This window comes from Myripristis murdjan, chromosome 1 (genome assembly GCF_902150065.1).
Source record: "Myripristis murdjan chromosome 1, fMyrMur1.1, whole genome shotgun sequence".
Classification (NCBI taxonomy): domain Eukaryota; kingdom Metazoa; phylum Chordata; class Actinopteri; order Holocentriformes; family Holocentridae; genus Myripristis; species Myripristis murdjan.
The window spans coordinates 7,588,695-7,657,642 of record NC_043980.1 but is presented as its reverse complement, the minus strand read 5'-3'; the positions used below and the strand labels follow the sequence as shown (position 1 = coordinate 7,657,642).

General features: G+C 42.8%; 3 protein-coding genes across 3 annotated transcripts in view; 1 reads left to right on the top strand and 2 right to left on the bottom strand.

Annotated features, from left to right (window-relative positions):
• Nucleotides 1-16,138: 16,138 nt before the first annotated feature.
• stx10 (syntaxin 10) lies at nucleotides 16,139-30,598 on the bottom strand. The gene is made up of 9 exons (XM_030060936.1): nucleotides 30,538-30,598; nucleotides 28,117-28,192; nucleotides 27,360-27,453; nucleotides 25,745-25,839; nucleotides 24,171-24,233; nucleotides 22,992-23,093; nucleotides 21,627-21,733; nucleotides 18,236-18,330; nucleotides 16,139-17,018 (listed from the first exon to the last, which is right to left on the bottom strand). The coding sequence occupies exons 1-9, from the start codon at nucleotides 30,570-30,572 to the stop codon at nucleotides 16,942-16,944; spliced, it is 744 nt and encodes a 247-aa protein (XP_029916796.1). The 5' UTR covers nucleotides 30,573-30,598; the 3' UTR covers nucleotides 16,139-16,941.
• Nucleotides 30,599-38,190: 7,592 nt separating this feature from the next.
• Nucleotides 38,191-39,931, top strand: ier2b (immediate early response 2b). Its single transcript, XM_030064225.1, has one exon. The coding sequence runs from the start codon at nucleotides 38,375-38,377 to the stop codon at nucleotides 38,930-38,932; it is 558 nt and encodes a 185-aa protein (XP_029920085.1). The 5' UTR covers nucleotides 38,191-38,374; the 3' UTR covers nucleotides 38,933-39,931.
• An 11,816-nt stretch (nucleotides 39,932-51,747) lies between these two features.
• The window catches only part of cacna1ab (calcium channel, voltage-dependent, P/Q type, alpha 1A subunit, b), a 124,281-nt gene continuing 107,080 nt past the window's right edge, over nucleotides 51,748-68,948 (bottom strand). Inside the window, 4 exon segments of the mRNA XM_030050031.1 lie at nucleotides 51,748-57,087; nucleotides 57,089-57,748; nucleotides 60,042-60,280; nucleotides 62,000-62,204. Of these exon segments, the coding sequence (XP_029905891.1) occupies nucleotides 57,013-57,087; nucleotides 57,089-57,748; nucleotides 60,042-60,280; nucleotides 62,000-62,204 (1,179 nt within the window). The 3' untranslated portion in view covers nucleotides 51,748-57,012.

Sequence of the window (68,948 nt, the reverse complement as noted above, 5' to 3'; positions counted from 1 at the left end):
GCATACCTCTTTCTCTCTCTCCCTCTCTCCCTCTCTCTCTCTCTCACACACACACACACACACACACACAATTTACATCTGCAGAGTCACACACACACACACACATATCCATTGCACAGAAGCCCATATATCTGTGCCATATCAAAGCTTGCAGGCGTAGCGTGGTCAGCACTCAGCCATATTGCACAGTCATATCATGCACATCGTGGCTGGCTTCTGCAGCTCGACTGTTTTTTTTTTTTTTGCCTGCTGCCTTAAAAAAAAAAAATTAAATTTAAAACAGTCAAAGGAGAAAATGTACGTTTTGTTTGGCAGCGGAGGACGGGCGTTTTCACGGCGCCTGTTCTCCGAGATTGGAGCTCCTAAATGCCCCCTGTCCTGTTGCTGCCTGGTAAACATCCTGTAATCCTGCATGGGACAGAGGCACAACTGCAGCCAGGAGACTGTAACTGACTCTCTCTCTCTCTCTCTCTCTCTCTCTCTCTTCCCTTTTCTTTTTTTTTACTTTCCCCTCCTCGTGTCCTTCCCTCCCTCTCCGCCTGCTTTTCCTCCACTTATGTTTCCGTCTTTGTCTCTCCCTCCCTCGTCTGTTCTGCATTCATTTCTCTCTCTCTTTTCTGTCTGTCACCCTATGTTTCTCTCCACACACACACACACACACAGAGAGAGAGAGAGAGAGAGAGAGGCATGAAGGTGTAGACCATGCCATTCCCTCGTTCCTCCATCAGCCTCCATTCACCGCTGCCTTCACTTCCATTTTCGGCGCGGGACCGAAATCCCAGCCAAACGTTCACCTCTGTCACCCGTGTTTCCGTATGTGTGTGTGTGTGTGTGTGTTCGTGTGTGTGTGTGTGTATTTGCATATGTGCATGTGTGTTTGCGTATGTGTGGGAGAGAGTGAGCTGGCGTGTGAGCGGTTGCTGTCTAAAACAACAGATGGGGCTGCCAAATGTGTGTGTGTGCATGTGTGCGTGTGTGTGTGTGCATACATGCGCGCTATGCTTGAGAATGCAAATGTGTGACAAGGCACGTCAGTGTGTTTGCTGTGCTTTTGTGCTGTGTGTGTGTGTGTGTGTGTGTTTGGAGAGTCAGATTGCATGCTGCCCCCTCCCCGCCCTCCTCCCCTCTGGGAGACAGTGGTCCGATTTTGTGTTTTGTGTTTACTGCACCTTTACTAATCGGAGACGGGCGATCATGGCGTTAATTACAATAATGATGATGATGATGATGATGATGATGATGGTCTGATATCCCTGCATGCCCTTGGCCGCCGCTGTCGCCGACCAATCAGAACGTCCGCAACCGGCGCCCGGGCTGCATCACAGGCGAATATCGATCAGACTGTTGAACCAAGTGACCAAGTGGAGAGAGAGAGAGAAAAAAAAAAAAAAAAAGATCCTTCTAGACTTGAGCAGGCGAGGAGGGAGGAGGTGAGGAGGGAGGAGGTGCCACTCTCCTCCTCCTCCTCCTCCTCCTCCTCCTCCTCCTCCTGAGGAGCAGATATCTGTTTGTTAAGAATCTCCCAGGACAGATGAGGCATTGCGGCAGTCTGCCGTCACACGAGCGAAGTCACAATCCAGACAAAGAGACATGAAGGGAGAGAGAGAGAGGAGAGGAGAGGAGAGGAGAGAGTGATGTAATGAAAGGAGAGGAGGAGGAGGAGGAGGAGGTGATCGTCTCTTTGGCCCGGTGCCACCGAGATAAATACCTTGCTGTTTGTCTATGTAGCGCAGGGAGGGGCGGAGAGGGGTTGGGTCCGAATTGGTGATGATGGGCGGGGCGGGGAGGAGGAGGAGGAGGAGGAGGGGGGCCCAGAATCGGCCGTGTGCCGCAGACCGCCGGCCGCACGGGGCGGGAAAGTTTGAAGAGGCGCGGAAAAGGAACCGGGACGGAGATTTTAACCAACGACCAACGATCAGTACCAAAAGCCCCGAGTCACATGTCAGAAATAAAAACAAGCCTTTTTAAGTTAAAGCTTGTGTTTCTCAGAAGAAAAAAAAAACAGCTTTTGTATTAACGACTTAGTCCGGTGGCCTCAAATGAATTAATCCGAGAGAAAAGCAATAGATCAGATCGGTACCCGTGCATTCCAGATAATCAGTTTGCCACACCTTCACCGTCTTTCCAGGCCTCGGAAAGTTGGCGAATTGCACTAAAATCTCCATTTAAGGATATGGAGAACATGATGGCTGTTAATGTCCTGACACACGTTCGACTGCACGTTTCGTTTTCCGGTGTCGTTTCACGCGTCGCAGGAAGATAATGTGAAGAATAGACGCTCCGCTGTCGGCGAGCGGCGGTGGAAACATTTCCAGTGCAAGTCGAGTCAGTCAGGTTTTTTTTGTTGTTTTTTTTTTTTTTTTTTTTTTTAAATGGAAAGCCTTTCGGAGCTTTGTTGCTCGCAGGCGGTTCAGATGCACGTTTCGGAGCAGACGCTGAATCTGAACCGACCGAACTCTTCAAATGCGGTGAAGAAATGAAAGCAAAAAACGTGCAAAGCGGTGAGCTGATGGTGCTCAGATTGGGGGGGGGTTCAGATTTTTGATTTCGGTTTTAGCACAGTCAAAGCGACACATTCTTCCATGCATCTTCCTGTGTCTGTTTTTTTTTTTTTTTTATTATTTTCCGCCGTTTAGTTTTGAGTGAAAGGTGAGAACGAGCTGAGAGGAAAGAGGAGGGGCGTGGCTTGGAGCGAGCGGCGCACACACGTATTTGTTGGTACAATAATACTGTGGGCTGGGTGTCAGTGAGTGAAAAACTTTTTTTTTGTGTGTGTGTGTCTGATATGAAATCTGAACCCTCGTCATGACCTTTGACCTTTTTTATAAAACACAAAAAGTTGTGGCTGCTTGCCTTTTTGAAGGACAGTTTTGTCTGAGCACACAGTTTAATGATATAAAGGTTGAGCAGGGCCAGAGCAGGCGTGTCGTTTTTATTATTAATTCATTTTTTTTCTCTTTTTTTTTTTATTTTTTATTCAAGCGATTTTCGAGTTCGATCGCGCCGTTGGAAGAGCTTTGTAAACATTTTAGAACAGAACTTACTGATGGATTTTTTTTTTCCTTTTCTATTTTAATTTTTTTTTTTTTTTTAAAGCTTCTGTCGCTTTTTTAATTTTAATTTTAATTTTTTTGTTTTGTTTCGTTTTGGGGTCTACATTTCAAGCTAGCGTACTGTAGTCTTTTAAAGTTATTTTTTAAAGAGAAGCTACTAATAATTCCACATTAACACCTGTACCTAGAGTTGCCAAGTTGTGTAAAAAACAAAAACAAACAAAAAAACAAAACCTACAAATAAGGAGAGAAAAACCGGAGAAAGGAGGTGTAAAATAGTTTAGAGAAAGAGAAAGAGAACCACATATTTTTGCATTGCGATTGTGTATGACTGAGGTGCTGCGGGTGGGATTTTGGGGGGGGGGGGTTCCGGGACGGGACGGGCGGTTTTATTGCTGGACCAGAGGGTTGATTACTGTACTGCAGCCGTTGTCGGGGCGGGATCGGGGCGTTGCACTACAGACACCAGACAGATGGACCGAGCGGTGGATGGACGGACATTTGGAGCGCACAAAACACGGCGGCGCTCACTTCATTTTAAGGCTGCATGTCTGAATGTCTGTTTAAAAAAAAAAAAAAACACCCTACTGGGCAAAAGTATTACTCTCCATTGTCTTGTGGCGATCGTCTTAGCCAGGCCTGCATCTGATCTTCCACCAATAATCAAAGCTTTTTATTTTGGACTTTACTTGACCTACTTGAATAAGCTACTGTTGGTTGAATTTTTTTTACTTTTTTTTTTCTTCTTTTTTTTTTTTTTTGGACGCCGCCATCTGGTGCCCCGAAGCAGCGGCCGCCGCAGCTCGGAGACCGGGGGGGCTCCGAGGCCGCGGCGGCGGCGGCGCCCCGAGTTGGCCAGCAGAGGGCGGCGTCGCGAGAAGCAGTGATCCCGGACGAGCCACGATTGTAAATGTTCTCGAGTCTCGATCACTGTATTCAGCCGAGCACCTTAGGAGCGGACCGCCAGAGGGTCCTGCGCCTCGTTTTTTTTACAAATCTGACACAAGACAACCAAAAAAAAAAAAAAAATCCATCATGGCATCTTCGTCAGCCGATTGAAAATTGCTGATGCAACCTCCTAGAAAAATAATAAAAAATAATAATAATAATAAATAGCAGCGCCGCAGTCGCTCGCGCTTTGACCGCTCCATCCATCCGTTCATCTGTCTGCCCCCGTCGGCCTCACGCCCGGCCGCCGTCTCCGCCGCCGCTCCACAGACCGGACGAAAAGCGACGAGGAGAGCGTGGAATAATCTTTAAAAAAAAAAAAAAAAACTAAATAAATAAAAGCACCTTTGGGTTGAGCGCTCGATCGTCCCGCTGGGAGACGGTGAGCCAGAGCCTCTGCACCTTCCTGAGCACGCTCCCTGTGTCGCGTCCCGGCTGTGGTTTGGATGCTGGCGCCCGACGTGGGGTCCTCGGAGGGAGGTTTTTTTGGGGGGGGGGTATTTTTAATTTGAGGGGGGGGTGGGTGGGAATCGAAATGTAATGTGAGGGTTCTTTTTGTAAGTTCCTTATTTTTGTTGTTTTTAATCTTTTTGTACTATTATTCCTTTTTTTTTTAATTTTGTATTTTTTTCCCTTCTCTCTCTCTCTTTGGCATTTGTTGTTTACTTGTAAAATGTTGATGATGTGCCCGTTGCCCCCTCTCCCCCAGGCGGGAACTGGGAGCGGAGACTGTGCTAACTCTTAACTTCTCTGCATGGGAGGGGGGGGGTCCAGCTGGGTGAGGGGTACCGGCGGAGGGTGAAGGGACGGAAGTGACGTGTTCTTGGAAACAGGGTCCCTTGCACAGCTCTGGAAAAAACAAAACAAAAAACAAAAAAAAGTACCGCAAATGAATTGTAACCGTTTCCGTGACTTTTAAAGTGCACGTGAAACGAACTCCTGCTACTTCCACTTCCTGGAAAACCAGAGCATCTTCAATGATGACCTCATGCTGGGGTGTAAATAATAATAATAAAAAAAAAAAATTCAACCGCTTAAACCTTCAGAAATTGATGAACAATCCTGTCCCTCCACCCAGACAAATCAGTTTTTTTCCTCCCTGTTTGCTTTCCTGTTGGTTTATACTTTGAAAGATCTCCTCCTGGGGTTAAAACCCAAGGAATTGACATAAAATCAAGGAAGTAAGATCACATTTCATTTTTTTTTTCAAGAAGAAGAGGGAATTCGCATAAATTGTCCTGAAAAGTATGGAAAAATGTTGCCCAGCAAGCATTTTGACGGATGGTGGCGTTCAAGGATGTGGCTGAGTTCAGCATCAACCCAAACAAGCACAAACTTTCCAAACGTCTTCTTTAAAAAGAAAACGGCTTTGGACGACAGTTTTGACTCGATAGGAGACAGATATTTCGGTTCTGATTTCACAAAAACGATGCAGATTAGGGCAGCGGGCGAGTGCAGACACCTCAACTTTGATTTTCCCTCGGGGTTCCCGGCGTCGGCGCGAGCCGCCACGCGAACATCTGCACGTCACAAATCTTGCTGGGTCGGACATTTAATTGTGATATTTGTTTTGTGTGACACAAAATGTAAAGTTTCAGAGTGAAATTGCATGCATGATGATTGTACTCCCCTGCTACTGTCAGCATCGATCATAGTGAACACTGAAATCTCTGAATCCAGTCAGAACGTTAAAGGAAAAATCCACCGTGAACCGCCGTTTTGCACCGATGTTCAATCATCGTAATTAGAAATCCATCATTGAAAAAGCAGATTTATCGTTTTCTCCGACGACGACGGCCTCACCGGACCAGATTGCAAAGACGGGTCTTTGTTTTGAGTCGAGGTGCACTCTGGGAAACGTTAGGAAATCACTGACCGAGGCGGAAGCCGCAGCTTTCGGTGCACCAAAAGAGTAAAATCACAGAATAACTCCGGTGGATTTCTCCTTTTTCGACACCTGGAATCTGTGTTTTAACATGCAAACCCGGAGGGGACCCTGTTGACGAACCGGAGGCATATCAGGAGTTTTGTGCAAAAATGTTTTTGTGTGTAAAAAAAAAAACAAAAAAAAAAAAAACTGGCTAAACTTGAACAGAGGAGGGAGGGAAGCAGATAGCGAGACGTCGCTCCGCATCGTGAGGCATGTCCTTGTCGTTTATCTCTCGGGTTGGAAGACCACCTCTCTCCATCCCGTCGCACCCCTCCTCTCCTCCCGGCCACCTCCTTCCTCTTCCTCTTCCTCAGCGCTGCGACCTGACCTCATCACCCCGCGCCACATTTTCTTTTTCCGCCTTTTTTTTTTTCCCGCGCTCCGCAATTTCTCTGCCGCCGTCAGCAGGCCTGTAGTCTTCTATCCAGAAACACTTACAGCTAGAACTCCGCTCTTTTTCCAAATCCCCACACACCAGAGACAACACTCACACATATATATATATAAATATACAGCTATACATATATATATATACACACAAACGCACAGGCAAACCTCTGAGATATACACGCACTCTTTCACACACACGTCCGCTGTGTGTGTGTGTGTGCCGTGTGTGTACCACTGATGCAGTTTTTACAAAAAAAAAAAAAAAAGTACCAGTTTTACCTCGGGAGCTCTCAGCCATAGCAGACCTTATCCCACAGACGACCCAGCGCTGCACACAGCCTTCAGACTGGCGCGGCTGGCGTTACAAACCAGGTACATAGTGTTTTTTTTATTTTTTTCTTATTTTTCAGGAACAAAAAAAAAAGCCGCGAGGCTCAGCAGAGTCTCGCTCGGCGAACATTTGAATGAGAACCAGTGCAGGGTTTTTACTGAAACGGGACGGAAGCCGAGAGTCCATGTCAAAACACACTTACCTCAGAAACATAGCGCTCCTACAGAAAGGGGGCGGGGCTTAACATATTACCATAGCAACCGTGAATGACTATTTTATTTTTATTTCTTTCCTTGTCTCTGGTGTTGTCGGGTAAAAACAACTTCTTGCAGAAACTCTTTTTTTTTTTCTTCTTCTTGTTTTCCACTATAAATATATAAATATATTAAACTGTACATTATTACATAGAAGCACTATCGAAGTTTGATTGTTAGATGTGCACTCGCAGCATGAGGTATTATTCTTCTTACGATTATTATTCTTCATAACCCAGAAAAAAAAAAGGAAAAAAGTGGGAAAAAAAAAATACAGCTTTTGGAGGTAAAAAAACATAAACAAAAACCGACAAAAAAACAAAAAAATATACACCCAATGCAGTAGCGTCTACTGATGTCAAAGAAAAATACGCCCCCCAACCCCACCCCACCCCACCCCGCCCTCCATCCCCGTGCCCCTGCCCTGCTGTGTTGCCCCCGGATCACCCCGATGCCCCCCTCGCCCCCCCGAATACGACCCCCTTGCCGCCCCCCTCCCCCTCTTTTCTCCCCCCGGCCCCATGTACATGCCAGTGTTTCCCCCATGTGTTCCAAGTGCCAATAACTTTGTGAATTCCTAACTGTGACCCAGTAATAAAGATAATTGCACATTAACTACTGTAAAGAGAAAAAGAGAAACAGACTGATAAAAATGAGGAAAAAAAAATCTGAATATCTTAATAAAAAGGTTTGTAACAAAGACGACTGACCTCACGGCTGTTTGGTGTTTTATTTCTCTTTTTTTTTTTGGCTTTAGTGGCCACAGCTGAAACTGAACCTTTAACTGTGGAAGAGGCCGAGCTTTGCCTTACCTGTTGAGCTTTTTTTTTGTCAATTTTCTGTCTTTACATTTGACCGACTTTTGGCGTAAAGGGTCCACGATGAGAGTGAAGACAAGTGAGAATTTGCAAATGAGCAGGAAGACTTTGTGCAAAGAAAACGCACTGAATATTGAGTAAATAAAGTTTCATCTAGTGAGGAAAAAAATACAGATTCGAGAGCCCACAGGCTGATAGTGTGTGGGGAATACATTTTGTTTTCCTTCATATTCTCATATGGTGAGCTTTATCATGGAAATGGCCACCATATTGTGCCAGAATTGCATTAGAAAAGCCTCTGAAACAACATCTAGACCATCAAACCCCAGATTAATCAATGATTTTAGGGTTAGCGGCTCTTTAAGGCAGAGCAACTCACCACACATTCAGTGGTAGAGGAAACTGGGATGTATATCGCTTTAAATAAAATTAAAAAAAAAAAATTACAAATATTAGACAATGCAGTTAATAAAATGTGCATTTTTTTTCTTATTGAATTTTAGGATTTACAAACTTGATGAAGTTGTGTGGACCCTCCTGGTCAGAGGTACATGATTTCAGTCACAAGGTCATTTTGACAGTGTCTTGCCTCCAGCATTCAGTGAATTTCCCATTGAAACAGGATGTTGAGGCATGCCATCATGTTCAGTTTTTTTTTTTTTTTTTTTTTTTTTCCAATTCTTTGTCCATCGTCTTGAATTGTGTCAAATGTCCGATTCTTCTTCTTGAAGTACAGTGGTGGAAAAACGTTTTCGGACACCCCATGCATTTGTGAAATATTGCATTAAGAATCACTCTTAGGTCTTCAAGTGCAATTTCTTTTAGTACAGTCACAGACAAAATACTAAACAAATCCTAAAAAAGCCATTAAAAACTTACAATTGATTGGTTCCATAAAAATACATAAATAATTTTGAGTATTGGGTCATTTTGGTACCAGTGATGAAGGTCGTTCTTTTTATTAAAAGACACATTTTTTGTTGCCAAGCTTGGTGTCTATATAAAGCCAGCACATCTGAAAGTTCTTCAGACACAAAAATGGCTAAAACAAGGAACCTAACGCAGGAAACACGCCTGAAGATAAAGATTCTGAGCCAGGGAGGGTACAGCTGCCGCCAGATAGCCAGGAAGTGCAGATGCAGTCCTTCAGCAGTTGGATCCACTCTGCAGAAATACAGACGAACCAACAGCTTGGAAGACAAACCAAGATCTGGGCGTCCAAGGGTTTCTTCAGCAAGAAATGACCGCATCCTGATCCAGATGTGCAGGCAAAACCGCCGAATGACATCACAGGAGCTTCAGCAGCAGTGGTCAAACCAAACTGGTGTCCAGTGTTTCACCTGCACTGCACGTGGCCGACTTTTAGATCATGGCTTAAGGTCCTATAAGGCTATCAAGAAGCCCCTGATCAATGAGAGACAGAGGTTAGCCCGGCGTCGTCGGCCCAGGCACACAAGAACTGGACAGCCAGGAACTGGAAGAAGATTCTGTGGTCAGAAGAAGAATTTGTCAAGAATTTAGTTTTGTTAGTTTTTCTTGTAAACAATAAACAAAAAAAATATAATTTGTATTTGTTTGTATCTGTCCAATGCAGCCACACCTTTTGAAACACAAAAAAAGATTTTTCCACAAATATTTCATGGTAATATTTGAGATTGTGTAAAATTTTAAGGGTGTCCGAAAACTTTTTTTCCACCACTGTAGATTGCACTCAGTAGACGGCACACCACCACCAGTGCAATCCACTGTCGTGACTGTACATTCACCAGTACCTGAGATGTTCCTGTTCAGATTCTAGGCACCTTTAAGCGTTTTATCTGACTGTTGCAACACCAGGCAGCCGTTCTGCTCTAGACCACCACCACTGGACCACGACTTGGAAAATTTGTGTGGGCGGCTGTGTTGATGTGGGTCAGTAAAGGATTGTTTACATCCTCGAGTGCCAGCTGACCTCAACAATCAGCGGATCTATCCTAATGTGCACCATATGGACAAAAGTATTGGGCCACCTACACATCACACCCACAGCTTCCACTCCTCTGGGAAGGCTTTCTACAAGATTTTGGAGTGTGTCTGTGGGAATTTTTGCCTGCAGTCTCCGTTCTAGTTGATCCCAGAGGTGCTGGATGGGGTTGAGGTCAGGGCTCTGTCAAGTTCTTCCACATCAAACTCAGCCGGCCACGCCTTTATGGAGCTGCTTTGTGCACTGGGGCTCAGTCATGCTGGGACAGGAAAGGGCCTTCATTCCCCAAACTGGTCCCACAAAGCTGGAAGCAGAGAATTGTCCAAAATGTGTCGGTGAGCTGAAGCGTTCAGATTTCCCTTCAGTGGAGCTGAGGGGCCGAGGCCGAGCCCAGAAACACCAGCCCACAGCGTTATCCCTCCTCCAGCAAACTGCACAGTCGGCACAATGCACTCAGGCAGGGAACGTTCTCCTGGAGGCAGGGAACGTTCTCCTGGTGTTCACCAAACCCAGACTCGTCCATCCGACCGCCACATAGAGACGCCTGATCGGTCGCTCCACAGAACACATTTCCACCGCTCCAGAGTCCGGCGGCGGCGTGCTTTACACTAGAGTTCTCATATTCTGCCCGAACCCGACCCGACCCGACATTTTCGGGTCGGGTTGGGCCTAAAATTTACGTGAATTGGGCGGGTCGGGTCGGGCTTCGGGTTCTGTGGGGGATTTTTTTTTTTTTTTTTTTAAATAAAAAACTAGAATTATGTGTTGTGTTAGGCTATTGATTATGACGTTTCATTTTTATGTGACTGGTGGAGAGAGTGAGAGACTGGATTGGATTTGGAGGCTAAACTTTCAGTGACAGACAGACAACCAGCTGTGCGAGCGCAGCGCAAACAAGTGAGAGAGAGTTGCAGCAGTATCCCGCTGTGCTGGCAGACTCGGCAGCAGGGACAGTTTTTGCTATAGGCAGTGCAACTGCCCAGGGCGCAATCTACTTGGGGGCGCACGAGAAAAAAAAAAAAATCTCCAGTTTTCTAGACTACCGTATTGACCCGCACATGCCGCGGCACCGTCCGATACCGCACCCACCCGTCAGGTCTGCTGGATCTGACAGGTGAGCTGCCTGATGCTGGCCGGTGCCGCGGCCGGCCCGCCTGATGGTGCCCCGGTGCCGCGGCCGACCGGCTCTGCTAAATAATGGCGAATTTGGCGATTTTTTTTTTCGGGCTTTATCGGGCTGTCGGACCTAAAGTTCGGCTAATTAGTCGGGTCGGGTCGGGCCTCGGGCTGGCCCAGTCAGGCCCGGGTCGGGTCGGGTCTTAATTTTCAGGCCCGATGAGAACTCTACTTTACACCGCTCCGCCCGCCGCTCGGCGTCGTGCTCGGTGACGTGAGGCTGGTGTGCGGCCGCTCGGCCATGAAGCTCCCGGCGCTCAGTTTCTGTGCTGATGTTGATGCCAGAGGAGGTTTGGAGCTCTGCAGGTACTGAGGCGGCAGAGCGTCGGACACTTTTACGCACTATGAGCCTCGGCGCTCGGCGACCCCGCTCTGTAACTTTACGTGGTGCCGCCCCCTGGTGGCTGAGTCGCTGTGGTTTCTAAACACTTCCAGTTTGCAATAATCCCACTTCCAGCTGATGGTGGAATATCTAGGAGGGAAGAAAGTTGAGCAGCTGACTTGTTGCAGCGGTGGCTTCCTGTTCCATCACTATTCCAGCAGCACGCTGGAACTCAGTGAGCTCTTTAGAACCAGACGTTCTTTCACTGATGTTGGTAAAGGCAGACTGCATGGCTGCTGCTGGATTTTACACACCTGTGGCAACGGGACTGAATCAAACACCTGAAGTCAGTGATTAAGAGCTGTGGCCCAATACTTTTGTCCATATGGTGTACATCTCAAGAAACCTCATTCCTCTACACGGTTAGCCATGCGGTTAGAAATGGTTAAATTCCTGCATTAGGATTGGGTTAGGGTTTGGTTTGGTTAAGGTTTGGGTAAGAATGAAGAGGGGTTCTGTGATGTGTTTTTTTTTTTAGGTCTTTGGTCACCAAAAAAAAAAGGAAGAACTGATTCACTCTCCACACTGACGGGTCAACCTGAGCAGCGGTTGTTGCTTTTCATTAAAAAGGTGTGTAACTTCTGAATGGACGCACTTCAGAAAAATCCAGCAGCAGACCGGCCGTCCCACTAAGTCTTGAGGTGATCAGAGTTATTATGCTTTTGTATTTATTTTATTTTTTTCCAGTTCAGTTTAGTTTCAGTTGCTTTCCGGAGTGAATTTGCTCATTTCAGTTTGGCTTTTAGTGTGTAAAATGTTTAGTTGTCAGTTTTAGTTTTTGTTAGTTTCAGTATTAGTTTTAGTCCTTTTTTGTAAATTGTGACTAAAACTAAAAACTAAAGCTAAAATTAAGACTGAAACTAAAAACATATATACTTATATTAGTCAGTCTTGTAAGCACACTGTCAGTCCATTTTAGTTTTTTCCTAAAGTCTATTTTTTTTTTTCTATATTTCCGTTACCTAAAATATTTTTCACATGTAGTTTTAGCTTTTAGTAGTGAACTGTAATAACCTTGGTGGAGACGCGTTCCTAACTTTCTGAAATGTCCCGATCTCAGTCCAGTAGACAGGACGGGGCAAAAACCAGGTTACCCCCCAAAAACTGCAATGACGCGTGTTGTCATCATTTGTTGCATCACTTCACAGCTTTGAATTTGCAGATTTTATTATCAGGGAGTGTGTGTGCAGGCCCTTTAAAAAGTCTGAAAATCCATTAAATTCCATTTTTGTAAATATTAGGCCTTGACAGTCTTAAAACAGTCTTAAATTTTGAATTATTGAGGTTTTAATTTCAACATAAATACTCTAATTCCATGTGTCTAAATTAGTCAAGCTCTGCTGCATCACATAACACATAACACACTCTGCCAGCCACTAAATCTAACACTTTACACCGACTGGCCACACTCACCTGTTTTGGGGGAAAATGCCTTTTCCACATTAACCCTGCTCACTTTATACTTACTTGTCATATTTACCAGTAGAGAGAGAGATCTATAAGAAACTGTCCCTGCCTAAAACCGGCTTGTGCACCAGACCAAATACTGTGGCGCTCACCTTGATGTGTACCTGCTTATGCTTATTTGAATATGAAAAAAAGTCGAATTTGCCTAAAAACGGCTTGAACTTAATCCAAATTTGTCTTGAAAAAGGCATTTAAAAAGCATTAAATTAAATTCTCCGACACCGGCGGACACGGATTGTTCTGGTAGCCCACAGTGTATGCAAATTTCCAGAGGGATTTTCACAACAGAATGTGAGGGGAAAGTGTACATGCTGGCACTTCTTGTTAAATAGATCGGCAATTTTCATGCGATTGTGAGTTTAATAAAAAAGTCCAGTATCAGCAAAGTGGTATATCGGTCTAATCCTGGCGGCGTTTGGTGGCCCCCGTCGAGTTACACAGGACTTCAATAAATGTTTGAATATGTCCGTCTCCGGGCTGCTGCCGAGCTATTTTCAGTGCGAGTTGCAGTATGTAGAGCCACCTGGGAACTTCTCTGCTCATCACATCAAAAGTAAATGCAGAGCCATTTTCACATGATGGGCTCTGCTCGGAGAAATAGGGATGTGATGATGTTTCCATTTTCAAAAGTGCCTTTCAATTAAAACACGCCTCTGTAACATCTGTCATTTAGTGGAGGCTTTTATCCAAAACTCCTGACGGGGTGATGGGTTTGCACTTTTTTTTTTTTTTTTTTTCTTTTTTTTTTTTTTAGCATGGCTGGTCACAGCGTCTCACGGCTGCCCGAATCCTGCTGCCGCTGCTTCACAAGGACAAGTGTGCACAAGTGTGACATACATTTATTTATTCATTTTGTTCAAAAGTAGACCCCACCCCCTTCGAGACAAACTTTAAACCACTGTACAGCCATTTACAGCGTGGAGCAATTAACACTGGCATGGGCGCAAAATACAGTCTAGTCACTTCAGGTTTACAGTTTCATTAAACTTAAAAAAAAAGAAAAAAAGAAATAAAACATGGGTTAAACATCAAAACGTTTGTATTTTTTTTTTTTTTGATGCAGATGTGCGGTTTCTGACATACAACTGCCACATGTAAGACACTTTCAATCATGTCGAGTTATGGTGTGATGAACATCCTTACTAGACTACTGAAGGCAATAAAAATGTACATCTTGTGCTGCAAGGCACAGGAAGCCCCAAACTTGTAGAAAACATGATCCGTTACATTCAGAAACGCCCAAATCCCCCGTCCTCCTTTCGCTGTTTTATCAGTTTGTCAGAATAAAACGTCACCTCCAAATGATGGCCCTCTTATCTGCCACAGTTGCAGGCAAAAACTTACAGGCCAAATCGTAAATTTCAATAATTATACTCTTGATCTTTGGCACTTGAGTGAAGGAGGCGCTCAGTTTGATCAGCAGTTCCCAACCTGCTGATCTGCATCTGCCAAAAACATGAAAAAAAAAAAATCAGTTTCCCAAATCTGTCTGTAAAAGGTAGTCCTGATTTCTCTATGGGCTAAAAGACGCTGATATATTTTCCCAGTCTGGGTTTGTTTTGAACTGCCTGAAGCACCAGATGGGTGGGATTTACCGTATAAACATGATGACTGTGCTACTTGAGTCAGTTTTGCGTACTTTCTGTGATAAGCATAGCTGTCGGTGTATGCGCTGCCCTGATGCAGGAAACTCCACCCATGTGGCACTCCAAATAGAGAGAAAGTACAAATTATTCTTGGTTACAAGCCAAAAAAAAAAAAAAAAAAAAAAGAGTGAGAAGTCCCGGCTTTAAAAGCAGCTGTTACATTTTCCCATGCAGACCCGGTCAAATAATCTCATGAGGCAAAATAAGAGGCAGTGAGCTCCACGGAGAAAAGCAGAAGAAGAAGGGTTTTTTTGCAGAAAAAAATCCCTCTTGTTTAAGTTTCAGGATGACTCTCTCCTCACAGACAGAACTGATCAGCGTGTAAACATCTTATGACTCATAACCTGACTTGCAACCTTGTGTGCGACGCTTTCATGCCCGCAACCGCTGTCAGAATGTGTGTTCATGTTTTCAAACGGCAGGCGTTTTAGTTACTATGGGAATGAATGGCCCGATGCGCACATTAAAAAAAAAAAAAAAAAAAAAAAAAAAAAAAAGCACACATGAATGGCTAAAGAGAATAATGCACAGCGCACGCACGCACGGCCGTGGCAGTGAGGGAGTGCTCATTGTGAAGGCTCGACGCGGCGAAGACGGGGCTCGGCTCCTGACAAAGGCGCCTCAGATCTCATAAACCGCCTCCTGCATGGGAGCGGCGGCGTCTCATTAGTAACCTGCTGCATCCCGAGGCGCTCGTCTCCGAGGTCACGGGGGTTTCATCCCAGACGATTCGCACCTCTGACCCTTTTGGGTGAAATGTCAACATGTGCGTCTATCTCAGAGGGAACCGTCAAAAAAAAAAAAAAAAAAAAAAACGATTAATTGTCAGCGTGTGATGAAAATGGATAACAGAAAGATCAGATTTGTTTCAAACGGAGATTAAAAAACAAGATTCTGTACCTGCATAAATCCAGGAATAAAGTCAATTTGCACAATACTTCAAAGTTAAGCGACGTATTTATATTTATACAGCACTGCAGCACACCTCAGCGTGGGTAGTGTTACCTGGCATGACACAAAGGAGGAGAAGAAATACATGACCGGCAGGCTCCAGCAGAGGGAGCCGTAAGCCCAGATCTGGGGTGTGAGCTGAGGCATCCTGCCCAGCAACCGTCCCTCCTCTCATTAGGTAAAGCAGCTCAAAAAAAAAAAAAAAAGAAAAAGAAAGAAAGAAAGAGGAAAAAAAAAAAAAAAGACAGACGGCTAACCCATTCGCTGTCGGACGAGGTGTCTCCTCTCATCGCCCTGTCGGTGATGATGATGAGACGAGCCTCGGCCAATCCTGTGCTTAAAGACCACCGCCGATCGCTCACTAACTTCACCTCGCCAAAAGACGGATCGCCGATTTTTTTCAGGGCGGGAAACGAGGGGTCGCGTCTCAGAGTGGAACAGACGGCTGCTCGCAGGGCTGAGAGGCTGCAGACAGAAACCACAGCGGCGTCTGGTTACCGGCCACCGCTTCCCGCCCCGATCGCAGTATAGGCACACATCAACATACTGTACATTACACAAAAGGTATAAAAAAATAAATTTAAGGCAACATTGACAACAACCTTTCCTCCCTTCCCATCCACACCTGCTGCTGTCTGGGGGGAAAAAAAAAAATATATATATATGTGATGATATTAATTTTCCTGAATTAAAAATAAATGTTCTGACGTACCGACTGAGGGCAAGTAAAAACAACAAACAGAGAATCATTTTTACCTGCCCGGAGAATTGTCATTAATGTATTGATTGATTATTATTTTTGTTTTATTAACCAGCACCATTTTTTTTTATCTAACTTGTTCTGCTCTACACTGTATACTCATTTTTGCCGGAAATAATAAAATCCTACCCGTCTTCCAAGCTGCTTTGTGCACAGACTGTGTGCTTCCTCAGCCCGACACAGTCAATAAAGCTTGTTTTTCACCTTTATTTAAAACAGAATTCAAATAAAAGATCCTCTTTAGTGTCGTTTAAACTACAAAAACTGAACTGAAAGGACCGAACACCGAACAAATTCATCGTGATCACTCGGCACTTATCAGGTTTGAATCTCATTCCCTTGCATGTGTGGACATGGACTAAAAAATAGTCCAATCTTCATGTTTTAAATGGGGTAAAAATACAGTTTAGACTGCAAAAATGACTTTTTTTTGCAGTTTGTCTGTTTGTTTTTTCTCCACCTGACAGCAGCAGCAGCTTCTCCGTCCCCCTCAGCCCGAGAGAAGCCCTTTCCCAAACTTGCCGCTGAGTACCGTGAATACCGACAGTGATAGAAATGCAGCAGTAAGAAATAAAAACAACCGTGATTCCCCTCCGCTCGGCCCTCGGGTTCACACAGAAACCAGCAGCCGCGCCGCACCGTTGTCAAAAGAAGAGAAGGGAGGATCGGATCCCAATTTCTCGCCCGTTTCTCCTCGGTGAGAGCGAGGGAGGAGGAGGAGGAGGAGGAGGAGGAGAGGCCGCTTCCTCTTCCTCCATCTGTCCGTTCATCCGTCTTTCTGTTCATTCTCCGAGAGAGGAGTGGGCGTGTGTGTGTCTGTGTGTGTGTGCGTGTGTGTGTGTGTGTGGAAGCGAGGTTAAAGGTCAGCGGCATCAGAGAGCGAAGAAGAGGATGAGGACGACGATCAAGATGGCCACCAGCACTCCAATAGCACACCACTGTCTCCGACCTGAGGGACGACACAGGGGAGACCTTCAGACACACACAACACACACAACCTGCTCTAAGTGTGTGTGTGTGTGTTATTCCTTTATTAATCCCCCAGTGGGACAGTTTTCAGGTTGTCACCAGCCTAATGAGACAGCTAAGGCTGCGGCTAATGATTATATCCTCTTGTTGATTAATCTGTTTCTTATTATTTTAAATGGACTGATTAATCATTAAGTCAATAAAAAAAAAAAAAAAAGAGGACAAACTCTCATGGGAGGTCAGCAGAGCCCAAAGTAACGTCTTTAATTTGCTTCCTTAGTCTAATCAGCAGCCAAAAAAAAACAAAAATTATTCATTTTAATTCATTATCAAAATGAAAATCAGTTACTTTACTCTGTTTCTTATTATTTTAAATGGACTGATTAATCATTAAGTCGATTTAAAAAAAAAAGTTTTAATTTAATTTAAAAAAAAAAAAAAAAAAAAGGACAAACTCTCATGGGAGGTCAGCAGAGCCTAAAGTGACGTCTTTAATTTGCTTCCTTAGTCTAATCAGCAGCCAAAAAAAAACAAAAATTATTAATTTTAATTCATTATCAAAATGAAAATCAGTTACTTTACTCTGTTTCTTATTATTTTAAATGGACTGATTAATCATTAAGTCGATTTAAAAAAAAAAGTTTTAATTTAATTTAAAAAAAAAAAAAAAAAAAGGACAAACTCTCATGGGAGGTCAGCAGAGCCTAAAGTGACGTCTTTAATTTGCTTCCTGAGTCTAATCAGCAGCCAAAAAAAACCCAAAAAGTTTTAACCACTGAAAAAAAAGTGTAAAAGCATTACCCAAAGAAATATAAAAAAACAAAAAAAGTGCAATATCCAAATAACAAGAGCTGCAATGGACAATATGTGACAAAACACTGATATAATTCAAGTATTGTGGTGTTGCAGAGATGCACCTGCGTACAAATCATTTAGTCCAGACGCAAGAAAAAAGGTTGGTATAGCCCAGCAAAAAAATAAATAATAAATAAAATAATAATAATAACAGGAAATCTTTGGAAATGAAAGCGAAATTTCAGTGAAAATGAAAATGATGACGCAAAAATCATTCCCACCAAAAGCATTAAACTGTATTGCAATCACAGTATCTGGAAAGTTTTTTTTTTTCACCTCATCATTCAGCCCTATGAGTGCATAGGTTTGTGTGTGTGTGTGTGTGTGTGTGTATGAGCTTACTGCTGGTCATGTGTGAAACCTTCTCCAGCTTCTTCAGCACAGAGTCCATGCGGGACGACGTCTGGTCCATCTCATCCCCAAACTCCCCCAGCATACTGAGGGAAAAAAAAAACCCAAAAAACACAGAAAACATTAATTTCTACACCGTGTCATGATGACATCAGTCTCTTATTGATTACATGAGTGTGTGCAGAGCATGTTTTAGCAGCTCAGAGGTCAAGGCTAACTTACCACAATCAATTCAAGTTGAATTAAAAAAAAAAAAAAAATGTGGAAAAATTGTAATTCCATCTTGTGAGCACTTGGCTGGCAAACACGTTCACTAAAATTACCGTAAATCTGCTCAAATTTGCACACCTGGCCATAAATAAATAAATATTTTTTCAAAGCACTCTTCAGCTCTGTGATTGACAGCTCGGAGGGCAGAGCTCGAGCGTGATGGAGGCCAACGATTGGCTGAGAAAAGCTGAAGAAAAGATTCATTTTCTCTTCGGGTGTGAATTAAATAGCACAAAAATATGTGTATATTTATTAGCACTGAACCACTCCTCTCCAACCCCGACAGCGTTAAAGCTCTGCAGGATATTAGAAAAGGAGGAGGAAGAAATTTGTGGCATAATCAGTTAAAAAAAAAAAACAATAAAATAATTAAAAAAAATAATAAAAAAAACAATAATAGTAATAAATAGGGGAAATCTTTGCTCATACAAAAAAAAAAAAAAAAAACCCTCATGATGAAAATAAAAGACATGGGTGTTGTATTCCACTAGCTCTGCTTCTCCTGCTCAGCCCTGCTGGTATTTATTTAGTTATTTATTCATTCATTCATTTAATCATTTATGCAAAACAAGACATGGAGCCGCCAGGAAATATGCAAATAAACGCAGGACGAATCTGGGGACTCGACACACCGACTCAAAATCTGTTCACAAGGGAAAAGGCTCGGGAATGGATGCACAAAAGATTTCCACTTTTTTTTTTTTTTTCGTCACTGTCACATTTCCCCACTCTGGCTGCTTTTTGTTTATTTTTCTGTGACCAGAGCGGACATTTGGTCGCTGACGCTGTTCGCCGTCAGCTGGTGTCTCCAGACGGCGGCGGCGGAGGGAAAATGTTGTCACCGTAAGCAGAAAGCAGCCTCGTCCTGCTTCCCAAGGACGTGCGAGCCGCCGACACCCCGCCTCCTGTTGACTCAACACATCCAGCCTCGGTACAGACACGCAGCGCAGCGCCGCCGTGACATTTACACCCAATTAATTAACAGTTTAGAAAGCAGTGTGAGCGCCTGCCTCACCGGTGTTTGGTATTAACCTCCGCTGGTGTGCTTTGGGGCGGGTATTCATTATTTAAAAAAAAAAAAAAAAGAAAGAAATTAATAAATTAAATCACAGTTCAAGGCACTTCTGTGAGGTGTAAAGTTTAAAAGCCTGTGTTTCATCAGGGAGAGGCGTTAAAATCCTGATTACTGCTGTGTAATTACTTCATAATGATAAAAATCCTCCCTCAGATGCTCGTGCAGATTTCAGCCGTGTGATGTTCCAGGAGCGATGTTGTGATGAGGTGCTGTAATCGGCTTTTATTTTCCCCACTTTCCCTTTAACTTGCGCACTTCGGACTCGCTTAACGATGTCCGATGTTTCCCAGAATGTCTTTCAACAGCCCCTCGGAAAGGAGCGCGAACCGGGCGGAAAATTAAAGCAAGCCGGTCGACTAATTCACGGTCATCAGGATCAAAGCTCAACCTGTCATTCTCATTCATTCTACACTGCAAAAACTCAGAATCTTAGCAAGAATATTTGTCCTATTTCAAGTCAAAATGTCTTATTTCTAGTTAAAATATCTCATTACACAAATAAGACATGATCACCTCAGAAGTAACTTGTTTTTAGATGATTTTCACTTGTTCCACTGGCAAATTTTGCCAATGAAACAAGCTAATTTTCACTTGAAACAAGCAAAAATGGTCTAAAAACAAGTTACTTCTGAGGTGATCACGTCTTATTTTAAGTGTAATGAGATATTTTGACTAGAAATAAGACATTTTGACTTGAAATAAGACAAATATTCTTGGTAAGATTTTGAGTTTTTGCAGTGTAGGTCTATCTGCTGCTCCAAATCCTGCCGTTTACTGTCCTTTTAGCTGAAAAAAATTCTGTTTTTATACTTCACTGCAGCTGCTGGAAATTTGTTTTAGATATTTATCTTCAGGAATAAGTTTCAAACGGTTTTACAGAAAGTTTTCCATCAGCTCTAGTCTCCATGCACTGCAAAAACTCAAAATCTTACTAAGAATATTTGTCTTATTTCTATCTCATTACACTTAAAATAAGACATGATCGCCTCAGAAATAACTTGTTTTTAGACAATTTTCACTTGTTTCAAGCTGATTTTCACTTGTTCCACTGGAAAATTTTGCAAATGAAACAAGCAAATTTTCACTTGTTTCAAGTGAATTTTGTGAATAAAAAAAACAGAGAAAAATTCTAAGGCACTCTTTTAGAAACAGTAAAATGCCTTTATTTTATTTACTCCCTTCATCAGGGACTCCCTGATGAAGGCTTGATGCCGAAACGCATCGGAGTTGGTTTTTAGCATGTCACTTTGACAATGCCAGTAAAATAAAGGCATTTTACTGTTTCTAAGAGAGTGCCTTGGAATTTTTCTGCTTTTTTGCACTACATATATCCCTCTCCAAAGAGCACCTCAAACTAAACCATGAGTCCTTGAAGCGCTCCTTTTTAACATTTTTTCCTGAATTTTGTGAATGTCTAAAAACGATTTACTTCTGAGGTGATCGTGTCTTATTATAAGTCTAATGAGACATTTTGACTAGAAATAAGACAAATATTCTTGGTAAGATTTTGAGTTTTTGCACTCGGCTGTCATGATTTCTACAGTGAAATCAGTCGACTGTAAAGTGATCTCAGCTCCCTTAGTCTCTTCTTTAGGGAATACAGAAATATAAGAGGTGCTGAAGCAATTAGTCGATCTGTAGAGCGATAATATCACTGGTTTGATAATCAATTAAAGATTTTAGTCATTTAACACGGAAAAAGACATCACTTTGGGCTCTGACAACTCCCCATGAGACCTTGTCATTATTTTTTTTGACAATTTACAGACTAAACAATTAACTGAAAATGAAAATAAACAGTTGTTGCGGTCCTACAATGTGATATAGCGTATAATTTGCCTATAATGTGCATTACGGTGAAGCTTCAAGAAAATACGCTGATGACCCCGTACGAGTGACGGCTGAGCTCCCGACACCAGGCAGCAGCACAAAACTCCAGGAAATGTCGACTGTATTTTTTTTTTGTCCTTACATGTGGTTCATCGCCTGCGAAGTGTGTGTGCGTGTGTGTGTGTGTGTGTGTGCGCGTAGACCCACACAGCCTGCTCATCCAGCTCGTCCCCGATGCGTCCCGACATGTCTTTGAGGACTCTGATGCTGCCTGACACCAACTCCAGCTGCTCGTCCTGCTCCTGCATGATCAGCTACACACACACACACACACACACACACACACACACAGACAGACAGACAGACATTACTTCATCAACAGCAGCAGCATGTTTCAGTGTAATTTCGACACATTTTTTACAGAAAAGCTTTCATATATTTTCATTTTAGCTGGTATTTCTGTTGTATTTGTCAGTTTGTTCTTCATAAAAAAAACACAGATTCAATCCATGTTTAGCATTTTCTTTTTTTAAAACTGTTTCTTTGATTGTGCAGCACTTTGGAAATGCTGTTTCAAAGCCTGAATGCTGATCTAATGCATTACAACATGGCGCTCCAAAGCAAGCTTTAATGAATGCAGAGCTGACCAAGACCAATTTGATCATCTCAGAATGCCGACGGCGTTTTGGACAGTAATGTAGTCTTTTTTTTTTTAATCCCACTAAATCCAGAACCTGAAACAGGATGTGGGCAGAAAAATACTTTGATTTTACAAAAACCTGCCAGTCAAACTCCAGTTGTAGCGGATAAGAAGAGCACTTCAGCGCCTACCACTCCTTCACACCTTTTTCTGTAATCCTCTCACAGGAGGAAATCCCATTACTCGTAAAACAATCTAATCTAGTCTAATCTAATCTGTAGGAAGGAATCTGAATAGCACTTTTACACTGGCAGTAGTCCTCTCCTTTTTTCATTTTTTTTCCCCAATGCTATGCAATTTTATAAATCAGATATTTTTAAACCAGACAGGGATCTAGCCTGAAGTCTGATTTCAGGTATCATCACCTCATACAATCAACTGAGAGGCACCTAACCAGCCCAAGTCCAACTGAAGCTTTATAATATTTGAAAAAAAAAAAAACAAAAAAAAACAGCTGATAAAGACTTTAGTGAGGAAGTCAGTCCAAGTAAAGTCTTACAATCTCCCTTTATAATTTATCTGGAAATCGTTTTAAACAAATCGTTACAAAATGCTTCACAGGGCAACAACAGACACAAAGGTAACAATCAAAAGTTTCCCTTCCTTCACTTTTTCCTCTCTCCATCCTTCCTTCATCTCCTTCACTTTCTCCTCACTGTCCTCAGTCTCCCACTTTCTCATTTAATTGAACCTTCCTTCATCCCTCCTCTTGTCCTTCCTCCCCCCTCGTCTCTTCTTCCTTCATTTCTATCTGTTCTTTCATCTCCTCCCCTTTTTTGTCCTCTGCTTTCTTTTCTTTCTTTCTTTCCTTCCTTCCATCCTTTCCTTTCCTTTCCTTTCCTTCCTTCCTTCCTTCCTCTCCTCCCTCCTACCTGTTGTTGTTCTTGTTGTTCCTCGATGTATCTGGAGTTTGCAGACACCAGATGGGCCTCCAGGCCTGTTGACCGGTCCTGCGCTGAGGAAGCCATGAGGGCCTGGACGGACACACACACACACACACACACACACACACACACACACACGGTGAGACAAAGTGTGTTTGTGCTATAAACTAGAGCAGGCATATGGTTGGGACAGTGTGAGCCTGACAGTTTCCTCGAGCGGCACAACTACCAGTAACTGCTGCAACTTTTCCAACTCACAAGATGCTGAAATGTTTTTTTTTGTTTGTTTGTTTTGTATCAGATGTGAACGTGTCAGGAATCCACTGCCAACAAACTATCTGCCGTGTGTGTGTGTGTGTGTGTGTGTGTGATAAGTTTAATGAAGAACCTTCTGGCTGCGCGCTCTGCCAAAACAATCCATGAAAACCACGCGCAGCGCTCCAGATGACTTTTTCAATGAAACTAGTGCAGACTTCAGTTTTGCGGCATGAAAAAAACTCATAACTCAAAACAACTCTGGTGTCAGACCTGTTGTGTTTATTACATCCTTTCAAAATCCCCAAATAAACAAACAGGGTTTTTAATACAGACGTGTATGATGTTTCATGTGTTTGTCTATGTAAGTGAGGGTGTATTCCTGACATTCATCAACATTTCCTGAGTTAATTTTTTATTTCTAACTCGATATCTCTCTCTATTTAACGTGTATTTCAAATGCCAAATGTGTGTTGTAATAGTAAATGTATTTCTTTTAATGATGGCTGCTCTTTTCATGGTATTTTTTATGGATTTTATTCTTTTTTTTATGGTCGTTTGCACCATTTCTTCTGTGGAACAACTTGACTTTCTGGATGAAATCAGCTCTAAAAATAAACTTTGATTTGATTCGATCTGATAATTCAGAAGTGGTGGTGGGAAAACACAGGGTTTTCACACAGTATTAGTCATATTTGGATTTTGTTTTTACTCTTAGGCCTGTATTTACTAAAACCGTTGCTGGGTAGTCAGACGTTTTCAGTCTTCAAAGTCAGAACTAAGACAGTCTTGTTAGGCTGCACATGAGAAACAGTTTTGCACATGATAAAAGGTTTTGCACATATTAAAGGCCTTAGGAGACCTGGGGCTACCAGTATGCCCAAGCAAGTGTTGTTGTGTGTGTCCACTGACCTGTCTGTTCTTCTTCTCAGCCTGGGCCACAGCTGAGGGGCTGGACAGCTGGTCCTTCATTTCCTACACACACACACACACACACACGCACGCACCTTTGAGAATGATTTACCCCTTGCACAACACAATCTGGTGTCACTCAGCAGCAGCAAAATCACTTTAAAAGCCGAGGGACACAGCAGGCGGCTTCTTTAATAAGATTCTCTGCTGCTGTTCAGGATCTGCGGCCAGTCGATCAAAAATTTTCAAATCTTTTGTTGGAACCCAACAAAGCGCTTTTGTTGGGCCGAGATGAGTCACCTCACTTCAGGGCTATTTTAAGGATGCTACCTTTGCGTGTGTGAGACTAATGGGTTCGAAAGTGACTCAACTTTTCCACCGTGGCTGCGTTGTGGACATGCAGCCATTTCGGTAGCCGAGCAGCTGCAGCACGGCTCAATGAGCCCTCGGATATTTAAGAATCATTAATCACGTTTCCTTACAATGTCAACACGTATGTTTTGACGCGAGTCGCTGTATGCCCCAGCTGTGTGGGCCCTCACTCAGGCCTGTGCTGCGTGTGTATATTATTAGAACCACTTCAACTGCCAAAACACTATAAATGTACAGGAATCTGTCCTGGTGACATCGATGCAGGAACACACACACACACACCGTACATACTGACACACTTCTTGCCATCACATGGTCTCTGGATATTTTACTGGGCTGTTTTTTTTAGCACTAAATTGGGGCCGAGTATTGGCAAGGACCTCGTGATACAGTGTGTATCGCAATACATGGAACACGATACCATTTGTATCATTAATATTATTATTATTATACACTGGGGCTCTGTACCGAATTAAAAGACACTGTGTAAGTAGAGCTTTAATTAGAGCCTTCTGCATAAAACCTAAGTAGACTAATGAAAAAACAACATATTAAATGAAAGATCAGGTGACAAACTGACGCAAAAGAATTTAATTCAACATTAGCCATTACAACTTATTAAAACTGCATATGTACAATGCACCTACTTAACGTAGAATTTGAAAATCATATGAAAATTAGAGAAGAAATACAATAATATAGTGACATTCAGCTGTTTTTTTTTTTTTTTTTTTTTTTTTTTGCACAGCTAATATGAACCATATAAATAAAACACTCTACATACATGGGGTTAAATCGCTGCTGGTTGAAATGCTAACTACATATGAACAGTGCGCTTCAACATTTGCAGGAAACAAACGGATGTCTTTTCATGTCTTTATCATGATGTGCAGAAAGACTAAATACACAAAGACACCTCCAAACTCTTTTTCTCACTATTTCAAAGGCCTGTTTTAGAGGCTTTGGAGCCAATTCATGTATTTATTTTGCATGTTATATCATAGATGTGACGTGATGAATACATGATGATTCACTGTTTTGTTCAAGTGAGATAAAAACAAAAAAGCCACTTTAACAGTTTGCCTCAAAACAAAAGAGGCCTAATAACAGAAATCAAGATGACAGGCAGCTGAACAAAAGGGAAACGACACAGGCACACAGCAGAAAACTAACACAGTTTTAGTTTGTGGTACAGAAATTACCTGAACAGCTTTCCTGGTGCGCTCCACAAAGTCTCTCCTCTCCTGCAGTTCATTCTCCCCGAGTCTGAACTTCCCCGGGTTCGACTCCACAATACCTGAACCAGTCAAGGACCAAACACGCAGACTGCCCTCCCTGCACTACGACAGTGAGTACTGAATCCATACAGCGATCTTTAAAACAAGATGACTATAAAGATGAACAGTAGCAAAAGAAAAAAAACGACACTGCAACAGAGCGAGTTCATCAAGACTCTTGTGCTGTGTGTCTTACATCTGTAACGTCATGTATTTCCAGTTAAAATAGGACGTCTGGACATGACAAAACATAGCAAGGGACTGTTAAACTGGGTGGCCAGAAAAAAAAGCACTTAACCCTCCTGTTATGTTCACATTTTTGAACATCTTTTATGTTTGGGGTCAATTTGACCCCTGCAGTTTAAACTTCCACAAAATTATTATAACTAAAATTGTTATCAAAGTTTATGTATCAGGTACTTTATGTTTCTTTGTTGATTACCTAAATATCCCTTTAAATAAAACATAACTCCCTCCCACCCCCACTTACACATCCAGTATTCCTATTATGCGACAATGGAAAAATATTCATATCACCATAAAATCTCACTGATTGACCTAAAATTGGAAAGAAATATTAATTTTTGGTGTTTTAATGGCTTTATATTATTTCTAAGTAACGATTTTTGTTATTTATAACCAATGTGTTACAAAGTGTGTACAGGACATTGAAAACATATCATCATGTCAATTTCATCTTTACCCGGTAGTGCCCATTACATTAGGAACACTCATTAAATATGAAGCAAAAAAATGATGTTAATCATTCATTTAGAGACGTTAAACATTGGCTGGGGTCAAATTGACCCCAAACACAATAGGACGGTTAAGTGATACACTGTGAATCGCTTTGTGCATAAAGTTAAGCTCTCACAGCTTCATCACTTCCACTCACTGGTAGCGAACCGCACCCTTTTTTCCACCGCTGTAAGTTGCCTCTCATGTCAGTTTGAAAGCCGTTACACTGTTCGCAAATCTCCGGCGCATTATCAGTTTGTATTTTTATGTGCGGCTACTGCTAAACCACGAAATAACATCTAAAAATACAGAAAATCATGTCTCCTGCACGGCCACTTACTTTCCTCGGCTGCTGGTCGAATCGCAGGAAATCCAAATATGGTCAACTCAAAAAACCTACTGAACTATTTATTTCAACATATTTGGCGAGTAAAAGCCAACGTGGCAGGCAAAATCTAAAAATATTTTATTTTCTAGGAAGTTTAAAAATAAATAATAAATAAATAAATAAAATGGATTTTGATGTATAAAAAAATACATGATTTATGGATAGCCAGGTGTACTGTGTATGCTGTGATATGGAGGATTAGCTCCAGAGGTGAAAAAGTTATTTCCATTTCATCATGACTGACGCATTTCCTGACATATCAGTTATGAGCAAGAGAGAGAGGAAAAGCACCGGAGGGGGGAAAAGTGTTTGTTTTAAAAACACTGACGGTCATGTGAGGACGGGTTGCAGGTGAAACAGAGAGAGAGAGAGAGAGAGAGAGAACTTATTTCCTTTCCTCTGTTAAAAGGATACTGATGGTCTCGCTGAGGTCCTCCAGGTCCCAGTCTATGGCCCGCAGACAGTTCCTCAGCTCATTGGTGCTCCAGTCCAGCTCATCCCGGCTCACCTGAGGTCACACAAAACAACAGTCACTCCCCACGTTGATGACCTCCTCTGCCCTTAAACCACCTCTAAGTCTCCGAGGTCCTCTGAGCGGTTGTATTGAACCGTCCCTCAGGCCAGGCTGAAGCTCAAGGGTGACCAGGCATTCGCCGTTGCTGCCCCGAGGTTATGAAACAACCTTCTCCTTCATATTAGAGGGTGTGAATCTTCTCTTCTTTTCTTCCCTGGCCTTCAGCTCCAATTGGGATCTAGGTTTGGTTTGCATGGTGGTCATATTTTTTTATTTTGGTTTTACCTTTACCTAAATGTTTTTGTTGCTTTTTTTTAGTTGGAACTGATCAACACTGGCTTTGGAAATGAACCGACCTGACTGTTATATCATGCATGTTGTATATAAAACATCTACCCTGCATAAATGAAAATAACTTAAGTCGCATGCTTGTGACTTCCTCTGCAGTCATGCCCCTTTTGCGAGCCAGCTGAGCCTGTGGAGGTTCTTATTCCAATCGAACACTGCTTTCACTGAGTGCAATCTTCCTGTCCAGGTTAGTGTTTAATCGAAAAGAAAACCCGCACACAAACAGCTCTGAATGTGTCGGAGCTGCAGAGCACGGATGTCAGCAGCCGTAAAGTGTGTGCTCATGCGGGGGGAACAAGCACTGCCCACCTGTGTCCCCTCCTGCAGCAGTTCCTCCCATCTATCGTACAAGCCCCGTGCACGAGAAAGGGCCTTCTGGACCTCCCTGGACAAACACACACACAAACACACACACACACACGTTACACACTGAAGAAAGCGGGTGTTCTCAGTCAGGTTTACCCCGCAGACACTTGGCTGTTTCATCCCAGAGCTACTTTGTTTCATATGACTTACATTTATTCCCATATCTTATCAACCGACTGATAAATGAATTTTTACAGCCATACAAGCAGCAATTTTTTTGCATGTTTAAAATGTTATGCAAAGCCCACATTTTGCATCAAAAAACAAAAAAACAATACACATCAAAAGGCATGCGTTATGTATTTTCTGAATCCAAGGTTACATTTCAACATATCAACTCTGCATGACATAACATTAACACATCCGACAGTCACCAAAAGCCATAGAAGTAGGCCTGTGACAAATAACTTTCCTGCACATAATGTTCATCATCACTGACTCATTTTCACAGCTGACTAAAACTGCACGGATTCCACAAGAGAAAGGCTAGAGTTGGCTTTTTCCCTCTTCATTTCACTCTTATACAGTCATTTAAATGCTCACCTATTCGCCTTGTTCTGAATTTAGATTTTATAACACTCCTATAAGGGGAAAAAAAAAATGCTTCTCAAAGGAATGTGGAGTCAAACAGGGCAGATACTTTCATGGCTGCCAGGTGGATGTTTTTTTTTATAGTTTGGTGTATTTTGATTGGACTGAAATGGGAAGGTGGATTCGTGTTCATGTGCTTGTTCTTCAAACCTTTTGATGGGACACTCAGAAACAGGCTGTGAGCCGCTGTTTCTTTTATCCTCGTTTATAGTGTATATATTGCTTGCTGCTATTTATCATCTGTTTATACTGTGAATTTGCACATTGCCCACATCTATGCACATTGTATACATCGATGCACACTGGTTTTATTGGGTTTTTATCATCTACACTACTCAGAAAAAGTTAGGGATATTTGGCTTTTGGGTGAAATTTATGTAAAATATAAAATGTTCATGCTACAGTGATATTATATCATGAAAGTAGGGCATTTAAGTAGAAGCATGCACTGGTGATTTCCTCATCTCAAACAATTTCTTGAAACAAAAGCCAACAACAGTGGTGGATATACCACAACAAAAAATGTCAGTGTCAATAACTTGTCATGTGCCCTTGAGCATCAATTACAGCTTGACAGCGACGTCTCATGCTGTTCACAAGTCGACTTATTGTCTGCTGAGGCATGGCATCCCACTCTTCTTGAAGGGCGGCCCTCAGGACATTGAGGTTCTGGGGTACAGAGCTCCGAGCCTCTACACGGCGACTCAGCTGATCCCATAGGTTTTATGTCTATCTATGGGATTCAGGTCTGAGAAAGTGCAGGCCACTCCATCTGAGGTACCCCAGTCTCCAGCAGCCGTTCCCTAATGATACGACCTCGATGAGCTGGAGCATCAAACACCTGATGTGAATTTTGCCGTTGAACTCCTTGTTAGAGAACAGCAACTTGTGCAAAAAGTACTGAAACACTGAACAGTTGGACATGTGCATTCAAAAGTGTACAGAAGGTCACATTAAGTTCACCTGTAAAGGTTATAATGCATTTTAGCTTCATCCTGAAATTTCACCTGAAAGCCGAATATCCCTAACTTTTTGTGAGTAGTGTATTTATCATCTGGGTGCTATTTATTTATTTATCATCTGTTTATACTGTAAATTTGCACATTGCCCTCATCTATGCACATTGGTTTTATTGGTTTTTTGCACATTGTTTTTTTTGCACATTGGGCACTTAGATCCTTAGATCTCGAGGGTCATCTTTTATTCTTTATTTTTGATTTACTTATTCTTTATTTTTGATTTACTTAATCTTGTAATCTGTGGATACTGCTGAAAACTGTGAATTTCCTTCGGGATGAATAAAGTATCTATCTATCTATCTATCTATCTATCTGTTCTCCACCCACCAGCCCCGCAGTTTCACCTAAACACACACAAACACACCTGACAGTCTCATTTCACAGCCGGGCTCGACTTCGCGGAGCCCTGCGAGCTGCCGGGCCACCGAGTCCGGCCTTTTACAGGGGAAAAAAAACAGTCGCTCCGGGCAAAGCCACATTTCTATGACACTTAAGTGCGAATCCACAGCTTGTTCCCTGAAGCAAACACTAAATCAAGCCAAGCGCCGCCCGACCGGACTGCCACTGCGCAGCTAGCCGCGCTGGAGCTAATTAGCTGGAGCTAGCGGGTCGGCTAACTAGGCTAACGCTGCTTTTACACTTCCAGGACGGAAACAAGGCGCTGTCGGACCCGTTCAGCTACAGGTAACAAACCCGAAGGCCACCGGCTTGAGGTTACACCGAGTGTTACGTCCGTATTTTGAAAGAGCCTTACCCCTTGACGACGAAAAACGGGTCCTCAAGTGACATGTTTGTTTCCTTCCTCTTCAGACGCGGCGCATGCGCAACTTCCCAGCTGCCCGCACGTCGCACGCACCGGCCGTGCATCTCAGCCAATCGCTGAACCGAAACGAAACGGAGGCAGAGATCGGCTATTGGACAGAGAGTCACTCTGAAGTTAAAATAATAATAATAATAATAATAATAAAAAAAATACGAATCCATTTTCCACGCTGCCAAAGTGGGCGGTAACCCCCACGCACGCGCTCTGCTCAGGGCTGTGGCGACAGTCAGATAGAAGAAAGAAAGATAAAGTCACTATAGAATTAGGTTTTTGATTTTTTTTTTCTCCCTTTATTTGATTAAATTCAAGTCAAGTACATGAATTATACAGTCGAAAAGTTGCTGTAAATGTACTAAAATAATACAACAAATGAATTACAATGAACAACAAATTACAAAATGTGGGGAAAAGAAAGAAAACAAACAAAAAGTCTTCAGGGTCTGCTGACTAATTGGAGTAAAACTGAAATGTCCAAGTAATTTAACAGTTTTTTTCAGTCTGTGATTTCTGAGTGATGCTATTAGATAGATAGATAGATAGATAGATAGATAGATAGATAGATAGATAGATAGATAGATACTTTATTCATCCCGAAGGAAATTCACAGTTTTCAGCAGGATCCACAGATTACAAGATTAAATAAATAAAAAATAAGGAATAAAAGATGACACTAGAGATCTAAAGATCTAAGTACCCAATGTGCAAAAAAACAATGTGCAAAAAACCGTGTGCATAGATGTATACAATGTGCATAGATGTGGGCAATGTGCAAATTTACAGTATAAACAGATGATAAATAGCAGCAAGCAATATATACACTATAAACAAGGAATATATAAAAAATAGAAATATGAACAGTTTAAACAGCAGAGAAAAAATAACCTAAACCTGAGGAACAACACGCTCCGATGGAGGTTCAGGGTTAAGTGTGCAGGCAGATGACTGAGTAGAAACCCAGTGACTTTTCCTGTATATTTCAGTGGCTATCTGGCTGAGAAGTGAGTATATTCATGTAAACTGGCAGGAAAACCCGCCTCCATCCTGCTGGGATGCTGCCGAGGCGTTTGTTTCCTCTGTAGTGGAAATTACAGATTTGGAGCCACATCCTCCAGCCCTCCAGACTGCATCATGCTATCAGCAAAACTCCCGGTGTGCCTTCAAAGGGTGAACTTGAAAACGATGTTGCAAAAGAAGCTTGACAACTACATTTTGACGTTTTACACAACAAATATTCCTCTTTTGGAAGTTGTGTCTGGTGCCCCAAATAAAACACCAAAAAGCATTAAAGGCAAAAAATTAAAATTCAGACACTTTTCCCCCAGATCCCAGGAGGCTGTACCTGCCCACACCCTCCACAGCACCACTGGCTCCTGGGACAGCATCTGGAAGGGACGTACATAGCCGTTACCATAGCAACTATGTTTTTCCCCTAAAAAAAAAAAAAAAAAAAAAAATACTTGGGCCCGTTACACAAAGTAGGTTATACTTTTCCACTTGGCTTGTGTTGCCTGCAGCTTGGCCCAAATGAGACTTAGATCTTACATCATATCATGATGCAAGCTGAGTTTCTATGACAGTGCTAACAATTTTTTTTATTATTTTATTTTATTTTTTTTATTTTTTGGGGGGTGTGCTTCAAAATGGTCCTTAAACATGCAGCCAAATGACAGCTCTTTTTTTTTTCCTTCTCACATCTAAGGTGAATCCTGATTAAACCAAAAGACACAGCAAACAAAAGTCCAATCAACATCCAGGAAAATGTACATTTGTGTGATGAATAATTTTTTGAGGGCGGAAAAAAACATTGTTTCAGTAAATACAATTCATAAAAACAATGTAATACTGTGAAACTCACTTTGGAAGAAGTTTTGTCTGTTCTGCCAAAGCAGGCTTATCTCTCTGAGTGATGGATGTGTTGGGACATAGGGAGGGATGAAGGGTATCTGTATGTATACGTGTGTGTTGCAGGATCTTTGTGCTTCTGTGTTTGTACGGGCTGTGAAAACAAATTTCCTCTGGGACAATAAAGACTACATCTATCGATCGACTGTATCTGTGAAGGGAAATCCCAAAGCAGCAAAAAATGACATTTGTTTAAAACCTTTCCACCTGCACAAAATCACTATATACTGAGGATGGACTTCTTTTACACTAACCTGAATGGGCCTGAACAGAGTGACCTGTTTTAAAGTGTGAACACACACTGATAATGTTCCAGGAAAAAGAACATGCACACTCAGCAAATCCTCCCTGGAAAAAAAAACAAAACAATATATATATATATACAAAAAATAATAATAGCTCTCGTCTGTGCATGTGCATTTGTCGGTCTTCACTTCATCTCTCTTTCCTGCCCCGCTGCCTCCATTTGTCTCTGTTCCTGTTGCATTTTGGGTTCCCATCACACCCCGTCCTGTCCAGCTCTTCCTTCCTGTCTGCCTCCCGTTTCCTCTCCTTCACGCCGCTTCCTCCCATCCTGTCCTGTGAAAATTCACAAACCATGTCGTAATGCCATTCACCTCCCCCTCCCACTACACACACTCACACACACAGCAGACAAATACACCCACACCCACACACACACAGCAGGCAAATATATGGAGTGAAAGACTGAGAAAAAGTGATTGTAACGCAGATGTTAGGCAGCCCTTTTCCGTCTCCTTTTCCGAGCAATAAGAATCATTGTAAGTGCTATGTTTTGCATTTTTTTCAATATAAATATATGGGTAACACTTCACAATAAGAGTACAACAATTAACGTTAGTTAGGGTTAGTTTAATGCCGTAATGGTTAATTAACTGGTAGTTAATGATTATTATGGCATTTACTAATGTTAATAATATCTACAATAACCCTTAAATAACATATAAATTAATACCTTAGCATGAACAGCATTAGTACATGATTCTTAGTCACATTAGTTAACGGTTAGTTAACTGTTACTTAATGTTTGTTACCTGTTACTTAATGTTACGTTAATTGTTGTACTGTTATTGTAAAGTGTTACCAATATAGGCATATGTGTAATTACTGTAAATAAATGAGACCCTGATCAAGACGACATGAAGCCACTGTTTAATACATGCGGTGTGGTTGAGCTGCTTTTACACTCACAAGTTAAACGAGCACAAAGGCGGCTCTGTTTTTGGATTTAAAATGGATTTAAAAAAAAAAATACTAAAAATCTGTGTAAAGATGTCACACCGCTGATTCACCTCCCCACCCGGTAAAACACAGTCAGATCAGAACCAGGACGTGTTCAGCGTGAAGCGAAGCAGCTGCTGTGGTAACCGTGGTAACGGCTGCGCAGCATGTAAACATCCAGTGGGCTGTCTGTGCAGGACTTACTTTGTGATCCACTGATGGAAATGTTGAGTGGAGGTGCTGAATCACAGTGGACTAAGGAAAGCTGGTGGACGCTAACAACTGAAGAAAAGCAGGATTTGCATGATAAAAATAATAAAGTATGCATACATATTCCCATGCACATTTACAAAGATACCCATGCATTTATGCAAATGTGTATGTTGTGTTTTCTACAATTCTGTGTTGTATAGCCTGACTGCATCGGGCAGGGCTGCAGCTTTCAGCCTGTTTGTTCTGCATGAGTGTGTAAATTGAATATTGTCACCATTTTTCCCAGCTCAGGCGCAGCACAAGCAGTGTAGATAAAGCTTTAGCCTTAGTTTCTTAAAATCAAAACTGCATTTCCCACAGATACCATGTCTCATTTGCTCGTGTTGATTAGACTAATGTCTCATAATTAATGTGGTTATAATTTATTGATGCTAAAATGCCACACATAGCACCTTTAACCTCAACCAGTGAGCCCAGCCTCACAAAGGCATGCCTAGTTCATATGCAAAATTTTATTTTACTTTCTAGTCAAGATCCTTAAGATTAGATACCAAAAGTGTCATGTTGAATCACAGGGTTTGTGTATGAAACAAAGCACGAGAAAACCTTGACACCTTTTTCGTGTTGGACCAAGCAGATACAGTATCTGAGCTGCTTAAGGGGAAATTTAAGGGGAAATTCAGAGTTCAGGAGAGAAAAATACACAGAGAGACGGGCTGCTGAGCAGAAATTGCGTGCTTTTATTGCGGAGAAGAGTCATTTTTCATATTTTTGTCCCTCAGACAACCTGTGAAACCGCAGAGACACACATCCTCTGTGTTTTACACAGCCTCTCTACATTGTATAGAAAGCGCTGTCGTCCTTATGCTGTATATGCATGTGTGTGTGTGTGTGTGTGTGTGTGTTAGTATGGTCTGTGAAACTGCACATTGCCTATTGTTTTGGCACCAAGGACAGCTAAACAAATTCCTGTGCATTTATTGTACTCGGGGAATAAAGTGATTCTGTATGTGACTCTGTAGAGTGCAGTACAGGCCTGGCATAAAACCAAACATATGGTGAACAGACCAGGCCTGAAAAATACAATAAAGCCTGAAAAATGAATGCAGATGGACGTACCGAATGACACAAAAACACACTGATTCTCGCTTTAAGAAATATTTAAAGGGCGTCCATCAAAAGGAAATGCGGTTAATGATTATTCTATATTTGCTGCCTCACTTAACCCAAATTCCACTTGCTAATCTACCGACTCGCTGAACTTGAACGTGTTTCCGCACAGTGGCCTCAGTGGAAAGTTTGAGTCATTTTCAAACGCCGTGATGTTGCAGGCCGAGCCGCTCTCCTTGGAAAAGACCCGGAGTAAATTGAGTTTCTGCAGGCAAACAAAAGACACTGACTGGGAGTCAACAATGTCAAGCAATGCTGCTATTAAAGCCTGAGTCATACATGCACTGCTCTATAAATAGACAGAGTGACCCATTCGTTTATGGCGCCTTCAAGTGCTTCCTATAAGCTCCTGGTTTTCATTCTCAGAAAATGTATATATGCATTCCTGGTATTTTTAAGTGCTTTTTTGCCTGAAAATGTAATTTTTTTTTTCCACAAAAGAGGGGTTTTCATGGATGATTTGTTTGAGAGGCATCCTAAATGATGTTCTAATTAAGGGATGATAATTCACATGGAGGCAAAGAGGTCAAGATAATTGTTTTTCAAACGAACGCAACAAAACAATAGCATAACACAGTTTCCGTGTCATCCATCCCGTAAATGCCATGTGTTGGCAGGCGCTGATATTCCCAGCATTTCCAGTCCTATTATCCTGTGCGTGTCTTAGAGAGCAAATACGGCATAGAAAAAGGCGCTGGCCCCACCCTGCGGTTTATGAAAGTGGGTGTTAACCATCACACACACGTTCTCCTGCTCCAGATTAGCCTTAGGCTGGGCACAACCACACACACACACAACACCGTCACCATAGCGACCAGTATGGTGCAGACATGATTGTAACCTCTCGGCACAGAAAAGGTCGATTTTAACTCTCCGTGTTATCGTGACACTTGGAGCCCAGCTGTGACTTGGTCCAAAAAACCTAATAATAAACTTTATATGGAGGCTGTTTAATGAAAGCTATGAGAAACAGCAGAGGGGGAAAAAAATCACAAGTTTCCCTTTAACACCAAAATGTATTGGCCTTATGTGCTCTGCTGCATTTTGAGGCATTTTGCACCTCCAGTATTCAAATATTCAAATATTCATGGTATTTGCTAGAGCTGAAAACACTGAGAGCCAGAATACCACTGGCCTACTACGACTACAGCCACTGCCAATGCAAGTAACACTGCTGCTGATAATAATAATGATGATGACAATAAAACAATTTTCTGAATACTTACTGTACTGTGGGATCCAAAATATGAAAAACCTCAATATAATCAAACACATGGCATCATGTTGATCACATCAAAGGTAGTTTAAACTATGATATCCATGTTTAAAAGATGTTATGTCTACTGTCTTCATGGTAATTATTGCAGTGCCAAATAATTTGATGACGCTAAAACAACAAAGCCTGCACACTGTCTGCAGCTCCCACTGTGAATGACGACTGGGATGTGTGTTTTCTGTTTTTTGAAAATGTTAGAAGAATGAAAATTATTCATCCACGCTCGGGGAGTAATTTGACAAAGTTTTTTAAAATTAAAAGCAACAGGTTTCGGCTGCAATAGCTTTCATTAGAGCTCCTTTTGTCCTTCTGGCTCTTGTTGTCATGATTTAGACTATAGACTGAAGCAGTTTTACCCTTTTTGAAATCGTTTCACGTTGATTATTTAGCAAAAGGCCAATATTTAGGCCTTCTGACCCGACTATTAACCGCTCTGTTGTGTCGCTGACTTCTAATTGCAATATTTCCGACAGCACTTAAAGGCAGCATTATGGTGCTTGAGACTGACAGCTGCCTGCCGTTTGACCTCAGCCGTGCCGTTGCTTAGTAACCTTATTAGAGCGGTGACAACGCCAAATATGGTGCTGCAATGACGCAATCACCGCTGTGCCGTGCTGGAGGGAGGGGCGGTGTGGGGAGGGAGGGAGGGGCGGTGTGGGGAGGGAGGGAGGGAGGAGGGAGCGGGGGGCTGAGCTGTGGTTGCGCGTTCGCGTCATGGCTTTTCCACTGTGCGCGTTCCCATGGGGCTTTACAACCGGATGAGCCATATATGGAGACTGAGAGTGCGAGTGACGTGATGTGTGTGTGTGTGTGTGTGTGTGTGTGTGTGTGTGTGTGTGTGTGTGTGTGTGTGAGAGAGAGAGAGAGAGAGAGAGAGAGAGAGAGAGAGTAGAAGCTCCCTCGAATTAGAGACATATTTCCTCCTCCCACGTAATTTCTCCGAATTGCTGAGTGGCTTTTTTACCAGAGTGTAAACACTGAGATCGCTACTTTTCTTTTGAATGTGTTTTCTATTTTATGATTCTTACTTATTTTAATTATGCATGTAAAAAAAAAAAAATTGGTTTGTTTCGTATTCCTTCCTATTAAACACTCGGCCTGGTCGTCCCTCTTCCTCCTCTTGTTGTAAATGTCTTTAGGTGGACAGAGTCGTGATATTATAGCACTAATCTTACAGATAAGTATGTATAAAACGGCTTACAGTGGGCGTATCTTGATCTTGGTCTTACAGTAGATGCCACTGATTTAATTGCATTAATAGATTAAGAGGTTTTAATAGGCTTAGCGGACTGCAAAACATCTGTTGAGACCCATTTTGACCCAGATAACCAGACAACAAAACGCCTTAATTCCTGTTTTGTATAGAGGCCGCTCCATCTCCTCGCGAAAGGGAGCTGAAAATGTCGCGTTTCGTGCAGACTAATGGGAATATTTAATTGGATTAAGTAGATGGAGTTAATAAATTTAATCGTCTGAAGAGTTTTAACGGCTAAATCTGGACGAGAGAAGCACTTCTACTTCATTAAGATGGACTTTTTCTGAGCTGTAGTGCGAATGAACCTGTGCAGAAACAGGAGTCTAAGAGATAAAGTATAAACAAAAAAGAGGTAGACAGGAACATATGGTGTGTGTGTGTGTGTGTGTGTGTGTGTGTGTGTGTGTGGCGTGCGCGCATTCGTGCGAGTGCAGCTACAGCAGGTGTGGGCGGCGCCTGTTTGTCACTTACTGAGGAATGAAGTCCACGTTACGTCAGAGTGGAAATAAAACGCCGCCCTGCTACTCACACACTCTCATTACAGAGAGTACAACAACTGGTGACGGAAGCCAGAGCCAAGACCAACTCAAAACTAGTACAGGGCAAGAAAACAAAGTAGTTTAGGTCGGCCTGTTCGACGCAGAAAAGGCTCGTCGACTTGTTGAACCTTTGGTGGAAGTGCCAATACAACCGTGCGTAATTACGCAAAAATGATGAGTGCCACAAGCGCCATGGAAGTGAACGCCGAAGCCAGGCGGATTCTGGCCGTGTCAATAAGCAAGCTGTACGCGTCAAGGACCCAGAGAGGCGGACTGAGACTCCACCGGAGCCTGCTGCTCTCCCTGGTCATGAGATCCGCCCGGGACATCTACCACTCCTCCTCGCGGGAGAGCGAGGGTCAGAGCGGCGCGCAGCCCGCCGCCGAGGAACCGATGGACACTAGCTCCAGCCCCGGGAACCACGCCGGGGTGTCCCAGGCTGAGCCTCAGCCAGAGCTGATCTCACCGGAGCCGGCCGCGGAGGAGCCGCGAAGCCCGGAGGAACCGTGTGAGAGTGAAACTATAGAGGACAAAGAGAACTTGAGCCCGGCCAGACAGTCCAGGAAACGCCGGGGCAAGGCGTCGGTGGCGCCTGACTTCCTTCCCAGCAAGAGGGCGAGGCTGGAGCCCGGGGAGGAGAGGCATGCGGCCCCGCTTGGGAGCTGCCGCGTCAGGGCAGGGGAGTCCCTCGCCGTGTTGTCTCTAAACCGAGTTATACCCGCATTTTGACCCGTTTAGGAGAAAAACAACCTCCAATGGGACTTTGGAGTGGTGTGGATTTCAACCGCCCGCTAACCGGAGGGCGATTCTGGTGCCTGTGCGCACCGCGGAGTTGACCTACATCGGCGGTCCCGGGACAGAGGGATTACCGGGAGCGAGGTGCGACCTCTCAGCCGATCCGAGTGTGCCTGCCAAGCTGGCGAAGCGCCTAATAGCGAACACTCAGAGGAGAAGAACCAGCGCCGTGCCAGGCCATGCCGGGGCAGGCCAAGGGAAGCTGGCAGCTGACCAGACAGGAACTTTTGCTGGAAAGTTTGAGGAAGAACCTGAAGGGAAACTGGGAGTGTTTTTTTTCTTCTGCTGGTGATTCACCCTTCAGTTGCTGTTTTAAAGAAATGACTACTGCTGACTCAAAGTGACTGTGTGGCGTGAGTCAGATGAGTGAAGTGGTGGTGGTTTAGCCACAGAGCACCACACGCACGCACACACACACACACACACACACACACACACTGCAAACACACATACAGAACACATACATGAACTTCAGGGGAATTTCCTGCTATTCTACTGTGAGATCAGAATCAACAGAGAAAGAGGAAGGACAATTGAGTCACTCTCTACCACAAACACACACTCACACACTCTCACACACACACACATACACACGTGAACTGCTGCTGGACCATAGTGGACTTTGATCAATCAATACTACTGCTGTACAGGACTGTCTTTACAACCGGCCTAAATAATGTGCTCGTATCAATGGTGCTCCACAAAAAAAGTAAGAAAGAAAGAAAAAAGAGAGCAAACATCAGGCGAGAAAGGCCAACTTGATTAAAGTCTAGTGTGTTTTATGTCACTGTTTTATATGTTTGTAAATGTTCTTGTACATGTATGTGTTGTGACAGCAACCGTAATGTTACCTCATATTCCAAGCTGCTCTTTTGTACATTTGTGTGATCTGAATTACAGTGTAAATAATTTGTAATAAACACACTAAAAGTGCATTCAGTTGTCCCTTTGTCTTTTTTCACGGCTTATTGGGGTTTGGTTTATTTGTCAGCCTGATTAGAGTTTATCAGTAACACACAGTAACACCCACACACACACACACTCACAGTCATGTTTTTTCCAAATTAATAGGATATCGGTTCATATTAGGCAGTTGATCCCGGTTACAATCCCTTGTGGGAAGGAAGTAGAAGGCAACACAGTGCCAGTCTGGCTGGCTGCCGCTAATCTCGTGCTTACAGTACACAGCAACACACACACACACACACACACACACACACACGCATACACACAGCTGCTGGGGTCGAACCATTTCCTGTGGATTACAACACAATTATGAATCACCTCATTCCCTCCCAACATGACCTGACACTGATTCAGAGCAATAATGTGACTTATGTAAGAACAGAGCGGCCCGGAGCCCGGAAGCAGGACCAACAACGATGTGGATTTAATGCAGAGGTCACATGGTGTTGCGAGCCATCATCAGGCTTCATCATCATCATCATCACCGGCTGGAACAGCATCCTGAAGCGTCATGATGATGACGACGAGTACTGTAGTTAATGTTCTGGCTATTATAATCCTTCACTCTTAACAGCTTTGTCACCATCATCATCACTATCACCATCACAGCCATCTTTCTCCTCCCCCTCCTCTTCTTCATCTTTTTTTTTTTCCCTGTCCACTTACCAGAATAACACCCTGCATGCAGAGGACGGTGATTGCTTGTTGTGTTTATCCTCATTTTCCCACTCTTCCTCGTCCTGTCAGTTCACCGAAACAGTAAATTCAAAGATAATGATGATGAAAACAACAATCATAATCATTATCACCTTCATTTTGCTCCGTCTTGCCTTTGTCTTTAGTGGATCTAACCTTAGATCCGTCATCATCACGTCATATAATGTGTTTAATCTAATTTCCGACGAACCCAGTGGTAGTGTATTGATCAGTGTTTCCTGTTTCAGAGGCTCCGCTTCGCCAAATGTAGGCTAACGCTTACCTCACCAGAGAGTGAGTTAAATCCATACACCATAATAGGGCTGAATCTACACGTAAACAACCAAACCCAGTTGGAACGAGATGACCCAGATCCGCCCATACTTCACTGGTGGCTTAACAGGGAAAAAAAAAAAAAAAAAAAAAAAATTAACCTTCAGATCTGGGTCACACGAATGGCTTACACACACATTTTCTGTTCATGTATAAATCCAGCCCGGCTAAAATGCCTTTATGTTTTCAGTGTGTCTAAATTCTACAAGATCTTAGCCGCCAATAGCGTTCATTGTGTTGTCGAACCGAGGACTTGTACCACCGAAGTGCTCCACTGTCGGTTTCAAGTTTCTGCTATCAATCAGTGGCTCGTCCCAGATGATGAATATCACACGCTGGAATGAAACATAGCCGCTCATTAGCACAGCATTGTCCTCTGTTGTGGAGCGGCTGAAGATGTGAGTAGGTGGAAAAGTGTTTGTGTTTATGGGAGGTTTTGTTCCACAACACAGTACAAGCCAGAAAAAAAATGGGTTTTGAAAAGCAGAAATCTCAGCAGCTGGCAAAGTAATCATTAAGTATATGTGGTATAATCGATCCTATTTGTGCATTACAGAAATATTATGGCCATTTTATGCTATGGGGCGTTAAAAACATTTTGTACCGCACCATTAAACCGTTCCTTATGTTGGTGATGAGTCTCTGAAAATCCTTTTGGAGCCATAGATGTGTAACATTCACACGATTCACATGATTTGGATGAACTACAACTACAGCTTAGCCACTCAACGCATTTCAAGGCAGACGCATGTTTTTGCCTGGAAGCTACAGGCTATTTATAGAGAAATATACCAGTACACAGTACACAGCGTTCTGTAGTGTCACTTGGATCAATAATACCACAAAATGTCCGTCCACATGACACGTGGTACAGACACACAGCAATATCAGTCCTGAATTTGCAGTTTATAATATGTTTTTCCCAGTGTGGCACGGATCATTATTTCCCGAGCACAAAAAGGTGTTTCAAACTCATGGTGTCATTTTTTTTTGTAGCTCACTTTGTTTTATTATGGCGATATTGCAGCAGCACACTCTTGTGCTATTTCTGTTGCACTGAGTGGGCCTTAATGGACCCAGAGGTGCTAGCCTTTATTATAACTGACAGTGTGATTGCTTTGTTCCTTTTGCGGTACAGCACTTTGCAACTCCGGTAAGAAAACGCGATAGAATCATTGTAAAATCCACCTCTCCTATCCCAAATCAGCAGCTCGGGGACCGTTTGGCAACATCTCAGGGATCCGAGTGAGTTCCCCAGGCTTGAGATTGAGAAACCCTTGCGTAGATGCAGCCCGTAATGACGGCTATAGGCAGCAGGCTGTTTAAGATGCAGAGTGCAGGGGCCAGACAGTCGCAGTGACGTGGGCGCTAACAGCACAGGGCTAAAAAAAGAAACAGCACAGGAAATGTCTTCACACAGGCTGCATGCATGCATCAGACCACACCAGTACATTCCTGCCAATGGCGGAGGAGGTGAGGTGTGCGACTGACGCTGACTGTAGCTGGTCTGGTGTTGGTATTAACCCGATGTTCGGCTCTGGTTTATCAATATATGAGGTTTAAACGTGCCCTTCTGACAGCTTTAGGAAGTCTTTTGCACTTGCAGCAGTTAGCTTTTTCAGTGAACACGTCTGATGAGATACTGTTTATTTCATGTGACACCGATATGGTGTGCTTTTTCAGATTTTTCTGCTTTTTCTAACTCTAACCCTGTTCTTACATTGGGCCGTGTATGCTTCCCCTCTATGATCTGTGTTGTGTGTATGGGCATTGCACCATATCATATGTATTGCATAGTATCACATTGCATTACATGAAGCATATTATATCATATAGTATCATATATATTGTATGGTATCATATTGTATCATTTCATACCAATCCTTATTGTATGTATTTTATCATATCAGATTGTACTGTATTGTATTGTATCAAATTGGACTAGTGTATCGTACCCTGTATTGCACCGTGTTGTGTACTGTGTTGTGTTGTATGATATTCTACAAGTATCATATCGTATCGTACTATATTGTATATTGTACCATATTGTAACGTATTGTATCATGCCATAGTGTATTGTGGCCATATTGCATCATCTTGTACTGTGCCATACTGTGCCATACCTTACCATATTGTAATGTACCATAGTGTGTTGTATCATATTGTACTGTATTGTACTATACCTTACTGTACTACATCGTTTCATACCGTATTGTATCATATTGTACCGTATTGTACCGTATTGTATTGTACCGTACCGTACCGTATTGTATTGTATTGTGTCGTGTCGTATTGTACCGTATTGTATTGTATTGTATTGTATTGTATCATATTGTATTGTACCGTATTGTACTGTAGTGTACCGTATTGTATCGTGTCATATTGTACCGTATTGTATTGTATTGTATTGTATCATATTGTATCATATTGTATTGTATTGTGTCGTGTCGTATTGTACCGTATTGTATTGTATTGTATTGTATTGTATTGTATTGTATTGTATCGTATTGTATTGTACCGTATTGTACTGTAGTGTACCGTATTGTACTGTATTGTACCGTATTGTACCGCATTGTACCGTATTGTACCGTATTGTATCGTATTGTATTGTATCATATTGTATCTTATTGTATTGTATTGTATCGTATTGTACCGTATTGTATTGTATCATATTGTACCATATTGTACCGTATTGTATCGTATTGTATCATATTGTATTGTATCGTATTGTATTGTATCATATTGTATCATATTGTATCGTATTGTATCATATTGTACCGTTCCTTACTGTATGTATTTGATCATATCATATGACACGATATGGATGATCATATCGTGTACACTGTACCATAGTGTATTGTATTGTACCATAGTGTATTGTTTCGTACCGTATTGTATCATATTATACTCCACCATACTATATCGTGCTGTATTGTATCACATCATATCATATTGTATTACACCCAGTGTACCGTATTGTGTCACATCTTATTGAATTAACATTGTACCATACCAAACCTTATCATATTGTATCGTACCTTACTGTATCGTAACGTATTGTGTTGTATTGTACTGTATTGTATCATATTGGACCATACCATATTGTAATGTATTGTATTGTATCATATATTGTATCACACCTTACCATACCATGTTGTATTAAATTATATCGTCTCATATCGTTCTGTACCGCACCGTATTACATCATAACATATTGTACCACATCACATCATATTTTTATTTTACTCCACACTGGTATACATAAATATATTTTACTATTATTACTGTTATTCTTATTCTGACTCTCCTGGGTTTCTTGGCTTCAGCGGGGAGTTTTCGTGTTCAGAGCCGGTCTGAATGCTGAGACTTTGTCAAGTTTTGCGGGGGAAACTCCGAACACTCCAATTTAAATAAGATTTCGGAAGTTACAAGACATCAAAAGCTGCAGCTCAGCGTCGACAGGGGCTTTTGAAACCCACATCTGTTAAACCCCGATGTGGTGTGTGTGTGTGTGTGTGTGAGAGAGAGAGAATTTCTGTGTAACTGAGAGGGGAAGCAGGAAGTGATGTTGAAATTTAGAAAGTGTGATGTGATGTGTGAGAGAGGAGGAACTCGCTCTCTGTTCAGACCTGGGTGGATGCCTGAGATATGTCAGTGTGTGTGCGTGTGTGCGTGTGTGTGTGTGTGCATTATAACAGTGATCATTTGATGATCACATGCCAAGTGTTTGTGAGCACATGACTTAATGCTTCTCCTCTCTGGCACAAAGCCGTCTGTGTGAGTGACTGAGCGGCTTCATACAGCAGAAGGCTGACTAATGCTGAATGTGGATGAGTAAGCGTGACTTTAAGTGTTTATGTATGTGCGTGTGTGTGTGTGTGTGTGAAAGAGTGTGTGTGTGTGTGTTTGTCTCTGGCTGCAACATACTTAGCAGAGACAGGAAGTGATGCGTTGATGCTGGAGGCCAGCAGAAACGTGTAGGAGGAGTGTATTTTAAGGCACAGCTGCAGCAGGACAGAGCTCTCCAACACATCTGGCCTTGTATGACCGTGTGTGTGTGTGTGTGTGTGTGTGTGTGTTTCTATATATGCATGTGTGGAGAGGTAGCCAAGCTATTTGGCAAGACAACAGCTTTTGTGTCCTTAAATGTCCTGAAAGCATATAAAGAGAATGTGTGTGTGTCTGTGTGTGTGTTGCAGGGATATCAACAGGAAATTATGGTCATAATTTCGAGAGTGGAATTAAATTCGAAGCAGCCGTCGCTCTGCTTGCATTTTTCTCCATAGGTGTCAGATGAACGCCACACACGGATATGTGGAGGCGGGAGAGACAGATAGACAGATAAGTGGATAGATAAATGCATACAGAGACAGGAGGAGGTGGAGGAGGAGAGACAGATATAAAGAGCAGGGAGCCATGGGAGGAGGGGAAGGGGAAGCAGGAAAAAGGAGGAGGAAGGGAGGGAGGGAAGTCAATAAAACGTGACTACAGAGGAAGAAGAGGGTAGGGGGTTGGGGAGGTGTGGGACACGGCAAAAGGCTGAGTCTGTGTGTGTGTGTGTGTGGGTGTGGGTGTGAGTGTGAGTGAGTGCGAGAGTGAGTGTGTGTGTGTTCATCCTCACCAGCCCACATCGGTGACGTTGCGCCAGACGTAGAGGGAGAGGAAGACGTGGAGGAGGAGGAGGGTGAGTCTGAGGACGTTTACGTTCCCAGTGCGTGGGTGTTCGATATGAGTACATTGTGAATTCCTGCGAGCAAAAAACAAACCACGAGAGGCGCTTCATCTCATGTTATCTTGACAGCGGCGTGTGTGTGTGTGTGTGTGTGTGTGTGCTTTGGAGGCTTTTCAGCTCTCTGGCAGAGAACACCGAGTACTATTTCATTGACTGTGGCTCAGTGCAGGGAGAGCTGGGGAAACATGCTAGTTTATTGCATTTTAATGAGAATATCCAGCGCACTTATCTAATCCTGACAAAAAAAAAAACAAAAAAAAAAAAAACAAACAAAAAAAAAACGAGGCGTCCGCTTCTGAGGACGTCCAAGTGTCTGAGGAGATAAATCCAACGCTCAAAGCTCAAGCAGCCAGGATATTTGAAATCAACCTGGCCTGGTGTGCAAGGCTCACAAGCTTCTGTTCACAATGCAATTGATTTATTGATTGATGCACTTATTGATTTTAATGATTCACTCACAGCCCCGGATTGTGTCCAAAATGAGGAGAAAATGCAGTTTGTGAGTGAGTTCAGAGAGTGAGAACTGTCTGCCATTTTAAAAAAAAAGTGACTTTTACTCATAATATGATTAATAATGATGAATTGAGGAAAAAACGTCCCACATTTTTTTTAAAGGCTAGATAGGTGACAAAATGTTACACCTATGCGATAAAATAATCCCACTTCTTCCAGATGATGATTCTTCTTCCTGATTATAAGAGAGTCCTCACACTAAACCTGATGGCCAGTGATTCAAACACAGTCATTATTGCTGTCATCCACGACTGGTGTCAACCACTCGGCTATTTCAGGATGTGGAGGATGGCTGAGAATCACACGAGCCTTCTCCGACTTTTTCAAAAATCTGTAATCTGATTGGTGCATTTGGAATCCATTAGCGTCACAGTTAATTGTTGTGATCAGATCCCTAAAATTTAACCCTAGCCACTCCCTGTCACCTCATGTGTGTGTAAATATATATATATATATATATATATATATGTTGAAAAAAAATCACATTTTACCATTTAAACTTTTCATTTAAACTATAATTGATCACTCCCTTTCAATTTGTGTGTTTGTGTGTCATTGTTGGGTTACAGCTATCATTTGTAAGGTATTGTGTTGTTATTGTACTGATGTATGTTAGAGTGCAGTTTTGTGTGAGTGTCTATAATGCTGTAAATGATATAAAATAATTGCGGTAACACTTTACAATAAGAGTACAACAATTACTGTTAGTTAGTGCCGTAATAAACATTAAGTAACAGGCAATAAACATTAAGAGATTAAGAGATTCTTTATCTCAACAAGCTTATCTGGTTAAATAAAGGTAAAGAAGAAAGAAGAAGTTAACAGTTAACTAACCGTTAACTAATGTGTCTAAGAATCATGTACTAATGCTGTTCATGCTAAGGTATTAATTTATATGTTATTTAAGGGTTATTGTAGATATTATTAACATTAGTAAATGCCATAATAATCATTAACTAACAGTTAATTAACCAATAACGTTAATTGTTGCACTCTTATTGTAAAGTGTTACCATAATTGCCATGTAATCCTATTGCATTTAATTTAACCAGCCACTTCCAGGGTGTGTATTGTCCATTACTAGCAGTATTAAATGCAATTTCCCTTGACCTTCTAGTTATTGCAAATGATCAGATAAAAAAAAAAAAAAAAAAAAAAACCCAATCTGATTATTAAAATGTGATCCCATTTTGTGTGATTGGTTATTGCAGCGTGCTGTGTGTCAGTGGATCAATAAAGCAGACTGGAGGATGGGTAGAATGCATTCTCTCTGGTTTATTCAGGTTCTTTAGGAAGAGTTCTGTTTGAAATTACAAAATGCACTGGTAGAAACAGCAGAGATAGATAGAGAAAGAAACAGAGAGAGAGAGAGAGAGAAGGAGAGAAAAAGAAGGAGAGAGAGAGAGAGAGAGAAAGAGAGAAAGTGAGAGAGAAGGAAGGGATTTCATAGCCAGAATAAACGGGAATAACATCACCAGATTCAGGTTCAGGCAGCTCTTTACTCTCATTGTTTTTCATCAAGGAAAAAGTTTTGTAGTCCTTCTCCCCCTTTTATTTATTTATTCATTTATTTTTTTAAATTATTTTTTTTGTCTTTTTTTTTTTTTTTTCTTTTTGTAGCATTAGTTAAAGTGTTATCTATCCTTGTTCCCCCACGGTTTCCCCCGTGAAATAACTGGCAATATAACAAACAAACATTCTTTGATTTCATCACCAAAGTCATTTCCATTTTTTGTCAGGATATTTTTTTTTTTTTTGGTCGAGTTTTTTATATTTTTTGTTTTTAAAAATAGAAGAAAAAAGAAACACATTGCTCTTAAAAACATCTATCTATATATATTTTTACATATATATACTTTTTTTCTTTATATTCTTTTTTTTTTTTTTAATTCCTGAAGTTGACTTGTTACCCCACATAGTGGCATGCACATTGCACATGCAAATCTGTAATTAAATACTTCTCTTTTATCTTAAATTGCCATGTATGTTTATTTTTTTCTCTTTTTTTTCCCAACTTGCTGAGTGAATCCTGTATGGTTTTCTACTGTGGCACTGGTACAGATTCTACTGGATGTTTCTAATGGTTGGCATGGTGATGATGATGATGATGCTGATGATGATGGGTGCTAGTTGCTTCCGAGAGTTTCCCAAGCATCTCAGCGCTGAGGACATCTTCGTCCCTTTTGGGCACGAGGATTTCGCTTCTACGCCTCGGTTTGCACGGGGACAGAAGATGTGGCATTTAACCCTTTGTGGCAAAGATCAGACGCTGTTTGCCCTGGACTTCATTTCTTCATTTTTTATGTGTTAATCCACGGCATTAATCCTCACTCATCAGGTATGATCAACGGTATCTTCTCAGGAAAAGAAGTGCTTGTCAAGGTTTGCAGACACCAAGCACATTTGGGGCAATTTGTTCAAACTCTGCAGGATTTACTCCTTTATTTTACCTCTTTTGAACTCAATAACAGCACTGAGACGCCTGAAAATGTGAGCTGTGGTGTGATTTATCAGGGTTGAGGGTGTAATACAGGCAAAAGGGCTTTTTTTTTTTTTTTTTTTACAGTAAAAGGAGACAGAGGTTTATGCCTGATCGCTGCAGTGCTTCATGCTCCTTGCATTACAAAATGCACCAAGGACACAGTGTACTCTGGGCCGATGCTCATATTCAGCTATTTCTTCATGTGCTCTTAGCTGCTATGTATCCACAGAAAGGTAAATTACAGCAAACAGAGCGGACAAGTCACAAGAATAGGCTTCAGATTTGCTTGGTTTGCTTTTAACTGGGGAGTTTGGACTCAAATGAAGAAAGCAGCTCAACTTTTCCACTCAGTTTTGAAACAAATCTGGGATCTGATTGCCAGAAAATGATCGAATCTGTGCTACAAAGGGTTAAAAAACAAAACAAAATTCTCCTGATTTCCTGATCTTGTGGCACCTTCAGATGTTTTGGGAGAGACCGGAGATCAGCCGACAGCCTCCGGGATGCTGCTGAGGAGCATCAGGGGGGGTCGAGAGCTAAACGCTGATCTCAGGACGGCCGTTCGCGAAGCAACTTGTCTCCACTGGGATGAAGAGATGGAGAGGAATGGAAAAAAAAGAGAGTGAGAAAGAAAGAAAGAAAGAAAGAAAGAAAGAAAGAGATAGGGAGAGGGGCCTTGAGGGTTTCTATGGCGACAGCAGGAGACACTACACCACGTCTCTCAGGAATTAGAAGCAGTGCAGAGTAGTTTTAACTCTCGAGCAAACACACACACACACACACACACACGCACACAAACATCACACACAAACATCCTCCCACACAGTTGCAAGACCTTGCCCACACACGTTGCAGACATTCAGACCCCCACCCACACTCGTATATGCGTGCACACACACACACACACACACACACACACACACAGACGCATTCAACCATTCAACCTACACACATGCATGCATACAAACAAACACACACACACGCACACACACACAGCGTTGCTAATGCCAGCTGATCGAAAGTGACAGTGTCAAACAAAGCTCAATCCCACCACCTTGTGTTGAGAAATGGCATTGCATGCATACTGATGTGGCGTGACCAGAATGAGAGAGAGAGAGAGAGAGAGAGAGAGAGAGAGAGAGAGAGAGAGAGAGAGAGAGAGAGGCTGCAGAAACCGGTGTTGTTTCCCCAAAAAGCATCTTCTGGTCTCTCTTTCCAAGGGTAGAAATGAAGGGCTGGGCGACGTCAACAGAATCAAATATCACAAAATCCTTGCCCAGATACCTCAGTGTCAATAACACGGCAATATCTGGGAGATGAGTGATTAAAAATTAGATTTGCAGATTACCAATGACTGTTAATAATCAATAATATCTAATCAGTAATGAGTGATATGGACATTATGAGAAGATTAAGGCAAGCACTGTTAATTTTACTCAGCCTTGTCAAGCCTTGTCTTGTCATTCATTCACTTGGACCAACTCACTTAAAGGTATTTCTCAAACTATGTCGATATTACACGATATATCGCCCAGCCCTGGTCACATGTTGCACTTGGAGAGAGATGAAAACCGCACGAAGAGGCTGCAGGGAAGCCGGTGGGATGAGACAGCAGCGGGAGAAACGACAAAACGAGTGACAATGATGAGTGTTTCAGAAAGTTTATGGATTATATACACAACAGTTACAGAGCAAAAAAAAAAAAAAAATGTACAATGGGTGTGCGGCGTGGGCAGAGAAAGAGCGAGGGGTGAGAGACACAACGCAGTGCCACATCCCCTCCTCCACCTCCTCCACCCCACCCCCGACCTCCAGGCCTGAGTTCATGATCCCAGAGAGCGGGGAGGGGGAAGAGGAAGAGGAGGGGGGGGTGAAGTGGGGGGAGGCGGGGGGTGGGAAGGGGTGAAGATGGTTGACGAGGATGTGCAGAGTGTGTGTGCTGGGCTCGTCTGCGGCGGAGGAATCATGTCCTGGACGGTGTAAGGCACTGAGGGTTCCCTACCGGGTGTCAGCACACACTCACACACACACACACTCACACACACACACACACATCTGCTCCATCACTCACACTAACTCTCTCTCCCAGGCACACACACACTCCCACAGGCATCAGCATACAAGCGCAAACACACGTGAACCCACTCATTCACACGCAAACACACAAAAAAAAAATCTCCATTATTCCAGTGGTTTAGTCTCACATTCAATCTTAAAAAATTAAATCTTTTTTTTTTTTTTTTTTTACTAAAAACAAGGGAATAAAAAAAATCCACCAGTGGGATGAGATAATCCCACTTGCTTCCGATGCTCATCAAATTTTCTTAAATCAAGTGTCATCTTCTTGATCACCTGCCGTCCTCACATTCATACTTGTTTCCAGAAAAATTCTCGAAACAAGTGAAACTGCATTGAAAAAATGGGATTATCTCGTTTCAATGGCAATTTTTTCCATTCATTCAACAAGAAAAAAAAAAGATTTGAAGACTGAATATGAAAGAAAATGACTTAAGATTGAATTTTTTTTAAATTTTTTTGTTAGTGCACACACACACATGCATGCACACACACACACACACACACAGAGTAAATGTCTCCCTGTCACAGTAGTAACCCCCCCTCCCCTCCCCTCCTCCGAGCATGGATGGGGTGACTGTGAATGACAAAATGGCGTCTAAAGGTGACAATGAGCCCAGGTTGGTCCAGTGCCTTTGTGAAATCGTGTGTTAGCTTGTGACATTACTACAACCTCTGCTACCTCCCCGCCCCCCCGCCCCCTCCCAACCCCTCCCAACCCCTCCCAACCACCACCACCACCATCGAACCGGGCTCCTACATCCCTACCACCACCACCACCACCACCACCACCACATTCCCCAAAAGCCCCGCCCCACCCCGCCCCCTCGTCCTTGACCCCTTACACACGCATGCACACACCTAGTGCTGTACAAAGGGGAGACCACGGCGTGTGGCTTGAGCTACATAAGCACAACTTTTGGCAGCACTACTGTACATTAAAACCCACCACGGTGTAGATTTTTTTTTTTTTTTTTTTTTTTTTGAAAGAGAGCCCTTATTCGTGTTTTTTCGACACACAGCCTCATGACTGACCCACTGACACAATTTCACAGACGACTGAGCGGATGGGTGGGTGGTGCGTTGTGTGTTATTTTTTTTGTTTTTGTTTCATTTCGTTTTTCTCTGGATGTGCATTGTCTCCGAACCAAAGAGGAAAAAAAAAACAAAAAAAACAAAAAAAAAGTTGATTGGAGGTAAAGAGCGATGGGTGAGCTTGACAGAGGCCACAGCGGGGGATGAAAACACAGAAAGCCGATGAGTAGAAAATCTTGAGTGCAGGGATGACCGAGCAAAAAACCTTGCAACCCCCTCCCCCCCTTCCCAAACCCCGTTCAAATCATCGGCGAAACAACAGCAATAACAAAGAGAGAGAGAGAGAGAGAGAGAAAAAAAAAAAACTGTACGAATGGGATTTTTTTTTTTTTCTTCTTGGAAAGCACACACAACATGCTTTCATAACAAGGGCAGTGTTGTGTGTCGGCCATTTTGGATCCGCAGTTACAATTCTGGACAAGCATGTGGCGTCGTGGAGCCAAAATGGAGTTGGGTTTCCTGCCTGTCTTGTCGACACGCTCGGTGTCAAGTGCAAGTGGTGATTTGTGTTGGTTTGTCGGCAGGCTGTGGATGGGGGGGGGGGTGAGGGTCAGAGTCTGTAATGTAAGTTACTGAAGGAGGGGGGGGGTTAACATTACAACGTCTGACTAAATGCCAATGCCAGGTAAAACCATACAATAACTCAATAAACTTAGGCCGACCGTTTCGTAGCTGACATTTTCCTACGTCTACCTATCTAGCTACCTAACTCTAGAGGGACCTGAGAAGTAAGCAAACTGCTTTTCGCCTCTGTAAACCTCGCACTACACCGCCTGAAACTGGACCCAGGACATCTCTGTGATGGGACACAAAATGGCGCCCTGTGTGCCGTGCCTTTGTTGGGAGGTGCAACCGCAGAAGGCCAGCTTGCCGGCGGCATCCGGTACGTCAGCGATCCAAGAGGAAGGCTCTGATTCAACAAATCGAACCACATGGTACGTTTTTCCTTTTTTTTGTTAATTTTTTTTTGGAAACTTTTACAAAAAAAAAAAAAAATGTTTGCATCAAGTCGTTAATGGGAATTGTACCGGATGCAACAGCGATTTCATCTCTCCGCGGTCAAGCCTAGCCTCTTTGCTGTTTCCTCACCAAGGCCCAGTCTCAAATGCATCAATTCTCCCTGTTTCTATGCTAGCATGGGAGCCGGTGGGACTCGACTTTTAAGGCGTAGTGTGGCTGATCTTGTCTACTACAGAGGGGAGGGAGAAGGAGGGGACGGGCGGAGGGAAGGGTGATAAATGTGACTCTGATACAGAAGGCACTGTGGCTCTGTAGGGGGGGGTCCTGGGGGAAGCGCCTCGCCTGCCGAAACCTCCCTGTTCGGGAGGTGAGGGCAGAGGTCGGGTTTGCGCTCCCCCTTTTGTCCCCCATGCCAAAACAACGAAACAACGACAAAAACCGAGCCCCCTTTTTCCTCATTTTCACTCCACTGTTACGCCTGGAGGCAACACTTTCTTGGAGAAGAGATAAAGGGGGAGGCATCTGGGGGAGCGCAAAAACACCGCCGGAGGGGGGGGGGGAAAGACAGCGACAAAGGTTACATGAAAGAAAGGATTTCCACTGTGGGTGCGATGTCAAAGTGATTGTGCAAAAGTCGTGTCAATCTTGTATTCACATTTTCTCAGATCCGCGCCCTTTCCCTGTCTCGTCTGCTTACGCTACCATGTGGCGTTGTTGTTTCTCTTCTGAAATAATACGATATGGATGCGTATGAGGTCTGCATAGAGTCAATACAAACGTGGACTGGGGGATGTTTTCTGGCTTCTGCGACTGCGAAAAGGACAGTGCAAGGTTTCAGAGTAGCTAGATCGTACGGTACCGCACCGTGAGGATGAACGGCACCCAAAATAAATATCTGAATCTCTAATTATACTCTGTTGTTATCTATAACTACATCTACTGTGTTATATCTAGGTTTATCTGTAGGTTATTATCTATATTTATCTATACTTTATCATCTTGTCCTAGAGTTGTTGAATATTCAATAATCTTTTTTTTTCCCCTCATGACCATAAGGATGAAATGATTCCCTAAGAGTTCCTGTCCTGTAATGCCCTTTGAGTCTTCGATATCTTGTCTCCTCCGGCATGCTGAAAGATCTGACGTCAAGGCAGGTGGACAGAAAGAAAAAAAGAAAGAAAGAGAGAGATAGATGAGGTAAGAGAAAGAAAGGATGGCGGCTGAACTGGGTTTTGGCAGAAGAGGTTTCAGCTGAGCTGTGCAACCTCCGGTGGTGGGATCAGTGATTTGGTGACTTCCTACATCTGGCTGTTCTCTGATTATCCTGACCTGAGAGAAGAGGTGGGAGGGGGGGGGGCAGCGTTGGCACAGACAGAGAGACAGACGGGTGGACATGGCGTCTCCCGGGCTACATCCCTATTCCCTGACTAGGACTATGCCTTGTTTTATGCCTTGTCTATATGTATTTGTTCTACATTTCGCTGTGGAATCGGCATCCTAGGTCTAGAAAAGAATGTGGCCAGAGGCAGAGGCAGTCCTGTAGGGCAGGTCATGTGTGCTGATAACTGCCCCCTGGTGGCGCGAAAGAGAACACCGCCACCGAAATACTGAATGACACCAATACTGTACCGCCGATACTGTGCTGTCATTGCAAGAGACCGATCTTGCTACAAAACTACAGAGCCGAACAAAGGGGGGCATCAAAGTAAAACTTGCGGGAGGTAAAAACTAGGATTTGTACTTTTGTTTGGTTGTAGATCGTACAAATTCAACCGCCCCTGTGTGATCCATTGACGGACTCGGTGGACATTTGTGTACCTTCCTGAAACAGGGCTGACTGAAACCACAAGCGCAGACGCACACAGAAAATAAAACGTTTGCCATGCAAAAACACAGACAAACTCTGCCCCTCACTCTGAGCTTGAATTCCTGATCTTTGGGTTGGATTGACAACAGCACTGACCCAACAAATCGAACCCATTCGAGTCCGAGGCCTTCCCCGGACGTCTTCGAATTTCCGGTTTCCGTGCGAAATCTCGACACGTTTCCTCCCTTCCTCCTCCTTTTCCTTTGTGTCAGAGATTAAGAGCTGCGTTACAACACGCAACGCCGTTTGGTGAGCGTTCGTCACGAGCCGTCGTTGCCCAGAAACGTTGCATGTAGGACTTCGGCACCCCGGTAAACATTGTCGAACAGAACTCACGGGAGGGGAGGAAAAAAAAAAAAAATACCCAAAACAAAACATAATCAATGTAAACAAGATGGACAGAGCATTACTGAACTCCAAGTAACATGACAACAAATCTACAGCGACAGTTCTATCAGTCAATCAATCAATCAATCAATCATTCAATCAGTTATCATCTTCATTATCATTATCATTGTCATTGTCATTTTTGCATTGACATTGATATTGTTATTCATAAGACTATCATCATTAACAAGAATAAATCAACTGTGGAAGAGGTTCGCTGCTCTCCGGTCTCTCTCTCTCTCTCTCTCGTCCCTCAGTCATGCACGACAGGAAGATTGAATACGAACCTGCAGCACTTCCTGTCTGGGGAAACAGGCGCCGGAGGTCGTGGAAACCCCCGTCGGCAGAAAATTGAAACCGAGTGACCGAAAACTTCGGCGAGTTTGAGACGTAAGACACGACGAAGAGAGAGAGAGAGAGAGAGAGAGGAGGAGAAAAGGGAACTTCTTTGTAAACCTAAATGCAAAGTTTCCTATAAAGCCCCCAGGTCCCACCCGCACCAGTTAGATTTCCTCTCTAGTATGTATTTAATCGTTCATGCAGATTTCCATCAAATTTTGGACTCCAAAAAAGATCAAAGGAGGCTGAGCGAATGCAACAGAAGAACCAAGCTCCAATGTCCGAAGAAGAACAAGAAGGAGAAGTAATCGATAGAAGAAATACTGAAGAAATTAGTCTTTTTCCCCCATCCCTCCTTTCCGGTCCTCCGCCCCATTCAACCGCGTGATGTCATTTCCTGTCACGTCATCCTCTGCCGTGCGCCGGGTCAAATAACCGAGGAGGAAGGGGCTTCAAGAAGTGTCCGACTCCCCCCTCTTGTTACATGGCCCCGCCCCCTAGCGCACTCGGAACAGGAAGTGAGGTCACACCGTGGCCCCCCCACCCAACACCACCACCACCACCACCACACAGGAAGTGATGTCACACCAGTTCCGTCAGCATTAGGTGAGTCTTTAACAGTAAACAGAGATGATAAAACTCATCAAATATCAGCCAGCGCTGTGATTGGCTGGTTTTTGCAGTATAGGCGGAGCTTCCTGGTTCTGTCCCTTGGAAAGGAAAAAGGTTAAAGTTGAAGTGGTTGTTCTCCCTTTTTTTCTTTTCAGTGTTTTTCATGTAAAGTTTTGTTTTTGTTCTTCATTGTTCAAGTTTGATTTTCTGGAGGCATAGCTTGGCATGTAAGGGTAGGGGGGTCCTGGCTTTTTATTTATTTAGTTTTCTTTAATCATGTCTGTCGAGGAGGAGAGTCGAGCAGTGGACTCTCGCCTCTCTCCTTTTGATTCCACCTAGTTTTCAGGCGTTTGCAGAAGCAGACGGGCCGGTGACAGATCGAACAGGTCTGACAAAACCAGCCAACACACGTCAGTCTGGGAGAGGTGCTTTTAGGTTTTGTAAACCACTATCATGCCTGGACATGCTCCTCTCAAGCTTCCTGTTCCCACACCTCTCTGCTGTCCCTCCCTTCCTCCTACAGCCTGGCCTTTGGTGGTCAAGCAGAGAATTCTGGGTAGTGTAGTTCTTAGACTGAGAGAGGAGGGGGTAAACAGTTGCTCAGGCCTCGCCCTGTGTTGCCTGTCTGTCTCTTTAGCGTCGTGTCTGTGTTGCTCTGTCAGCGGATCATCTTAGAGTCTCAAACACACACACACATACACACACACACACAGTGTGTGAAAGGCTAGCAGCACCATCATCATCCCCCAACCCTCCGCCCCGTCCTCCCAGTCAGAGTCCGAGGGGTGGAGGTAGAGGGCTTGGAGGGGGGGGTCAAACCCCCTCCATCCCATCTCACCTCCCCCACCTCCTCTGTTTTATTGAAGTCTGTTTATCCAAGGCCAGAGGATGGGAGGCTGCTATTTGTCTCTTCTCTCCGCTCTTCTCCTGCCCTCGTCCCTCGCTCCCTGTGGTCGCTAGCACCAGTCATCCTCATCCGTCTCACTGTAAGGTTCGTGCAGGCCCTTGCGGGGCCCTCGGGCATGGGGGGGGGCGGTGGTGCGGATGCGGGGGTGCCCCGGGTGGCCCACGCCGATGTGGGGAGGGTGAGGATGAGCGGTAACCGTTGGGCACCCTGCGTGAATGTGGGTGTGGGGGAGGAGGGGGCCCGTGGCGGGCAGTCCTAGGGGAGCGTGGGTGGGAGTGGGGGTGGGGGTTCCCCCCATGCGGGTGTGGGTTGCCGTGGGAGAGGCTCTGCTCATAGGCTGGGGGCTCGTGGTGCCTCTCGTACTCGTAGTCGCGTTCATAAAAAGGCCCGTCACCCTCCAGGCTGTCCCCAGGCGGCGGCCCACTCCAGCGGCCTCGGTGAGGTGACCTGGGCGAGCCGTGGAGGGGTGAGCGCGGGGACTGGTGCCTGGGCGAGCGTGGAGAGCCGTGTCTGGATGTGGAGCCCCCATGGTGAGGGGAGCCGTGGCGTGAGGGGGGCCGGTGGTGGTAGCCTCTGTCGTGGTCTGGAGGGGAGAAGTGTCGGGGAGATGGCGAACGCAGACGGCCGGGCCCCGGGGGGCCATAGCTGGGCTTTCTGACGGCGGGGGAGTAGGTGACGTGTGGACGGGGGACAGCAGGTGTCTGTGGCAGCTGGCGACGTCCTCTCCGTGGGGTGCTGGTCCCCGAGGTGGAGGGGACGGGGCTGCCGCTCACTGAACTACTGCCCTACAGCAAAATGTAAACAAGGAAAATCAAAACGCACCACAACAACAACAGCAACAACAGAGACCAGAGAAGTGCAGAGTGGTGAAAAATGAAGTATAGACAGACGGATAGATAGATAGATAGATAGATAGATAGATAGATAGATAGATTTTGCAGAAGAGGTACAGAGAAATAGAGAGAAACACCGTTCCAAACACAGCGATGAGGCAAAAAATTGACACCAAGAAGCCACGTCACATTGAGGCAAATGGACAAATAGAGAAACAGTGACAAAGAAAAAAGTGTAACACAAAAAAGAGAGAGTGATATCCATAAGTAGGTGTAAGTGAGATGGCACTGTGAACTCTTACTGAATAAAGCAGAACTGACAGACTTTTAGTGGCTACATTTTGTCATCAGCTTTGTCCAGCAGGATGAAGAACAAACATCTTGTTCTCACGCTGAAAAATCAGGGGTAAAGATAAACCTCTGAAGTATAGATACTAGAGAGGGTAAACCATGAAAAGTCTGCTCACCTAGTTTCAGTGTTTAAATATGTGGAAACATTGAATGTAACACCTGAGAAGGCATTCTTTAGTGTGATTCTGGGCGATGACACTAATGCATACAGATCCAATGTGAAGCCTAGTATCATCGTCAGCAGTTCCCATAATCACAGTAAAGGATTTTTATAATGGCTTTTACACAACAGTTACCAACCCATGTGTGCTGAGGGAAAACTAGCATACATACAAAGGGATAAAAACAAATAAAAACATAGAGAGAACAGGCAAGATCACTAACTTCCTCCTTGGTTTGCGCAAGGCTTGACGTTTGTGTGACTATCGAGTACCGTAATTACTAAATTTTCTAACATGGTTCAAACCGTTCAGTGTGATTATTCTGTCGGTGAAGAGACAAGTTAAAGTCTAAACCAGGACCAGGATCCTGTTCCCATTTTTCATCATACCGGTTGATTCTGAACAAAAACTGTCATCTTTCTCAACTCAGTCCTCAATGGATCAAAAAGGTACTGTAGGCTTCAAAATCAGCCTAAAAAGCACACAAAGCATTTCTTTTTCAGCTCAGTGACCTTGGTTATTTAAGAGAGGCAGCTGTAACTCACTGGCAAAGAGTAAAGAGGGGCTAAAGCCATGGCCAAAGGTGTCATGAAAACATACGAGAAAGGGCTGACTTTTCTGGAGTATCCATGGTTTATGTTGGAGAATGGCAGACACTGGCAGGGATAAGTAGTTTTTTGGAATTAAGTTCATTCTCAGAGGCGTTTGAGGGAGAATAGATGTTGTGACTTCCTCGTCGGCTGATCTTGAACAGATAGAGTTACCTACCTACCACGTCCATGTTTTCCTACCTGGTAGTATGACAACAACCTAACAGTTTTTCTAGGATACTTTTCTACTCAATAATTTGTTGCCTAACCCTGTGCTTCTGAGGAAGATCGCAGACACCAGTGGTTGAAACATGTAAAGGTATGAGTAAAACAACATATTCTGTGCAGAAGAACTTAATTCCAAAATACTTTAATGTCAGACTAAATGAAAATTTGGGCCTGAATGCCTCAGTAGGATGGAAACAGAAAATATCACCCAGGTCAAAATGGCTTGAGTTATGCTTTAAAGCAGGGGTTTTCAAGCAGTGTTCTGCAGCTCCCTGGTGGTCCATGAAGGTACTGCACATGGTCCCTGACCATGCATTCAATAACGGGGCTTGAATGCTGGAGGCACTTTTTTTTTTTTTAAACATTTGCATGTTTTATTTCTTGTTTGTGAACAATCAAATCCATTTAAATGCCTGCCTATACATACACACATGCACTGACGAGCATCTAAGATTGGTTTTTAGTCTTTATAGTCTTTATTGTATATATTTAGCCTTTATTCTTTTTTATTTTAGCTTTATTGTATGTTCTACTGTTGCTGCTGGAACACCAGAATTTCCCTGGTTGGGATCAATAAAGTATATCTATCTATCTATCTATCTAATTTATTATGCCAATGGAAATATCTTTTTGCAAGTTTCAGTGAAAAGTGAGAGAGTTATTGTCTGATGGCTAAACATGAATCTGGAGTTGGGTAGAGCTATGCTGTAATCCCACCCTTCATCAATAGCGGTCCCCAGGTTGCTTCTTAGTCAGGATGGTGGACCCTCAGTCACAATCAGTTGAAAACCCCTGCTTTGAAGTCTGTACGTTGACATGACTAAGACATGGTCTGTATCAGGAGGTGCACTTGAGTGGTTAAACTGGTGCTAATATTTCCAACACTTGGTATATATCTTGGTGTGTGGGGCCCACCTGTCTGTGGCCTCGACCGTCGGGCCCCTCGCTGGGAGAGCGGGACCAGTGGCGGTCATGCGGGTGCCTGTGGGGGTAGTCGTGGCGGTCAGGGCCATAGCGCTCCTTGTCCATGGAGCTGTGGTGGTGGTGGTGGTGGTGGTGGTGACGACGGTCCTTGGCCCGGCCGCGCTCCCGCTCGCGCTCCTTGGGCGGGAGGTCGCCCGACTGGGTGGTGGTACTGAGGTCTGTGCCCAGGCCTGGCAAGGAGACTGTGGGGGTTACATCTCCAATTTTTATCTCCAAGATTACTTGTATGTGAGCTTAGACAAGAAGGCTTGTACCGTGCGGTGGCAGGTTGGCCTCGTGGTTAGAGACACTACCTTGCAATGGAAAGTTGACAAAGAGTTCAATTCAATTCAACAGCTGATGGTTATTTTCAAGGTATCCTTGAGTGAATCACTGCACCCTGACTTGCTCTACAGATTCAGATTTAAGCGTCAAAGAGTGCTATATCACCAAATCACCAAATAAAAATGCCACTATATTCACGAGCTATGCACAATAAGTGGAAAGCTACTTGATAGTTCTTGTAAAATCTTTGAGTCTGGCATGATTATGCATCTGTTAATCTAATTTTTTTTTGCCCAGGCAATATTTACCCAAGGCAAAGCCATGCAGATCAAGATTTCACAAACTCCTCCAGTTCATTGTAGTGCGTATAAGATACTCTGGAAGATTTCATAAAAAACTTTGCAAAAGAGTAGCCAGTCAGGATGGTTATAATCATTGCTGCAAGCCAAAGCGCAACATCCCTGCCAGTCAGGAAGCAAAAGAGAGGCTTTTCCATCAGATCAGAGAGCTGTCCAATTATAAATGAGCTTTAGGGAAGTAGAGTGCCAGCTTTGGTGGATTAGAGTGCAGCTGAAGCACCTAATTAATGCTTGCAATTGGTGATGAAGATGGCCATTTGCTTGTGCAGAGTTTTGTTCAAGGGCTTGTTTGTGCCATGATTTGATTTACATAAACTTTTTTTTTTTTTGTGAATATGACAAAACACTCTTTAGCACAAGCAACTGCGTGCAAACAAATCTGCAGATTTCAAGCAATTCAGCTTAGTGAGTCTGTACCTCAGTTAAATGTAAATGTTTGTGAGAATTCCTGTGCAATAACCCTCTCTTGACCCAAAAAAACTCCTCTGAGTTGCCCTTGAGCAAGACATTCACCTGCAAGTTTTTGTTCCATCTTTGTACTTGCACAAATATTATTATTTGAAGTTTTGGTGTAATCTCAGAAGTCTGGTCAGATCTTACAGGTACTGGTCTAAAGCTAGGTAGGCATCAAAGATATTGGTTCTGCAGGATCTAGTCAGACTGTGACTGTGACTAGCCTAGACTGTGTGTTCTTCTTAGCCCCATCACCGTAACTATATGCATTTTTCCATCTATGTATGTATGTATGGATATATGCATGCATATGTATATATTCATGTACACAGATAATATACACATATAGTACGATAATGTATATGCATGTATGCATGTGTATGTATGGGATAATGTACAACCAGCCAGTCATTATCACAAAATAAACCCAGACAGGGTGAGGGTCTACATGTTATAGTCTCTACATTACTATTTTATAGTCTACTGTATGTTACATGATCTATTTTTTGTGTAAGCGCTCTTCTCATGTTACCTTGTGATTTAATATCCATGTTGTAATGACTTTTTGGCACCAGCAGGTGTCACTGTTAGCTCACTTGATTAACAAATGGGCTGCACTTTCTGTGCAGTGTGATGTACAGTTTACAGAATGCCATCACTGATCAATCAGGTTAGAATATTTAACACAGCTGTATATTAGAGATACATGCATGTTTGTTTGTATGCAGGTATGTATGTATGTGTGTGTACAGGTATACACACACATATGTTCACGTGTATGTGTATGTGCAATTGTGTGTGTGTGTGCCTCACCTGTGTCTGCGTCAGTGTATCTGGTCAGGGAACGCTGGGAGGCGCGGTGACTCCTGTCCCTGTGCCTGCGTCCTCCTCCTCCGTGCCTGCCCTCCTCGGACACCACCCTCTCCAGAGAGTAGTCGTCCAGCCTCACGCCCCGGCCCGAGCGCCCGTGGACCAGGCTGGAGGTGGAGCGACGCATGGGACTGGTGTCTGTGATGGTCTGTGAGGCCGAGAAGGAAGGAAGCAGGGATGGAGTGATAAAAATAGTAGGGGAGAGAAGCACAAAGAGAGAGAGAGAGAGGAGAGAGGAGAAAGAAGTTAGAATCAGCCCATCCTCACCAAAGAGGTCCATCCATAGCCGTGGGAAGGACAGTTAACGTGCACTTAATCGACATTTAGTGATTGTATGACACCAATGCAGAGTTGCATATGGTTGACTGTCTGTCAGGTTGTAATGTGTGTGTATTTGTGTGTCTGTGTGTGTGCCTAATGTATGACTATATCTGCTTTGGGTCAAACAGTAGTTCCAAAGAAAGTCTTGGTTTGTTTTAATCTGTTTACTGCACCAGATGGTGAGGGGTTCAATTCTATGAGTCACAATGTGATTTCTGAATCACGGAAAAGTGCCGTCATCTGACTTCCAAAATATTTTATCCTGACAGATTTGAACTTTCTGGCACTCCTCATATCCTGTGTGGCAAATCTCATCCATCTGGTGTGTAAGTAGGTTGAAACACACCATAAAAATGATATGATAATACTATTTGACCCAGCTCTAAACAATATTAGCATATGGCATAAGCATTTCCTATGGCTTGGCCCGACCACAGCCTGCATCCTCAACTACCGAGGTACTGACAAGCACATGTAATCCCATGCTTTTCCTCCAAAAGAAGGAGGGATCAGACAGAAAGACAGAGGTAAACAGAGTGATAGAAAGAGAGGAAAAGGATGGAGAGAAAGAAAGCAAGCATGAAGGAGGGGCATAGAAAACCATGCCTCATGCACAAGGCAGCTGGAGACATCTAGCACACTGGCTTTAGCCACATGTCAGCCATATTTGATTTACATCATAGTCAGGGTGGGTCAAAAAAGCTAAATATATATAAAAATTATGCTACCATGTTGTAGGGGAAATGAGCAGAGCTGGGGAAGAAGGTCCGATTTAAAAACTATTGGACTGAGGTAACATCCATGATGCTCTCCATAACATTAACTAACATTATCAGTCAGCTACTTCATGACTTTAATGCTAATAATTTTTTAAAACACTTTTTGCACCCTTTTTCATAAACTACATCCACTGAGCAACATCTCACAATTACACTTGGTGTGCATAAGTTCTCCATAAGCCTAAGCTGTTTGTATGAACCCCAAAACCAGCTAGTTTTGCCCTAACAGTTTTAACTTGTTAAAATGAACTAGTCGACCATTAGCTAACACAGTGGTTCTCAATTTTTTTTTTCAGTAACGTATCCCCTTTAAAATAATTTTTCAGCCAAGTACCCCCTCACCAACACAGAAAAAAAAAAAATGTTGGTTAAAAAAAACGAAGTCTACATAAAGAAGAACAACCTCGCTCCATCAGAGTCTGAAACAACTCATATTTTGTCGGTTCTGTTTTTGCTTCATTTTCTCTTCTTCATCCTTGTCTTCAGCTGTGTCGCTGCTACGTTTCAACCACTAATCCATTTTCTGGATGTTTTTTTTGTCTCGTCTTCCTGATCATAGTGAACAAACGTCCTCGATCGACGACCACGGCAGCAGATTTAAACCACAAACACACACACACCGGACACCTTCCTGAATATAAAAAACGGAATATAAAATGTTGCTTATAAAACTTACATTTACATTTTTTTGAACTTATTTTAGCAGAGTTGAATTATTGTAATTGTAAGAATAACGCACAACTGAGTTTTTAAATTAACATTCTTTTAAAAAAATCTCACATAACCTGTGCAGTACTCCAACGTACCCCTAGGGGCATGCATACTGCCATTTGAGAACCACTGAGTGAAAAGATACAGCTAAATACTCAAAGGAGTAACACTAAGAACAATGCTAAACATAATGTTGAGTTATTACCATACTAAACATAAAGGCTGGTAATGCTAACAGTGACTAAGAAGTACACCTGGTTGTTTTGGACATAAACAGCATGAAGCAGCTGTCATCAGCAAACATGGATCAACATCATGGATGTTCCCTTAAATCCAGCTGCAGTGGGACCTTTTTACTGATTTAATCCCTAATTCTGCTCATCACAACACTTCAAATGTTAATGAATCTGCTTTCAAATCCTTCCCGTAGTGTTTTCCCAGCCCGAGTATGATTCAAATCGAACGTGGCTGCTGTATGAATACGGCAAATCGACATTCCATAACCTTGCACCTCGGTCAAAACGCTCTGGAGGAACCCAACAGGAAAATTCGACAGTTGGCGTATCAAGAAGCCACTGTGTTTGAATTTCCATGTGCTATAGATCAAGAATCAGAATCACTTTCTTCTCCAACTACAGTAAATGTTGAAGAATTTGCCTTGGTAACATCAATGCATTGTATCGGAGATATTTGATCCTAAAACCAGTGGGAACATACAACATACATGTTTGTTAGGGTTAGGGTTAGGGTTATATGGATATAGTGACAAATAAACCATAACTTACAGAAACATACACATAATAATTGGCACCAACTGAATTCAATATGGATATGGATGATATGGATTTTCCTGCTGGGTTCATATCAGACTCGTTTGACTAGGAGAGGACGCCACTGACATCCTGTGCCCCCCCCCCCCAAAATCCTTCAAATCATCCTCATGACCAGGCAGTCTGCAAGCGGCAGGCCAGACAGACACTCAGACAGAAATGGGAGGGTTCACCGTCCTGAACACACCTGGAAACACACAGCAGCGCCTGCAGACTGAACGGCGGGCAGCCTCACACAAAGCCATGCATGCCCCCCGGCTAACCGGTGCGTGCACACTTACACACTCAGATCTCCACACACACACACTTCACAAGATGTGTCATTTTCAACATCTCCATGTCTCCATTTGGCATCAGCACATATCTGTTACTTTTCAACATTTCATGAAATTCTTATGTCGTGTGAATATGTGTAAAAGTTGGTGACTGTACAAAAACTGGATAATGTGAAGTGTGACGATGGGAAAATGTTGACGCAAGGTGCTTTTACCAGGAGCAAGTGAACTGTTTATGTCCAGAGAAAAAAAAATGAGATTAAAGTGAATAAAAGTGAATTAAAGTACATTTAAGAGTAAAAAACTCACAAATTTATGACAATTAAACTCGTATATTCTGAGATTATGAAGTCACAAATTTATGCGGAAAAAAGAAGAGAAGAGACATTTCGGTGACCTATTCAGAGGACAGCAACACGAGTTTTTTTCTCAAAATGTATAACTTTTTTTAGGCTATTTTTGGGCATTTCTGCCTTTTTTTTTTTGCTTTTTGAAGGCAGTGAAGAGAGAGGGGATTACATACAGCAAACGCCCTGAGCTCAGATTCCAACCCAGGCCGCTGCGGTAAGGACTCAACCTTCATAAATTTACAAATTTTAGAGCGAAGAGTAAAGTCTTAAGTCTGCCTCATCTGTTCCGGCATTGCCATGGCATGAGTGAAAAGGCGCAAGATGGAAATGTTCCTGAATGTCGCTGCAAGTGTGAAATACAGTGAAACTCACTAGCAGTGTCTGAAATGTTATCCCAGTAATTTAACCAGGAGCCAAACATTAATCTCGAAGAAATGACACTTACATTGTTTGAACACTAGAGGGCACAACACTTGCAAGTTTTACCTCGAGTAACGACACTTCTGGTGAGCCCTGGCTGAAATCACGACTGTGAAGAAGAAAGACGTGGCAACGAGATGGACTCCAAACTCAGAGTCTATTTGCTTCATTAAGTTTGAAGTCGGCTGTGTGGCAACATTTTTTTATTTTTTTTTTAATTACGTAAGAAACAGCGAGTCTTGCCTTACAGGTGACATTAACAACACGCTGCACCACATCAAACAGCATGAGAAAAACTCAAGGTCAGTGGCTAAATGTTTTATTTGGCTTTTAAATATGGTCTCAAAGTTGTGGTTCTCTTTACACTACTAATGTTGTACAGTTGTCCCTCGCTATAACGCGGTTCACCTTTCGCGGCCTCGCAGTTTCGCGGATTTTTTTTAGTGCAATTTTTTTTTTTTTTTTTTCAGCGCATTGTGTTCTGCGTCCTGATTGGCTAAGGGACTGTAGACCATTGTCAATCAATCTCCTCCGTGCCATGTCTCCTGTACAGTACAGAATGCGTTCATTCTATAATACTGGACTTATTTTTCTATGAAGGTTTGAACTTTGAGAGTTTAAACAAGAGAGAAAAGTGAGAAAATGTTAATGCCTGTCTGAGAAAAGTGTATAAAGTGTGTAGTGAGGGCTTTTACAGCCTTAAAACATCTATAATAATTGTAAAAAATAAAGCTGACTACTTCGCGGATTTCGCCTATTGCGGGTTATTTTTAGAACGTAACCCCCGCGATAAACGAGGGACCACTGTACAGATGTACACTTTACTGCTTGTTTTTTTTTTCACTCTTGAGGCTTATTTGAGGATGAAATTGGTCTTAAGCGTTATTTGAGCTGGCAATAAAAAACGTCATAAGGAGTTTTCCAGAAACCTGTACTCACCCTGATTATACGTTGTGCTTTTGTTGTATTTTCCCTCAGAAATAAAAATGAATTCTTCTTGTTAATATCAAACATCAACCTGTCAACAAATGACGTGTTGAAAAGTAACAGAGCTGATGTTTCCTCAAGTAAGACAGACAGACAGACAGACGTGTTGAAAATGACACTTCTTCAGGCATCCTGCTGCCGACGAGCTCTCACACCACCTTACAGCCTATCCAGTGAGACTGTGGTAAAGCCTCTTCTGCCTGGTGTGGCTCAACACGCCCTCGTTCTCACAGCCGCTCTGCCAAACACACATGCGTGACAGAAGGACATGCCAGCACACTGCCAAAGTACCGCACAGGCCAACAGCGGCACACCGGGCCGGTCCATGCTGTCGTCATACACTGTCGACCCAGTCTGCAGGGACACGAGGGACCAAGACACACACATACACCGACACACACACACACACACACGTATGCACAAAACAGGCGTACACGCAGACGTACACACACACACGCTGCATACGAGCAAAACTCCAAGGAACTCTTCACGGACGAAATACGATGGAGAGCAACCGCAGTACAAGCAGACACACACACACGCACAGAGAAAGACAGAAAGACAGAGAGAGAGAGAGAGAAAGAAAGCACAGAGGAAAGGCAGGAGGACAGGAAGATAGAGGAGGACAGGTGATGGGAGGAGACCTGAATAGTCACAATTAACCCATGGCGTTTGTTTAAAAGATCTTGGTGTGTCAGATGGGTGGGTTCATCAGTACCATCCAGACAGTTTCAAAACTCATCTAGGACTGTGAATTGTCCTCTGTATCTTCTATAAAGCAGGCTACAACACACCATACAACACTTTTTTTTTTTTTTTTTTTTTTTGCAGATAGCCTGTGATTCAGATCTGGATTGGATGGACAGATGCATAACACAGCTCAAATTTAAGAGACAGAAAGAGGGATGGCCAAAAAAACAAACAAAAAAAAAAAAAAAACAGGGAAGACGTGGAGAATAGGAGTGTAACAATCCATTGATCCGGATCGATAGAACGATGCAATGATCCACAATCCAATATAATCGACACTAAGTGAAAACATCGATCCATATCGCCATCTTAGAGATAAGCTTTTATTTTGAAATTCCCATGGTAAGTCTTCCTAAACAGTGCCGGCACCAGGGGCTGGATTCTCTAAAGGTTCTTATGATTAAAGTTCTACTTTTTTCTTATATTTTGTTTTAAGAAGAATCTTAAGATATTTTTGAATTCACAAACAAAATATCTTAAGAACCTAAAAAAAAGATCTTAAGAATGCTCGCAACTTTATTCTTATGCTTTTTCTTAAGAATAAATGGGATTCTTGAAATAAGTTATCTTACTATTTTTCTTGAATACTATCGTAACTTTAAGACAGGTAAAGGTCATCTTAAATAACCACATGTTGTGTGAAGGTAAGATATTTTTCAAACATCTTTGATTAATTTAGAGCCAAATTTGATTATATAACATAGATTAATGTAGTAGGCTAATACCTTAATAATTTTACACTGTATAAGTTAACATAGAGATAATCATTATCTAAACTGTAATTCAGCCTAATATCTAAGCCAGTATTTAGACACATGTAGGCACATATATTGTTTCTGAGTCTATATGAGGACATTTTGTTTAGCCACCAGTCACCATTCAAGTGTCAATTATATTTAGATTCTATTAACTAATAGGTTAGTAATATCGTCGCTGTCCAATACAAAGTATGTAGGCCTATCTCAATTTTTGAGAAAACACTTTTATAACATCAAATCAAAGTTGAGACTATAATCGATGTTGTTTTGTTGTATTTTAGATGGAGCTGCTGTGGGTTGCAGCTCGAGGCTGTTTGTTTACATAAAGGTAGAGAGTTGAGAAGTTCGCAATTGGAAAAAATCAAGAGGTTCTTAAGATAATGTGCAGTTCTTAAGAAAACAATGGGGAATAGCACTTGAGAACATTCTTATGAACTTCTCATTTTTTCCTCTTACGAAACGTCTTAAGATTATCAGTAAGAACTTTTTAGAGAATCTGGGCCCAGGTCGCCAAGAAAAAGACAACAAGGATTATCTACTCCCATCTCGAGGATAAATCAGCAGTGTGGGAATATTTGGGATTTCAGGGAAAAGATGACGAATCACATGCCAGATGCAAATGCCAGGGCAAGATAAAATATTCAGGAAACATGAATCAGGAATGTAAAAGAGAAATACGGCATTGTAATGTAACTGATTGTGTTAAATGGG

Excerpts from the sequence above, each read along its gene's own strand:
- stx10 (XM_030060936.1), bottom strand. The coding sequence starts at position 30,572 with ATGTCACTTGAGGACCCGTTTTTCGTCGTCAAGGG. Across the intron at positions 27,454-28,116 it reads TGCTGCAGGAGGGGACACAG|GTGAGCCGGGATGAGCTGGA; the intron begins GTGGGCAGTGCT and ends GTGTGACCTCAG. Across the intron at positions 23,094-24,170 it reads CTGAGAAGAAGAACAGACAG|GCCCTCATGGCTTCCTCAGC; the intron begins GTCAGTGGACAC and ends GTGTCCGTCCAG.
- ier2b (XM_030064225.1), top strand. The coding sequence starts at position 38,375 with ATGATGAGTGCCACAAGCGCCATGGAAGTGAACGCCGAAGCCAGGCGG.